This window comes from Diachasma alloeum, unplaced genomic scaffold (genome assembly GCF_001412515.2).
Source record: "Diachasma alloeum isolate Michigan unplaced genomic scaffold, Dall2.0 Dall_scaffold_01002, whole genome shotgun sequence".
Lineage (NCBI taxonomy): Eukaryota > Metazoa > Arthropoda > Insecta > Hymenoptera > Braconidae > Diachasma > Diachasma alloeum.
The window spans coordinates 62416-134504 of record NW_021681117.1 but is presented as its reverse complement, the minus strand read 5'-3'; the positions used below and the strand labels follow the sequence as shown (position 1 = coordinate 134504).

The 72089-nt window shown below is 41.4% G+C and overlaps 2 protein-coding genes and 1 pseudogene across 2 annotated transcripts; 2 read left to right on the top strand and 1 right to left on the bottom strand.

Moving 5' to 3' along the window:
* The first annotated feature begins 42552 nt into the window (after nucleotides 1-42552).
* On the top strand, nucleotides 42553-44849 carry LOC107045574. Its single transcript, XM_015267890.1, has 3 exons — nucleotides 42553-43281; nucleotides 43327-43796; nucleotides 43910-44849. The coding sequence occupies exons 1-3, from the start codon at nucleotides 42553-42555 to the stop codon at nucleotides 44847-44849; spliced, it is 2139 nt and encodes a 712-aa protein (XP_015123376.1).
* A 4593-nt stretch (nucleotides 44850-49442) lies between these two features.
* On the top strand, nucleotides 49443-52709 carry LOC114841596. The gene is made up of 4 exons (XM_029126633.1): nucleotides 49443-49773; nucleotides 50008-50183; nucleotides 50265-50607; nucleotides 52606-52709. Exons 1-4 carry the CDS (start codon nucleotides 49443-49445, stop codon nucleotides 52707-52709), a joined length of 954 nt encoding a protein of 317 aa, XP_028982466.1.
* A 281-nt stretch (nucleotides 52710-52990) lies between these two features.
* LOC114841595 lies at nucleotides 52991-62061 on the bottom strand (annotated as a pseudogene).
* Between the last annotated feature and the right edge of the window lie 10028 nt (nucleotides 62062-72089).

Genomic DNA, 72089 nt, shown 5'->3' with positions numbered 1-72089 from the left:
AGCCTAGTTTGGGCTTTCACTCTTTTGTAAGAAATAGGGAGGCGACATAGAAGGTACGATGCCGGACGAGAAGGGGGTCTGAGTGGGAGGGCCAATTGTAAGAACCCTGAGTGCTCCGCAGCCAACGTATCTTGGTCGAAAAGATGGGATTCCAGAGATTGAAGGAGGACAGGCTCCATTTGTATCCAGGTCTCCCAGTGAAGGGAGGTTTTTAAAGTATCAAGGAAAGGGATATCGACGCCTTCAAACAGATTAAAGAGTGAACCAACCAGTTGTGCCTTCCATCACAGTGTTTATCGTGGACAAGTAAATGGAAAAGTCGCGAGAGGCAAATTTTAGGGAGTCTGTCATCATTCATCTCAAGCACCCTTACAATCCAATTGATCGCAAGTTTAGCTATCTGTAACTTTAAACTAACTACTCCCACTTCACGTCTCATGAAATAGTTAGGAGTGTTTTTAGGGATCAATAGGAGTTTTTTAAAATAACGTACCTGAGCACACTCGACCAGATCATAATAGCGCAACCCCCACCCCGGAATCGCGTACAGAAGCGTTGAGGTCAACATACTGTAATACAACTTCATTGCCGCGTCCCAGGAGTCTGCCTATGAACGAGCTAGGATAGCTCTAACCGCCCCAGATGCTCCCTTAGCCTTTTCTATCGCGTCTAGGGCCGCAGTCAAACCCAAGGTTGAGCTTGCCATGGGGATTCCCAAGTACGTGTAGGAGGGCACAATTTCGATCTATTCATTCTTATAAAAAAAACCTCCCTGTATTCTGGAGAGCCCATCCGGCCCGACAAAACGTCTGGTTCCTCTGATTGCACCCCCATTTCGACTGACAACGATGTTAGTTTTACTTGTATTAATGCATGAGGAGTTGATATCGCAGTATCTCTCCAGTATTGCAATCATTCTTCTCATTATTACGGGAGTAGGAGCAAGAAGGATAAGGTCATCAGCGTATAAAAGCATTAATAGATCTGAGGGACTATCAATACTGGGACCATAAACTCTTTCAGTTCGAAAAACACTTTCGATATCATGAAGGAAGAGAATAAACAAAAGAGGACTCAACATCTCACCCTGTAAAACTTTCTCTGTAATTTCAAAAGAGTCAGAAAGATTCCATCCCGATCTTACTTGCAAAGAAGCTACATCATATAAACTCTTGATAGTCCTTATGAACCTGCCACTCACACCCAATCTGTGGAGTTTGTCCCACAGCAGGGCATGCGAGACAGAGTCAAAGGCTCTGCAAAAATCCACGTATAAATTGTAACCTGAGCGGCCACCATGTCTAAGCTGAAGCTGGGTCGCCACCGTGGCAGAAAAAATATTGTCCAAATATGAGCGTTTCTTCCTGAAGCCAGCTTGACATTCAGGGAGAATACCAACCCATTCAGCCCAGCTATCGAGCCTACGACATAAAGTTTCTGTGAACCCCTTGGTGAGGCAATTGACCAGGGCGATGCCACGGTAATTGGCCGGATCTCTATCCCCCTTTTTATGAATCATGGATAACAGAACTTCACCCCAGGATTTTAGCATTGTTTAATTTTCAAGAATTCGATTAAACATGTTCAGAGTGACCACTGTACAACCTGACGGGATCGCCCTGATAGAATCGTTTGAAGTAAGATCACCTCCAGGAGCCTTGCCCGCCTTGCAACTGGACAGGGCCTCCTCAAGTTCAGAAAGAGAGATAGATCCATCCAGCCACGGATTTCTCTCCCCTAGGAACATGAAGTCGCAAGTAACTCTCGGAGGGTATATATGACGGTAAAATTGGTTCCATACTTCAACTGGTAGACCCACGGTATAACGAGTGAATGGGTAACTACGAACAGCTGCCCAAAAGTCAGCAGCATTCCTTACATTAGCTAGTTTGTCATTTCTATCATTTCTTACTCATGATCGTTTTTCTTCTCAATTTTGATCTGATTATAATTAAACTTACACGCTACGAAATGACTCAGGTGGGGCTCGCTAAACCCCGATTTTTTAGCATACTTCAGAGCCGTATCCTTCTCCCTTTCTACTGAAAAACATTCATCATCAAACCAAGGTTTTCTTACAATTCTGCTGGGTGATCCAGCAGACTTTTTAGGGCTCAACACCATTCCGGCTGAAACCGCCGCTCCCTACACAGCCCCGCAGAACCCCTCGTACATTTCATCAACAGAAGTATCGTCCTCATATTTGAAATCTGCTTCCTCCAGGTATCTGGAGAAGACTTCTTCATCTCGTTTTTTCCATATAAGACGTGCTGATCTGAAAGAGTTCTGCGAGACCTCTCGGTTAGGGGCGGAATCAGCAAGGGTTAGGTCTACAGGGAAATGGCCGGAAGATGTAACTGACATATCAACAACAAAGTCCGACACAAGAGAAATACAATTACTAGTTATAAAAATCAGATCGATGACACTCTTGCCTTGATGATCGACGAAGGTGAATTGTGCTGGATGGTCCTTGGGAGCCCTGCCATTGAGCACAATGAAGCCGGTGTCCAGCATAAAATCCATCAGAGCAATGGCCCCACCTCAGGGTTGCTCTAAGTCCAGAGAGCACCTATCGGCCATCAGAATACTGTCGGAGATCAGACAGGGGTCACAACCCCCCAGACTTTTTATTCGGCAGTTGAAATCCCCTCCCTCAATGATTCTGGGGTCATCGTAATTATCACAGATACCGGAGATCACCGCCTGAAGAGGCTCCAGGGCCAAGGGCACATTTACTTTTTGGTTGAAATAAACTGAGCATATAAAAAGAGTACCTTCACTAGAGTCCACTCGTGTGCAGCACCACAGATCACACACATTAATCACTTCAATGTTTAGCCCATCTTTAATCAATGTGAGAAGACCACCACTGCCCCTCCCACTAGATCCTGGGGTTTCTTTCTTAGCAGGAAACCAGATTGGATGATAGTTACTCAAGAAGAAAGGCAGCCGCGCATTCTTCTCCAATTTCCAGATTTCAGAAAGGCAAACAACATCCAATCTCGTACAGAATTCCCGGATTCCCCATCTGGAGAAGCCAGAGCAGTTCCAGAAGGAGATCCGGGGCACAGCTAGTTTTTTAACTGGGAAGAAAAGAGAGAGCAGTTTGTGGGAATGGATTTTGTAGAAGGCTTCTGCACATTGTGGATTGGAGCACACTCCACAACCGTATTTACACTCTCATCCCATTTAAACCACTTATTGTTCACTGAAACTTTCTGATAAGAGTATTTAATCCCCTTTCCATCAGGCTGATGGGCATGGGCGAATTTCCTCACTTCATACATTGCACTTCTCTCCTTATCAATGAGATCATCTTGAATGAATATTGAGCCAAGGCCAGATATCGCCTTCTTGGTACGGAGAATGTGCATTTTTGCGTCCCAGGATTCCAAAGTGACTCCCATCATACTAACAGTATTATTTGGCCCCCTGCCCAGTGCTCTCACATTCATCAATGGACCTTTGTAATTAAATTTCTCAGACAGAAGCTTGGAAAGATGTTCTTTTATGTCATTGACAGACACTGTGAGACCTCTGAATATAAGATTATTTTTGCGGCTGGCTTTGTCTTGGGCTTCAAATCTGTCAGCGAGTTTTCTAACCAGTTCATTGTTGTTTGGGTGGTCACTTGTGCAGGAACAGGTGTTGTTGGGGAGCTGGAGAATTTTGTTTTCCATTGAGACCTTCGTTTGAATAAGGTCCGTCTCAACCAGCTCAAGTCTCGTTCTGACATCCTGTAGGGCTTCAGAATGGTCCTCATTACTTCTTCACACATGCTTCCAGGTTTGTCAATCTTTCAGCAGTGTCATTTTGATTTGCAAGTATTCTGCTGGAGGAGGCACGGTTCTCTTGCAGCATAAACATCAGGAAATTGTTCAGCTGCGGGTTGAGATCAGGATCATCGAGAGGAGGGGCTGGTAGAAGAACAGTTGGAGGAATACTGGGACTAGGCATATTTGGTGATTTGAGGAGAGTTTTATTTGTGGGAGATTCTGAGCTGGAGTCTGAGTCAGCTGAGATATCTGATTTGGGAATTGGAGAGAGAGAAGAGGAGGAGAGAGTGCCTGACGTGTCACTGCCGTTTACCTTTTTCAAAGGATTGCTATAGGTCTCAGTGCCATCAAAATGAGAGGCATCTCTTTTAATTCCTGGTGATGAGCAAAAGGCCTTGATTGACTGGTTGCTAGCCTTTTCCCTCATAAGAAGAGCTTTATTTGTGGGTTTACCAAGAGTGCCTTTAGGAGAGGATGTTGAAGACGGGGCGCCAGAATGTAACAGTCTTGCAGGTTGTAATACCGGCTTCACCATGTGCCCCGAGAGGCTGCCACTATCCATACCCAGATCACGTGACCACTAGCGAGTATGGTCTCGGCACATCAAACTGTCGCAGCTTTGTCGGGATGATCTGGCCAGATCAAAGTATCGCACTACACTTCCTAACCTCCAAATTACTATCGGGCACAAAATACCGAAAAAACTGGTTCTCAGAGACATATACAGGTCAAGATTTTTGTCACAACTTCAAACGAAGGGTCACAATTTCTGTTTAATGAGTTAAAAACTCGGGATATGAGACTATAAAACTTCAAAAATATTTAAAATGGACTAACGACGCTACAAACGAACTACACACAAACACGACATCTGCCGGCCCCCCGGTAGAACTCAATTTAATATTACCATCATCAAGAGGTGATAGTTGTCTGTCAATCATAAACATTGCAGCCTCACAAATTGGTTGAGATGTAGCATCATAGAATGGATACTTGAATTTACAAATATAATGATGAACATCTGTGATCAAGCATTTGACAGTGTGCTCGGAGCGTGCCAGGGTGTAATGACGTTGACTAAGCAGCAGGTAGTTCCCTCGAGGTTGAATGTACGTTGACCCTTGGGTGCGGCCAAACACATGGGCTGTAGGATAGGTAGGTAGGATATGGATACATTTTGTACAGGTAGTAAACTGGCTTCAGTAATGGGATATTCAAAACTAATATCAATTTCCCTTCATGAAATCCAACATTTGTCTTGGAAATTTCCATCAATTTTTCAGAGTGCAATTGTTCACTCGATAGAGGAAAAACCAATGATCGATCCTGATTGGTTATGATAAAATAATTGACAGCATTCTCAAGTATCTCATATGTGAATAATTCCGAGTGAACCACGCTCGCCTTTGCTAAAAACACTGCGTCGATGATTGTCTGCAAAGTATACTTATAATTATCCAACTCCATTGCCAAATGATCAGTCCAATCTCGCATTCAATTCATCATTGTATGATATGGTTGTCTATAAAAAGTTCCATTTTTTGACAGCTCCTCAATGAACTTGATAGCATCGTAAAGAGCTGTCAGACTTATGGTAGTTCGATTTTTCATTTTATGAAGTTAATCATGCAGATGATGCAATCCTGTTCGGATTATATGTGTTCGAGTATTATCAGTTGGTTTATTGATAATTTTCTACAATCCAGTTGAGTTTTATTCCATGATCTGAAGAAAGTCTCTGAAATGATTCCAAAGAATCCTGAGTTACATGACTTTTTTCATTGATTGATTCATTCATGAAAAAGAGAAATTGGTTGATATAGTTTTCCACATTCTCCTGTTTCATCAATAGATTTTTCGCTTGGAAAACAGTCACACATTTTTCGTCCTCAGCATGGTATTTACATGTTTGATTCATGTTCTTGAGCATTTCTCGTGTTACCAACGGCCTCTGAGAAATTAATTTTTTGTCACAGCTGCTACGTTCAGCCCGTATCGAAAAGTGCCTTTTCGTTTACTAGTAAACGAAAAATGGCACAGTTCGGCACTCGCTGAACGTAACATCACTAACAAAAAATATAGTTCGGATACACGTGCGACGGGGTGTTTTAACTCGTGTGATTGGCAGCCCTCGGCTTCGCCTCGGGCCACCAACTTCACACTCATTACCACCCCGTCGCATTTGTATCGAAATATACTATTCTCAAGTCAATGTAAGTTACGAGACGCCATTCCGCGACTGTGAAGCATACTCTTCCTGCTACTTCATAATGCAAACCGCTTTGGCTATGAATTCCCGTGATCAGGAAATCCACAGTCTGACAGAGGATCACCGCGAGGGCTTCTAACACAATAAGCTTCACAATCATGTTGTCTAGCTCAACAAATACACTAAACTGATGATTTTGAAGATAAGCTGTGGATAATATAGCTCTCACTGCCAGCCTCCACATTTTGTTTCGTTTAATATTTATCCAACTATTATGACTGTCATCGAATCCCAGCCATTTAACATAATGTCGGTTTCCATTCTTTTTCAAGACTTTTTCCACGAGATATACATCTGAATGTTTCGTCTTCAGTAATTCTTCCTCATAAAAACTGCCACTTATTAATTCATTTTTATAATCCTTTAGCTTATATGTGATTGGATTGGTGTTATTAATTTCTCGAATAGTGAATATTTCAGTGGTCTAATTGGGTGTATAACCTTCCTCAAGGACATGTTTTGCTTTACTTATGCGAACTTCATCACCGACTTGAAATTTTGGCCGCCTACTGTTCACACATAAGTCTGCTTAAATGAGCAATTTTTTGCATTTTCTGTTATCACATCAGCAAGCTTCATATCAATAGTTCGATGTTTTCCATATTCACGTACGAGCTCTGGTAATATATCAATCCAATTGTAATTTTCTCGCAAACTGAATGGTTGTCACGGTTTACTCGTCAATATTCGATTGAATCGCGCACATATAGACGCCTTCAAATTACTGAATGTGGAGTATAAATTGATATTATATTTCTTCATTAATGCTTGAAATTCCGAACTGTAGAATTCTTTCTCGCCATCAACGTGTAAATGTTTCGGCACACGCCCCTGTTGGAGAATAGAACTCATAGCTCTTGTGACATTCTGGGCCGTTTTCGTCTTTATTGGCTCAGCCCACGCAAATTTTGAAAAATTATCAATTACAGTGAGCAAAAATCAAGATTCAAGATTCAATTTATTTCCTTGATGTTACAAAAGTTTTTCTTTGTTTTACATCTCCACAAGCCTCCTCCTCCTCTATTTTACTAAACATTTTATTAACATAGTGCTGTGCACATAACCAACATATACTATAATATAATATATTTTTCTTTATTTTTAACCTTTCCCTTCTTATTTACACCCCATTCCCCCCTTCCCCCACTGTTCCTCCATCCTTTTCTGGTTCTTCTCCACCCTTCTGCTTCCATCCCTCTCTTTGGTTGCGTTTCGCTTTGTCTACTCCTCTCTCAGCGCCTTCTCTATCCTTCCAAACCTATCACAGTTTCTCTTCGTAGCGTGATCTCTGAGCTCCTCTATTATCCTTTCTCTCCAATGTCTTCGATTACTTTTCTGTCTCCATCTCTTCCACCATCTTTCATCATGTGGTCCTACTCTCCTCATTATCTCCTTGCAACTGACCACGTGCTCCAGTGACTCCTTCTCTTTCTCACATGCTCGGCATCTGTCATCCTCAAAGCCTTTCTTCCCTCCTCTTATTGCATTTCCACATCTCCATCTTGCCCAAGCCATTTTCTGTTCCATGTTTAATTTTCTATCCGTCCAGTACTCACACATCTCCGTGTTCTCCTTTATCTCTCCGTAGTGGTCACAGTATTTCGATTTTTCTATTCTCTCCCAATCCTTCTGTTTTTCTTGATCCTCCACTATCTCCACTATATCCTTCAGCCTTTTTTCTGCTTCTTCCTTCCTCCCCTCCCGCAGATGTTCCAGGAACTCTCCATCTCCTACTTCTCTCAGTCTCTCTATCACCCCTTGCCCCCAACTGGACGGTTGTCCATTCTTAATCCCCCTCAATTCCTCTTTCAGGCATTTTCTTGGCCATCTACTTTCTTCCATTCTGCTCAATTTTATTAGAAAAGCCGCTGCCCTTCTGACTGCTTCTACTTCTACACTGCTTACTCCTGCCTCCATTCTCCATATGTAGTCTGGTGTGTTTCTCGCCAGTCCCATGCTAGCCTTTGTATATTTCTTCTTTATCCTTTCTATGNATCAGTGAGCAAAAATCTATTTCTATTATTGCTTTTTGCTTAAGCCGTCATATTCACCAAATCTGCCTGCCATATCTCATGCACATCACGTATGTTGACTCGTCGCCGAGGATAATTTCTCCTTGCTGAACGATGCAATTCTGTCACGACATCCTATTTATTCTTCGACATTTTTGGGATCTTTTGGCGTTCTTTCTTTCCACTATTCTCATTTATCGTCGAATTCGTCTATTGATATCCGCACACTTCCGTTTTATATCAATTTGTAATTCGTTAATTTTTCTATTTAAAGTCTCCAGCGTTACAGCATCATGTGCGTGCACTGGTGTTGCAACCTTACTTAGCCTTTTATCCAGAAGATTATAATCGCCATCTGCAGTTATTTTATAATCAACGCCGTGTGGGCCTCGATTGTAAGAGCCACTATCAGAGATCAAGTGGCGACCGAACACGTCAACACTCATTTCGCAAATGATAACAGATGGCAATGTGCATATTCTAATATATAATTCCCGCCTCACGAAGTTTTTCGATAAATGATATAATTTCATCACCATGACTCGGATTTCCAGCTTTCTGTGATGCTACTAGTAATTGAAGACGGTCCACAAGTTCATTTGGATCGTCCCAATAAATATAATCTGCTATGCAGGGTCACCGAGCCTTTATAGAGGTAGGTAGAAGACCCGTGCCAGAGTACTTTGATCCAGTAAAATGTGAAAAATATTTCTCATATTTCTCACCCTTCAGCTGAAACGCCTCCGGATGCCTCCGCGAGGTTTATGATTTTTTTATGGTCATTGCAAGTATGTTATCAGGATTTTTCATGAAAAGGAGCTCCAATAATCCCTCAGTACAAGCGTATTTCATGGTTTTCACTTTAATAAATTCATCCTCAAAAAATATGGGGGAGTCTACAATCATAAAATTATAGGGCGTCCCACAGCATGTGACCGAAATAAATTGCGTAGAATACCGCAAGGTGGCAGTGCAGTCTGAAGTCTAATATATGGTTGAAGTGGAGACTCTCCGCAAATTTCATTCATGCTTCAGTCGCTCGCGAATTGCAGCACTGGAATGGAAAATTTAACCATCGAATAAAAATCATTCCTCATCAAATCATATTACCGAAAAGGAGATTCAGCTACTGCAGCTATAAGAGCATTTCATTCTAAGTATGGTACACGCACTGGAGTATCTGATTGGAGTCTCAAATGGTAAATAATGTGAATGAACTACCCAACCAAAAAATTTTGTTTTCTTCTTTTGTTGAAAATTGACGCATTTTTCGACCAATTATGGGTATTTTCAGGATAATTAAGAAATTCGATCAGTACGGTATACTAGAGGATAGAAGGTATGAGCATCCTGGTCCTTCACGTACTGTAACCACGCATGAAGTTGTCCGCCCCACTAAAGAACATTTCAAAAAATATCCAAATGATACTCTTGGAAAGGCTTCTCAAACCTGAATCTAAGGAAATGAAGGCACAGAATATCATCTCGGACGAAGCACATTTCTACTTAGGTGGCTTAGTAAATAAATAAAATTTTCGCTTTTGGGGGACTGAGTCAACTCACGTTATTGAAACCAAGTCTTCACAACCGAAAAAAGTCACTGTATGTGTGGCAATTACAATAAAAGGTATTGTCTTTAAATTTATTGAAAGTCCGACAATCAGTGCTGATATTTACTGTGAGTTCTTGAAGAAGAACTTCTTTCCTTGGGCACAAAAAATTTAGTTAGTCAAGAATTTCTACTTTATGCAAGATGGTGCCGCCCCACACAGGACTGCTGGAGTATTTGAAGTACTTTTTTCCGTTTACGGCACTCGTGTGTTGGGCTTAGGTTACCCTAAGTATGCCCATGGGGGCATGGAATTACCGCCTTACAGTCCGGACTTAAATCTCTGTGATTTTCGCCTATAGGGTTTTCTCAAGGACAAGTGCTATGAGAAGCATCTGACGATGGTGGAAGAGTTGCAGGACGCAATTAGGGATGTTATCCGAGCTGTTGATAAAAACACAATACAGCGCATCTATACCAGTTTCGAACGCAGGATAGAGTTCTGTAGTATAAGTGATGACGGGCACTTGGAAGGAATTGTATTGTAATTTGCCGAATGTTCCTTGTAAAATAAAAAAAGAACAATTATTCACATTTTACTGTATCCAAGTTATTTGCAATTTACTTTGGTCACATACTATGGGATACCCTGTATGTGTAAGTTGGCGAACACCATAAGCCTTGTCCCTCCTTGTTGTGTTGATTTGTGCCAAATATTTCCCTGCAAGAGTTGTGAACGTTAGCATCTTCTCTGTCTATCTCTTCAGTGCTGATCTTTGAACTTTCGCTCAGATCGCGTGAGCTGCCAATGGCTGGAACTATAGTATCATCGCACGAAATTCCTCAGAATGGGACGATAGTCTAATTCAAGGTATGAGTGAATGAAGAATCATCAGCTCTAGTCCCATAACTCTTTTCAGAACCATCTCTATTGGACATCATCCCTTATGATGTCTTTGGGGTACTCCTACGTCTGAGTTGCTTTCTATTATCAAGTAATGCACGATTTCGTCTACTGCCATTGAATGATCTCACATTTAGAGTGGTTAATTCCTGAAGCGATCTCACAATGGGTTTGAAATCTTCATTCAGTGCTTCATCAACACTATCTTTACCTAATTTCAACAGTTGATGTTTACGTTGAATTGTTTTTCGCGGAATAGAAATTTGACGTAAAAGCTCTTGCAGTTTAAACATTCCATCCTTGTGGAGAGGCATGTTGACTCACTGAAATCTGGCGCACAACTGCTCCTGTTTTTCCTCCACGACTGTTATTTATTCGAATGAAACAATCAAAATTTTTCCTATATCGGCCAACTTTAATGTCACTGTCTTTATCGATAACTAACAACGGATAATTTTCTTTCCAACAAGCTGAACAGAGTTCTTTGGATTTTTCAAATGACATATCTGTATTCACATGATCATTATAAATATGTTTCAAATTTATTTCGTCCTGTTTGAATAATACGAGAAAATTGACATTGTCACGCACTAAATATTTTGGGATGGGAGCATACGATTGACACAAATAGAAGCTGTCAACATTTTTATGTCTCCCCATACAAAAATATGCCTTGATATTATTTTGCTTCTCGCATGCTACATCGTCGAATATGAATAGTGAATGTTTTCTTGCATTATTCACCGAGACAACGCTCTCATTATCTGAGAATGGATAATATTTTATGTCATTGAGAGGTTCCAGTAAATTTTGTAAAAATTGATATTTTGGTTGATTGGGGGCCTTTGAATAAACATAAATATTCGAAAATCTGAGACTATTAGGGTGAATTATGAGACTGAATAGGGCAGTAGACGTAATAGACCGGTCCTGGCCCAAGGTCTGGACCGCCAGTTCTGACCCAGGGGTATTTGAGCAAGTGTCCAAAGGCCCCCCGCGAATGAATGGTAGTGGGTGGTTGATTAGCTAATTAGCGGGTAAGGGTTAGTTAATTAGTTAATCAATTAATTAGTTGATTAATTAGTTAATTAGTTAATGAACCAGTCTGATGAGTGGGAGATTGCGGCTATAAGTCGCGAATTAATTAATCAATCCATTGATGAATTAATCAATTGAAAAATTGATCGATTAATTAATTAATTAATTAATTAATTAATTAATTCATTAATTAATCAATGGTTAATTAATATATTAAGTAATTCAATCGCATGAGAGTTCATTAGTCGACCAAGTAGAGAAACAAGGGTTAATTAATTGCTATTGGCTTGATTAACTATGCAACATATGGTTTCCGAAACATGTTCGAACTTGCAGAAATGAAGCAGTGGCTGTAAAAATTTCCAGCGTGAATTGTAGGTAGGTATGTGAACACTGGCGTATCGCCCTGAAGAAAAAAACAGGTGTATTCCCTGTAGGTGGTTGAGAACAAAATAGCGGGAGCCCTACAATTATAAAATTCTCCTAGCAAAATTCTCGAACCTCTGTCATCATAAAAGAAACAAATGTGTTCTCAGTAGGGAGGTGAAAACGGGTGTTCTCAGCGGGGGTTGAAAACATGACGATTTCTACATTTTTGGAAATTTTTTTTCACTCTCAGGAGGAGGGCTGGAAGAGTTCATGCAGAAAGAACAAAAAGGATTCTGAAAATATTCCAGATGCTCTTCTAGGAATTTCCATTCCCAGAAAACATACCCCCACTCATAAGAGCGTCGTAAAAGGGAGGGAGAAACGACCATATAGGATCAAAAATTGCGGAAGTCTACATCAGCTTATCCCGCTGCATCCATGGAGAACAACTCTACACACCGACGACAACCTGTGAGAAAAATCTCCAAACGACGACAACAAGAGTTGAAAGATGGACTTAAACGCCTGCTCAAGGATATTGACGAGTTGAAAAAAATTATAAGAATTAAAAGTGACTTCGAAGTATTGTGTTCAAATCTTCAGAAAACCAAAATCGAAGGTTAATTTTTGAAGGAGACACCAGAGACTTTAACAAAATCAATGCCGTGGCTGAACTAAAAAAACTCCCTCAGTAGATAGGCTCGGCGGGTTCTGGATAGCTTCGCAAAATCACCACCAGGGGCGCCACCGACGTGGAAGGTTTTAGAATGGTAGCGCCACAGTCGCGGAACGTTCGAGAAGGATGACGTCATCGATGACTCATCGACTCGCATGGTGGGGGAACCTCCCAAGTCCTGGTGGGACTAGTATGAAATATAATACTATGAAAACCTATGGACACTTGCATGAAATTGGATATTGCCGCCACAATCGCGGAAATTTCTAGATGAATGACCTCATCGATGAATCACTCGGGCTGATGACTCATTTACTTGCACGTAAGTCCGAAACAGGTGCAAATATTTAACAACATTTGCAAACATTTTGTAAACATTTGACAACATTTGTCAACATTTGCAAATATTGTCAAATGTATGCAAACATATGCAAACAATTGCAAACATTCGACAACATTTGCAAACAATTGCAAACAATTGCAAACATTTGAAAACATTTGCAAACATTTACAAATATTTACAAACATATGCTGTTACATATAAAATTTATTCGTGAATTTTATTGTATTTATGCTCGCTTAAAATCCTCATTCATTTCATTGTCACCGGATGTCAGCTGCAAACCTTGCAAATTTCTCGACAAACCACATATTCAAAATTTACACCGATAGGCACGTGTGTCCAGAGGATGCTGTCTTAGCACTTTCGGGACACTTCAACGCTACTAAAATGTAAAATTTTGAATGCAGTCACGTTTGAGGAGCCATCGCGAGTAATTTCCCGTTTGAGTCCTGTATTTGTCCCAATAGTTGTCATTAAAATTAGCCGACGCCGTACTCCATCCCATCGAACATTCATAGAATTGATTCGAGGCTTCTGGACCGGTAAACCGAGCGATAAAATTTGCGACTCTTCCAGGGTCAATACAGTAAAACGTGAACAATCACGCACATCTCCGTGGTTCGCGTCACCTGTTGTGAGATAGGACTCAGTTAAAATTCACTGAACAATAAATTTGATATAATAAACTAATTGAAGTGACTTTTGGTGAGATAAGTTGAAGAAAACTCGATTGGATTATATTGACTGGATTATACAATTGGATTAATTACAACGACTGGCTGAATTGGACTACGGATTGAACCGAAAATTTGAAACCCCTACTACGCAGAATTTTATTATTGTTCTCCACAAAATTTGCGAGGAACTGTAAGGGTGAGCACCAGATCAGAATTTATTATTATAAAACCAGAATTTCCGTTGAAATCATCTACTTCCCATAGTAGCGTCAGATTACCTCCGTATCTCTTTCTCTCTTTTCCAATAAGGAAAAATTAGTTTCTCAAATTCAACTCAATTTAAAACGAAAAAAAAATGAATAGCTCTCTGTAAAATTGAATGGTTGTTGATAACTCCAAATATGAATATAAATTGTGTAGGTTTTATTTCCAAATCTATTTTCATTTGTTTTTCAATAGACGTCCTATCATTATAGAGATTATTCATATCGGTCGACCATTGTAGGAGATGTTTTATCTTCAAGGCTAGGATCCGTTAAAATTTGGAAGGTAAGGCTACGCAAGAAAGTAAGCCGTAGAATTTTCTCACATTCCTAGAACTCAAGTAATACAGACTTCCGTCTCTATATCACATATGCAAACATGTGAAAATATGTGAAAATAATGCTCGAATATTTTCACGATGAATGACATCATCGCTCCGGTCGATGACTCATCGATTCATGTGGTGGGGGTGTCTCATAATTCCTGTCGAGCCTCGCATGGAAAACGATTCCATGATGCCTCACAGATTTTTACGAAAGAATGGTGTTATTGGTATTTTAGTTGTTCTGGAATATTCGAGAATATTAGAGGTTTCTATAAAAGAGGTAGCGCCACAATCGTTGAATTTTCTCGACGGATGACATCATCGCTCGGGCCGATAATTCATCGATTCGCATGGTTGGGGGTACTCCATAAACCCTATCATAGCTTCAACGTACAGGATATCAAGATCATCATCATTGACAAATAAGTTTTTGTGAAAGAATATTAAATTCAATATTATTAGAAAAAAATAGAAGGAATATATTTAATACTCAATTTAAAATAATTGCATGATGAAAAGTATGCAGAAAATAATAAAACCGCTTATTTAAATGTTAAAAAAAGTTTATTCATTTATTTAAATGTGTACATTATCATCATTACTATGAGTATAAGATACAATCTGTGAAAATATATCATTACACAAGTGGCTTGATATACCCCCAAACAAGAATGTCTGTTGTATTATGTGAAATCATTCATTTATCGTCTTCCCAACTCAAAATCAACTTCTGCTAGCAGACTATGTGTACCTCATGTTTTTCGCTCTAGATCAAATACTGATTTTGACAATATGCTCATTATCAAAGAGCCAGTTTTTATAATCATTAAACGTGATCTTCCTGAGAGTTGAAGCTTTAACAACTTTAGCTTTCTTCTTCTTAGCTTTACCATCTCTAACATCTTAAATGCGTATGTCTTCGCTCGGAAACCGACAAATTCAACCATGATTCGACCATTGTTTTCATCTTTCGGCATTCCATACTCATTATCCTGTCGATAGTCAGATGTATCGAACATGTGTATGTCTTGTTTGATACACTCGTTGATATTAGGTACTTGAAACGAATATAATAAGCTATCTGTATCAGTATACATCAATTTTGCTGTGTCTCCAAATTTAGATTTCATATAGTTGTAGTGGAAATCGTACACAATTCTTTTCGATAAATCGAGGATTGTGAAGCCAATATTGATAGCTTTCTTGAAATAAACGGATGTTCGATTCATTTCGATAATAACCATATCTTCACACCATACAGCTATGAAAGTTCGGTTTCGCTATCAAGGCTTTTGCACCATATCACCCATCCCAATGTGTGACAAGCTTGATGTCTTTCTGCTTCCTGACATTTTCGATCGTTTTCCCGAATACAGCATTATTCATCAATTTATACAAGTTTTTTCGAATTCATTCGTTAATTGCTGTCTCTTATTAGTATTCAGATCAATGTAAGATTTCAACCAGGGCTTTTGATCGAATTTCAAAATACCGTGGATACATTTCAATTTCATTTCAAGATCTATGTATTGTTTTAAGTTGCGATAATGTAGCACATACTTTTATTTCGGATAAAGTGTGGTTGCTAATTTGCCATGTTTGCTCCCGGGAGGGATGAAATGTTCAGGGCAGAGTGGAAAATGTTCATGTGATTGATGCAATTCTGTAGGATACTCCAAATCAACTTCGAAGATGTAGCCTACCGGAGAATCGTCTGGAATATTTAGGATGTCTACAGAATAATTATCAGTCCATACAAAATGAATCACATGGCAAACTAACGCTCATCGCAGCCCTATATAAATTATTTACATCATAATACATAAAATAAGATGTTTCAGAATCTTTATCGTACAATTCTCCCATTAATGGACTATTTGCCTGCGCATATCTGTTCGCACATTGTGATACTCCACCCCTGATACCTTTCTCGATGAATAGTATCATTTCAGGATCAGTGAAAAGCTCTAAATTTACCTCCGTATATTTCAACATTCCATCAAAATCTAATCCAGGTGCTGTATAGTAATGCAATGGGTCCAATTCATAGGTGGAAAAGCAGCTACCACGAAAATTCTGAAATATATCGGCTAATAAGAAGACATCAGTATGCAGATAAAGATCTGAGTATTCCGCCAACGTCTCGACGTTGCATTCATTCCATACATTCATAGCATGCTGATAATTTTCATCCGATGCATCCTCATCCATCAATTTAGAATGAAATTCTCCTTTTTCAGGTAATGCAGTTTCATCCAATTTACTTCAGTTATCAATGTATTCGTAGGGGAATACTCCCTTTCGACATAACAAACCAAATTTCGTCGTATTATGGTGATATTTTCTTGTGATTTGTTATCAAGGTTATCGTTATCAACGTAATTGGCTAAACTTTCGAGACTGCTACCCATGAAATGGAATGAATCGATGAATCTTAAATTCACACTTGTCCCCAGCAGCTATTTAGTGAATGAGATGTACCGTGCTTTATTCACCGGAAGAATTTTTATATCGCCTTCAAATGATGTTGCACAACTACGAGCGCAGCTAGAGGAGAAATCTCAAGAAAATAAACGTTGGAGCTCTATCTTTCTACTAAATCATCATCATCCTCATAAAGAAGATGGATTTGTCTACAATCAACAATATCTCTAGAAATAGTTACTTACTGACTAAGATGGTGGAACTGGAACCAGATACACAGTACCTTATTTCTGAAGTGAGAACTCTCAGAACAAGGTTTGGGTTAAGTGTGGTAGTCACTATCGATGCAAAATTCACCGTATTTTTGCCAGAGAGGGTGACAAAATTTCTCCTGAGTGATAAAACACGTTTTGAGAACCTTCAAAATACAGTCTCTGAGAAGCAGCTTAGAATCAAGTATCTTGGGGAATAAATCGAGATTTGAATTCATCGGGATCTGAAGAGAAATCTATGAGATGCAATAAGGTCGTTCATTATTAGATTTATAAATTCATAACCACTTCTCTGAAAAAAAATATCATTCCTTCATATAATTGTATTGATAATAAATCCACAAAAATTAATCTGAGAAGAATGGAGTTTCCTCATTTTTCCCTATTTTTGGTAACTTGTCTTAAATCTTTCTTATCGATGTAAGAAATTCTAAATTAATAAAAAACAAGAAATCACATGTGTGGGGAAGATAGAAATAAAAACCAATAGAATAAGAGATTTGAACGCTAGCAAACTCACTGTTGATACTTGAAAACATTTAAAAACATTTGCATTCATTTGTCAACATTTATGAACAATTCCCAACATTTGCAAACATTTGTCAACATTTGGAAACATTTGTCAACATTATCAAACATTTGCAAAACATTTTGCCCACATTTGTCAACAATTGCCAAAATGAGCATCATAACTGGAAAGATTCTGGAATATAATAGGAATAGTATGAGAATTTTGATATGCAAGGTTACAACTCCTATGCACGGCCCTGTGATATTTTCCTGTTAAATGACAACGATCACGAACATTGTCACTTTCATTCAAAGGATTTTTACACATGTGACATGTCACTGCTGATCCGAAATCCTCAATTTCCTGAGTTGATAAGTTTCCCTTTTTCAGATTGGTCTTCAAGTATTTATCTACTCTGTATGATAGCACCTTCATCTCCATTGAAAACCACTCAATGCAATGAGGAGCACGATGGGTTTTGACTTGTGATAATGAATTATCAAAAGCACATTTGACACAGAATGCGATACTATGAGGGATATGATGATCATTCTCTTTTGACTCTCTTAAACATTCGAAATCTGCGTAAACGGAAAATGGGACGGTTTCTGCATGTGTGAAATTCTTAAAGTTCAATATTTTATCTTTCTCTTCAGGCAATACTATTCGTACTTTATTCAAATTTTCCTATGATAGCTCCATGGGGATGAGTTAGCTTTTATTCTTCTGTTATTATTACTGCATATTTTTCATTAATTTCTCTGAAAGTTAGCTTTTCTGATGGTTTCTTCAAATGTAACGTTTCAAATTCATTCAAGTAGGTATTGATAAAATTTTCCTATTACTATTTAATCGAAGGATCGAAGGAGAGAGAGAACCGTAAAAAAGACAATCGGTTGTAGAGAAGAAAGGAATAATAAGAATAATGATGATAACATTCCATTAAGTTGAAAATCTGACAAAATGAGTTGAAAATGAATCTTATTTAATTTAATAGAATGATAAACAATGAATTATAGGTGATAGAAGGAAATAATTTGCAAAATAACAATTCGGAAGCGTATTGCTACTTTATTAACAAAAATAACTAAACTATATGAAACACAAATATGTTTTTAAAAAATTTGTGAAATGTTTTTTCATGTTTTGAAATGTTTGCAAATGTTTAAAAATGTTTTTCAAATGTTTTTAAATGTTTAAAAATGTTTTGAAAACGTTTTTCAGGTGCATGTAAATGTTTTTTAATATTCATCAATGTTTTCAAATGTCTTTCGAATGTTTTGATTTAAAATGTTTCTCAAAGGTATGCAATTGGTTTTTAATGTTCTTAAATATTAGTTCAGAATGGAAACATTGTAATCATTCAAATTTAAGTTGTCGATTTTTCTTGTTATATTGAACCTTTATGATTCAAAAAGTCCAAAAGTGCAATTTTTACACCATATCCGTACGTATATATGTATGTATGTGCGTGCGTACGTAAACAAATTTTGCTTCGAGTCTTCGCTAATGAATTGATGGCATTGAATCGTTATTTCCTTCCAATGTAGGTATTATTGAGCCCTATCAATTACCTATAATTAAAATTCAATTCATTTATTACTTTTTAAAATTTTTGCTTTTTTTCAGATATTTTTTTTCACGATAACTAAAAAAAATATTGTGAATTAATTAAATGATCGCTTAAAAAATTTTTTTGGATACGTTTTTGACCGAGTTCGAAGATGAAGGCAACATCAATAATCGTTATATATTTGCAAGTTTGCAAAAATTCTGTATTTTCTGAAAATCATAATTCTGGGGACACCTTTGTACATCATGCTCCAAATGAACTCAATTATAGCTTGAAATTCTTTATTATAGGCAATTAAGTCGACGTTAAAAGATGATTATGATAGCTTTATTGGTTGATTGGATTTTTTATAATGATTGTTGAACATTTCCAATTTTCCATGTTTTTAATTATTATTTTCCATGATTTTTCCTGAAAGTTAGCTTCCTGATGGTTTCTTTAAATGTAATGTATCAAATTCATTCAAATATGTATAAACTAAGTGTTTCCATTAACATTTCATCTGGCGATCTGGCATCTACGATATAGCGTAGATGTTCCGTAGATGTGTGTAGATGTGCATTTTTGGGCCTAAAAAGCATGAAAACGATGGGAATAAAGTGGAATAATGATTGGGAAGTTAATTATCAGAAGATTAGTGTCAGTTATCACTCATTAATTGAGTTTTTTTGATGAATTTGAAGAAATTACTGCTAGTGGACTTAATATCACTAGAACGTCGTGTGGGGAGGATTCCGCTAGATGGCGGCAGCGCCGAATTACCGAGTAGGTCGGTCAAGTCAGCAGCACAGCAGCAGTCGCAGGCCAGCCCAGTGATGCCAGATTCTATTCCGTTCTATTCTATTCCTTAGTTGAACATATCCCCTCTAATTCGCGATCGCAAAAGAGATTTCTCGCCGTCTGGTGGTGGTTTGTAGAATTACTATCTTGCGGAACCAATCTGATGGTAGTGTGCCAAGGCTCTGGAGTATGAAATAGCAAATTATTCATTGATGTAGACACAAAAACCAGATCTCCTTGATCACAAAGACTGCTTGAACTTGATGCTGAAGACGGTAAATTAAATGATGGGATTACATTTTTTTTCAATCTCCGATTCTTCGGGATGCATCCATCATTTATAATCGAAAAGACAGCATTTATCATCTGTTTGAATGGACTTGCCAATGTAAATATTAAATCATTCTCTTCGCCCAGATAACTCTATTATTAATGGTAAATCAAGTGATTATTCATGTCATGGTATTATAAGCCAGCCTACCCTCGAAATTAAAACGTAATAATAATGATTGACTTCCAATTAAGACAAATTTATTTACCATTATCCGTCGAGATATATTAACTTGATTTCAAAATAGGTTCTTTTCCAAATCTAAGAAATTTAGAGGAATTGCTATGAAGAGGTAGGAAACAAGAGTTAAAAAAGTTCATTACCAAAATTTTTCAACTTGCTTTCGGTTACGAGATATTCAACAAAAAATGGACTCAACCGACTCGGCTAATTTCATTATAGAATATTCATCNTTATTAACAAAAATAACTAAACTATATGAAACACAAATATGTTTTTAAAAAATTTGTGAAATGTTTTTTCATGTTTTGAAATGTTTGCAAATGTTTAAAAATGTTTTTCAAATGTTTTTAAATGTTTAAAAATGTTTTGAAAACGTTTTTCAGGTGCATGTAAATGTTTTTTAATATTCATCAATGTTTTCAAATGTCTTTCGAATGTTTTGATTTAAAATGTTTCTCAAAGGTATGCAATTGGTTTTTAATGTTCTTAAATATTAGTTCAGAATGGAAACATTGTAATCATTCAAATTTAAGTTGTCGATTTTTCTTGTTATATTGAACCTTTATGATTCAAAAAGTCCAAAAGTGCAATTTTTACACCATATCCGTACGTATATATGTATGTATGTGCGTGCGTACGTAAACAAATTTTGCTTCGAGTCTTCGCTAATGAATTGATGGCATTGAATCGTTATTTCCTTCCAATGTAGGTATTATTGAGCCCTATCAATTACCTATAATTAAAATTCAATTCATTTATTACTTTTTAAAATTTTTGCTTTTTTTCAGATATTTTTTTTCACGATAACTAAAAAAAATATTGTGAATTAATTAAATGATCGCTTAAAAAATTTTTTTGGATACGTTTTTGACCGAGTTCGAAGATGAAGGCAACATCAATAATCGTTATATATTTGCAAGTTTGCAAAAATTCTGTATTTTCTGAAAATCATAATTCTGGGGACACCTTTGTACATCATGCTCCAAATGAACTCAATTATAGCTTGAAATTCTTTATTATAGGCAATTAAGTCGACGTTAAAAGATGATTATGATAGCTTTATTGGTTGATTGGATTTTTTATAATGATTGTTGAACATTTCCAATTTTCCATGTTTTTAATTATTATTTTCCATGATTTTTCCTGAAAGTTAGCTTCCTGATGGTTTCTTTAAATGTAATGTATCAAATTCATTCAAATATGTATAAACTAAGTGTTTCCATTAACATTTCATCTGGCGATCTGGCATCTACGATATAGCGTAGATGTTCCGTAGATGTGTGTAGATGTGCATTTTTGGGCCTAAAAAGCATGAAAACGATGGGAATAAAGTGGAATAATGATTGGGAAGTTAATTATCAGAAGATTAGTGTCAGTTATCACTCATTAATTGAGTTTTTTTGATGAATTTGAAGAAATTACTGCTAGTGGACTTAATATCACTAGAACGTCGTGTGGGGAGGATTCCGCTAGATGGCGGCAGCGCCGAATTACCGAGTAGGTCGGTCAAGTCAGCAGCACAGCAGCAGTCGCAGGCCAGCCCAGTGATGCCAGATTCTATTCCGTTCTATTCTATTCCTTAGTTGAACATATCCCCTCTAATTCGCGATCGCAAAAGAGATTTCTCGCCGTCTGGTGGTGGTTTGTAGAATTACTATCTTGCGGAACCAATCTGATGGTAGTGTGCCAAGGCTCTGGAGTATGAAATAGCAAATTATTCATTGATGTAGACACAAAAACCAGATCTCCTTGATCACAAAGACTGTTTGAACTTGATGCTGAAGACGGGAAATTAAATGATGGGATTACATTTTTTTTCAATCTCCGATTCTTCGGGATGCATCCATCATCTATAATCGAAAAGACAGCATTTATCATCTGTTTGAATGGACTTGCCAATGTAAATATTAAATCATTCTTTTCTCCCAGATAACTCTATTATTAATGGTAAATCAAGTGATTATTCATGTCATGGTATTATAAGCCAGCCTACCCTCGAAATTAAAACGTAATAATAATGATTGACTTCCAATTAAGACAAATTTATTTACCATTATCCGTCGAGATATATTAACTTGATTTCAAAATAGGTTCTTTTCCAAATCTAAGAAATTTAGAGGAATTGCTATGAAGAGGTAGGAAACAAGAGTTAAAAAAGTTCATTACCAAAATTTTTCAACTTGCTTTCGGTTACGAGATATTCAACAAAAAATGGACTCAACCGACTCGGCTAATTTCATTATAGAATATTCATCTCTACATGAAATANCGGTTACGAGATATTCAACAAAAAATGGACTCAACCGACTCGGCTAATTTCATTATAGAATATTCATCCCTACATGAAATACTTACGCCGCTTTATATGATCGTCAAGAGAGAAATGTTGACTGCAAACTTTCATGTTTTCATCGTTAATTCCTCTCAGTTTCAATGCTTCCATCCACTTGTTCCGTAAAATTAAATCGGATGGAAAACTATGGAAACTTAAATTCAGTTTATCCTTTACTTTGCACTGTGGAACACAGCATCCTCTTTTCGAATTCTTGAGATAATTTTCCTGTGACATTTTCATAAACAATCAGTAGCTTATAAGATCAAAATTTAATTCACGGCTTGTACTTGAAACAATTTGACATTTCAGCACTATTTGAGGTTAGGATTCTGAGCAGCTCCGCAAGTTAGTAGTTCTCCACGGTCCCGCATTTTTGGCCATAGCGCTGATGGCGGTTTTGCGATCGCAAATAGGTTAGGGGTAAGTGTCGATGTCTTCTCTTTCTTTTTTTTTACGCCATCTATCCAATGTTTCGAGAGGTACTTAAATTCAGGATAACTTCCAAAGTAGAGGCAAGCACCATTTCTCATTGATATCGATACTAGCTGGATGGCTTGTCCTTATGAGCCCAGCACGTCGGAGTTGAGTCGAATTGAAGGCTCACCCAGCGCCCCTATTACCGGAAAGGGTACTAATCGAGACCTCAATGCGCGGGCGTCAATGTTCTCCTGAAATTGTGGGGATGGTAATTTTACCGTTCATCCATAACCACAAAGTAATTTTTGGAGCATGGATGAATTATCCTTGATTTATTTTATTTAAAACTTTAATTCACGTATATTGTTATTTTTTTCTTGCAAAGATTTCGAAAAGATGAAAAATTAAAACTAAAGTGGGTCCAGAACATGGGTCTTATAAATTTCATACCGAAGCAGTATGATACATTATGCTCTTTGCATTTTTCAAAAGAATCTATTGATCGTCACAAGGAAAGAGCACGATTGAGGAAAGGCAGTGTTCTAATTTTCTTTGAGCAGACAAGGAAAATTCACCTCCTCTACACCCATTTTCAGACCCCAAACATTTGGATAAAAGTATGTATTTAAACTCATGCTATATAAAAAAAAATCGTATTATGATCGAATATAATGCGGGAAGAATATAACATTGCAGAAAAAAAAAACGGACTCGTGTGGAGCCATCAATGCACAACAAAACTGGTCACAAATGAAACCTTCTAGCCTAGCACCAAGAAATGTGTTGACTGATGAACTGAATCGCGGTAAAATTAATAATAATTAATAATTAATAGTGTCACGAGAGAGTCAGGGGGGGGGGAATTCTCAAGAGGAATACCTTCTTAAAATGTTTCATTCTCCCTGGGTTTGGAGACTTTGGAGCTGCCGATGATGGGGGAGAGATAACTGGAAACTTTGTTTTTTTTATTAACAAATTTTTTCTAAATTTCTTCTTTGGTTTCTGTGGATTTACGTAGTTGTGGTCCGAGGGAGTCTTTGAAGAATCTTCTGGGATTTTTGGAGGTCTGACGATGTTAACATTTTTTCTATCAATATTTTTCATCTCAGTGGAATTCTCTCTTCTGCAGTTGTTTCCCTCGAGACATTCAATTTCCATCCACACACTCATCTTTAAGAACCTAGTGTAGGAAGAAAATGTTGTAAACGAAAATTGATTGAAAGATTTTCCCTTTTTCAGTACCAACTCATCCTCCACTGCAGCTGAATCTTGAAAAGGAAAACCTATCAGCAAACAAAAGTGGCCAATTCACAACCAGGGAAAACCTCAACATCAGGCAGCCATCGACAGGGCATTTGGCAGAGTTAAAAGCTGCAGGTATTTTTTTCCCTCAATATCACATTCCTAATGGATATTAATCCAATGTTCGTCAATTATATGGACTAAATTTATTAGGTAGTCATCCAATCGTGACAATTCAAATAATTTCGTTCGTCAATCGTTAGGCCTCGCACTTCCTCATCCTAGTGTTATCCGTTCTTGGTACACTAGTATTGATGTTGAACCAGGTTTCTCGGAGGAATATTTTAATAGTCTTATGCTGAAGAGTCAGGAGTATAAAAAACAAAACAAACCGTTTATTTGCTCATTAATGCTGGATGAAATGGGGATACAAAAGGAATTCCAAAGAACTTGCAATGGGGTTGTGCGCGGATATGTAGACATCGGGGCTGGGTGTGAAGGAAACAAGGACTTGCGAGAGGCTAAGGACGCATTAGTATTATTAGTGGTGCCCTTGAATGACACTTGGAAACTTCCGATAGCTTTTGTTTTATCAATGGCATGGGTTTCGGGGCTAAAAAAGCTCTTATCACTGATGCTGTCGTTCGTCTTCACGATGTTGGTGTGCAAATAACATCTGTGACACTGGATGGGCCAGCTGAACATTTAGGCGCAGTTAATTGTTTGGGGGCTAACATGACAATGGGAGAAGCTTCCAAACCATTTTTTCTTCACCCAGTTAAAGATCAACCCGATGTGCATGTTATTATCGATCCCTGACATGATCTTAAAAATATACGAAATGCTTTAGGCGAATTGGGAGTAATTGTCGACGGGGATAACAAAAAAATTGAGTGGAAATTCATAAAATCTTTGGCTCTGCTCCAACAAGAAGGCTTGCTTTTGGGCAACAAGCTGCGTACTAGCCACGTTGAATTTAAAAAGATGATTATGAAGGTGTATCTGGCTGCACAGACGCTGAGCTCGAGTGTTGCGGACGCAATCGAATTTTGTTGGGAGACCTTAGGCCTCCCAGAGTTTGAAGGTTGTGAAGCAACAGTCAAATTCATTCGTGTTATTGACCGCATTTTTGACTTTTTGAACACGCGAAATCCATGGGGAAAAGGTTTCAAAAGCCCATTGAGAGCTTCAAACAAGAACATCTGGCGTGAATGGATATTACAAGATATTGAGTACTTGAGTATTTTGAAATTGTTAAACAATCGACCAATTTACTCATGTCCTAGAAAAACGGGATTTGTAGATTTCTATACGTCAGTCCTATCTGTTATTGGAATTTTCGATCAGTACGTGAAACCTGATAATAGTCCATTGAAAATGTTGTTGACTTACCGTTTGAGTCAAGATCACATCGAATTATTTTTTGCCGCAATTCGTGCACGTAGTGGTTGGTGTCCGAATCCCACTGCTGCACAATTCATTTTGGCTTACAAGAGACTGTTAATTCGCCATGACGTGAATATAAGTTCGGGTAATACACAATTGAAGGAGAAAATGATCTTAAATGTTTCGTCCCATTCAAAAAATAAGAGAGTTGCGAGAATTGAACGATATGATTCCAAAATTTATAATGTGATTGAAAATCGCAGAGTTGAGAGCAAGTATGGCCTAGATAACAACGTGTCTGTTCCCCATGGGACTAATATTGACGACCTAGAAACAATATCTGAACTTTGCCTGGGCAGCTCCTACTACTCTTAGCGAGTTTTCTGACAAGGCAGTTGGATATATTGCTGGGTTTGTGATTAGAAAGTTGTCTAATACAATCAGGTGCGAAGAATGTGTTCAGGCATGTAAACGTTTGTCATCAGTGTTTGATTCAGGTGAGGCCCTCAGCGCGAAGCGTTGTATTGCCCTAACAATCTTAAAGAATCGTGGTGGATTGATAGTAGCCTCTGAGAGTGCGATAGAAATTTGCAAAGTATTAGAGCGACTGCTTAGGAGAGCTTGTAATTGCAACCTCGGTACACCACCTCCAGAATGTAATTTCCCAGCAGTACTTGCCAGCAAAGCTTTCTAAGAGATTCTACTATCTAAAATGACATTTTTCCCGGAGCTGAATAATCATTTCCGTGATACATTCGTTGTAGACAACTGTATTAATCACATGTGCATCCTCACAAAGACGATTCTTATGCATTACATTGAGACTCGGTTAAATGCTGCCACAAAAACGCGTCTCTTACAATAACTGGTACAAACAGTCGTCATTTTTGGACGTGTCAAATTATCTGGGCTCACCAATAATTATGTTTTGGAGTTTGTTTCAACGTTTATATAGAGTTATAACAGATTCACCGTTCACAATGTTTTAGGCTGTTTTTTTTAAGCATTGTGTTATGATTTTGTTAAGACATTTCATATTTCGCCTCTGATTAGAGTGAATCTATAAGCATATCATACTTATAGTGTTTCACTAACTCAGGCCAATAAATATTTTATCCGATCGAAATTATATTGAAGAGAAATCGATTGTGAATTCAAATGAAATATTATTTAAATATAAGTGTGTTATAATCGATTTGGTAAAATATAATTCCTTAGAATTTGAAATTTATACGGATTTATTTCTTATATTTTTTTATAAGTAATGATAATTAGTGATGAAGAGTATTATTTTCGAAGTTGAGTTGAACTTATTGAGAGCAATTGAAAAACTCATCAATTGTCTGAGGCTCTTAATTACACGTAATTTTTACATTCGTAAGAAATTTTTTTGTTTTCTATATTTCATTTGATATATTATATCTTGTAAGGATATTTTCCCGGGTTGTTCTCCCAGGAAAAATCAAAACTACTTTTAGGCCGTCTCTATCGCTCAATGATCGGGCGCCAGCCGAACCTTCACGGGAGGTTCGACGAAAACCGGCCTCTGAGATAAACTCGTCCACTCAGAGGACTTTTTGGCTGGACAATGGATTGCCCAGCTAACATCAGCGTGATACGGTAGAGTGGGCGAGGTCCACCAGGAGTGCAACCGCCACATCCCTACGGCCTTTGTAAGCCATGGATTATGCCTCGCGGCATAAGTTCCCTACCGAATTAGATTCATCTTTCCTCCGGGGGGTCTCTCCACCCCTCCGGCATGCTTCCTCTTCCCGAGTATTTATACTCGGGAGAGTTTCTGAATCATCTGCGAATCAGCCGGGACTTCTCGGAGCCTGGGACGTTGAGAGGCTGATCTGACCAGGGTGGAACTACGTTACCCACGCTACGACCACTCACACTCTCAACCACCAGTTACCGCTTTGGTCATCGCACGTCACTGCCTCCGGGTAGTACTAGACCCTCGGCGTATAGTCGGGCCGACAGGAGGATTTCTCGACTTCAGGCCCACGGGCCCATACGCCTCGAATCGTTCCGCCGAGACTAAATGACGCCGGACACGACGAAGTCGTCACCTCACGTTCCGAAATAACTCANGGTTTAAAAGGGGTGCGGAGGGGAGGAATTAGGAAATTACCCCAGCGAGGAGTCGGATCAACCGAGGCCACATTTTCACAATTAGTTCTCGTATTGATTTTATTTTTGTTTATTTGATTGCTTAATTATAACGCTGTTGCGCTCACCGCGGGTTACGCGTCAGCATTGCGACGAGGGGAGTGGAGCGGAGCATCGGGGAGAGCTACGAAGTCGGCACTACGGCAAATGACGAGTTGNACATGTGCTGTTCCTCGCCCGAACTGACCGCGGTTTAAAAGGGGTGCGGAGGGGAGGAATTAGGAAATTACCCCAGCGAGGAGTCGGATCAACCGAGGCCACATTTTCACAATTAGTTCTCGTATTGATTTTATTTTTGTTTATTTGATTGCTTAATTATAACGCTGTTGCGCTCACCGCGGGTTACGCGTCAGCATTGCGACGAGGGGAGTGGAGCGGAGCATCGGGGAGAGCTACGAAGTCGGCACTACGGCAAATGACGAGTTGGCACACCGACGAGCACGCACACACGGAGCCTGTAGAGACTCACACCAACAAGCACGCGGGAGACGATAGTCGCAAGCCAACAGGCAACTGAAGCCTCTACGTTTGGACCCCCGCCCACCTCACCGATGTTACTGTGGCGCAAGGCCACCACATAAAAAACTCAGGCTGTAGCATCGAGAGAGCATCGGATCATGTTGGCCCCCCGCCGTTGAAGGCGGAACAGTTCACCAATTGCGAGGCGCAAGTCCCAAGTCTTTGGGACCATTAAATTAGGAATTATGGCCAGTGCAAATGTACGATTAAAACATGAATGTTCCGCGCGACATCGGTAGATTAGGGTGGGGGTAGGAGAGAAATTGAAGTTCCTCGGGGCGATGTATTGCCCGAGGAATCACTCTTTGCTGGGATTTCAGCTTGTAAAGGCACTCTGCCCAATTCAGTCGATTCGCTCTTCGAGCTCGTGAGAAAATTCAAGTAATTAGTCTTTGGGGTGTTGTGCCTGGATTTTTCCGGTCATCGTCCGAGATCGTTGCCGTATCCAAGGGTCCAGACGAGGTTTTCCTGGAGTTTATCGCGGATCAACGGTGAGCGTAATTTTGTTTGTGAGTGCTCGCGTGGCATTCTAACGTATAGCCTCCGGTCGCCATTTAGGCACCGTTTGAGTACTAAGTAGTCGTACTGTGAGACGCGGCACTCAGTGGCCTTGGGCCTAATTAATTGTCTTATGTACTGGAGATGAGTGTTTCATTTATTTTCATTGTGATTCTTTTTGGAACTGTATTTTTTTTTGTCCGCGTAACTCTCGCGTCGTCATCGCGTTCAGGTTATCCTCACCTCCGTGCGTTATCCACGCCATTGAATTCTTTGGTTAATAATTACCAAGATTTATTGAAGGTTAAATCGAGTTCCGCTAGCTCTCTCCGCTAGTCGGAGTTTATTTTGCAATTATCACTACCGTTTTCTATGATTATTATTTAGGTTTAATATGTTTTTTTTATATCGAATTGGGAAATTTACCACTTTAATTTTTTTTTGTTAGAATATGTTTATTTTACACAGTGTTGAGTGTATCATTTTTTTGCCCGTTTCCACACGTCTTCGCAGTTTTCTGAGCTGGTCGTGGAACGTGCTTCGACATCGTGACCTTGTCCTTTGAAGGTTAAAAGGACTGGCGCCCTTCTGGTATTTTTTTTTTCGGTTCCTCTCATTGATCACTTTCGTACTTTATTCGGGTGGAGAGGTTCTATTCAGGGCGACCAAATTTCGTTAAGGACCACACGTATGATGCCCGCATACGTGATTGGAAAAATACCTCACAACTTTTTGGTACGGGGTATCGCCCGTACCCCCCCCCCCCCCAAATTNGGATTAAATATGTATTATATTCGCATGATACAAAGTTGTAGTCCATTTCGTTCGCCGCCCTTTCCAGTGCGCCAGTCGCGGCCCATAACTGGCCTTTTACGCGCTTATGCGCGGATCTTGGGGCGGACAAGCCTCGTCCCTGGTGGCCTCTCAATGCCATAACGCCTGGGGTTGCAGTAAGGGTAGTTCGTGTTGTTCATGCCCTCCACCCCGCATTTTCCGCAGAATGTCCCCTTGATATACGAGCAGTCCGAAGCCCGATGAGATGGGTTACTGCAGTTGCCGCAGCCCGATCGAGCACCCCATTCCATCCACATGTGTGGGCTTCACTCGGTTTGGTTGACGAGGTCCCGACTTCGACCACTGCTCTCCTCCGCCCCGACATACGGCAGGGGTCTGTAGCGCGCGTTAGTCGCGCATGCCTGCAAGCGTGGACGGACGCTCAATACGATGGACTTCAGGTCCTCCATCACCTCCTCCACTAGGGTTTGGAGCTTGGCCACAATGGGCACCACCTCGTCGAAAACGGGGTGTTCGCTCTCGAGGTATGGCTTCTCCACCATCTCCTCCAAGATTACCAAACCATCCGTAGTTGATTTCAAGCCAGGCAAAGCCTGCTTCCCTCCATGCTGAAGGGAGGGAATAATGGACCATGAACAACTAATGAGATGAGAGGATAAATACTACAGGTTTCCTAACGTCGTGGCTCACTCGTCGTCAGTATCACGCGCGAGTCGCTTATTGTCCGCAGATGCCACGAGTTTCAAGTCTTTGACGTGGGGTATGACCGCGATATTACCTGCCTCATCTAATAATTCGTAAACAAAATCCGAGTCTATCTCTTTGATAAGGTAAACATTCGTACTCCACTTCCGAGCCAACTTGGAGGTAAAGCCTCTCGGTCCTGAAGACAGTACTCGTATCTTATACGGGATGAGATCGCTGTCCGCGAATTTTACGTCCTGATGGTGACGATTGTAATAGCGAGCCTGCTACTCGAACGACCTATCCAAATTATTAGAAATTAAATCATAAATTTCTGTGAAGCGTTCCATCCGTTTCGTCCATTTCAGAGTATTCGGGACCGCTATCCCTTCGTCTAGCGCTTTCATTTTTCGCAAAAATAAACTATCGCGAGGCTGACGACCGAAATTCAAGAACGCGGGCGAAACATGTGACGAGCTGTGGAGCGCTGTATTGTACGCTGAGCGAAATTCATTTAGGTGCAAATCCCATTCATGATGATCTTGTTCGACGAAAAAGAGTTGTAATTGTGAGACTTTACACATCTGGCAAACTTCATATGAAGTGATGTATTTGGCTACATCCTCGGACATTCCAGGCCAATAATACGCGAGGGCAACTCGAGCTTGCGTTTTTTCAATCCCTAAGTGACCTGAGCGCGGTAAGTCATGGGATTCTGAAATAATGTCTAATCGCAATGACTTCGGAGGAACGAACTTCCACGCATCGAGGTCCTCCGCAACCGTTGAAACCAGGGGATTCGGTCAGTATCGAAACAACTGATTGTTCTCCACCTTTCACCCTTTAAATTTAGCTGGTTCCCGACTTACAGGCGCCTTTCTGCGAGAATACCACTCGTCCTCCGTTTTCGCCGCACTCTCTTCAATAATGTTTCCCTCACTTCCTTCCGCCGAAGTATTCGGGTCTTCAACAGCATTAATTTCATTATCTTCAGTCTGCGTACACTTGTCCTCGTACATTCGTAATAACGCGTCGCGAACTTCATGGAGTTTCCCAGGCCTGTGGACAAGATCGTAATCATACTCCTGTAAACTGAGTGCCCACCTTCCTAACCGGCCGGCCGGGTCTTTCAAATTGTGAAGCCATCGTAACGCGCTATGATCGGTAACTACCGTAAAATGGTAACCTTTGATATAACGTCTGAAATGGTCGACAGCCTACACGACCGCAAGACACTCTTTTTCCGAAACCGAGTATTTACGTTCGGCCTTATTCATAATTCGGCTCGTGAATACTAATACCAGACTCTTGTGTTCATCAAACGTACTGAACTCATTGCGATGAATCATCGGGTGGTACTCGGATCGCAAATGATTGTACGCGATATCGAGACGATCAGCTTCTGAGAAATCAGTATTATTAGAGAATCGCCACATTAAGCGGACTGCATCTAAATAATTCGCGCTACGCTCAAGAGACCCTTGCGTTCTGTTCACAATGTCGACAATCGCGCGACAAAGTGTGTCGATTGGACTCGAAAAACGTGTGAGAAAAGCGTCACGCAATTCCGCGAAAGTATTGAAACGCTTCCGACGATCTTCCTACCAGTTATACGCGATCCCCTTGAGAATTGTAGGCAAAACTTGAAGTAACTCATCGTCAGGAATACCACACGTCTCCTGATGCACTCGCAACTGACGAATGAATTCGTCGATACTTTCATGGGGTAACCCCGAAAAACTCAATTTCCATTCCAGAACGCGATCAAACATGGCGGCATTATACCGTCTGCCCTGACGACCAGGAGAGAGATAATCGAGTCGCGTCTCTGGGGTAACCGCACTTGGATAAAACTGTCCATTGTACCAAAATCCTAAAATTGAAGTAGATACATTAGGGTTAAACCCTGGGGGTACCGTAGTTGCCTAAAAAATTGTAGGATTTGCGGGCGTGGATAATCCTGGATTCTAGTCCGTGAAATGAACACGAGGTTGACCATGCCCCTGATTGCGTGAATCAGACCCCAAGAGGGAGGCAATCTTGTCCAAAATTGTATCCTCAAAGTTAGCGTTTGAGGCACTAGTGGTCACCGTCGGATCATTCCCAGTGTGGTTGTATCAGGTACGGGGAATCGCCCCGGGTCCCTAATAATACTGAGGTCCCCCGAAATTATCCCCCTGGTTGACCGCAGCCCCCCCTGACATTTGGGTAGATTGTGCTTGAGGCCTAGGAGTGCTTCTACCTGGGGTTTCAGTTGGTACCTCGGGAAAAATTGACTGCGATAATAAGCCCGTTGTTGGCCATGTTGAGCCCGGCGAACCGAAACTTGCGGTCCACTACCTGCACCAAGCCCACTCATATTTTGAGGTGAGCTCGTGTGTTGCGAGATTTTCGCTGTGCGTGAAGTGCGACTAACGGTATCGAACAGGGACGACACATTGTGGAGGAAATTATCCGCTGTTGTGGACGTGACCGTAGTTGTCATCGATGTCGACTGCACCGACGATCTCGCGATACGCTGTTGGAGAATTGCGGGGTCGACTTGTGACAAGTTGTGCACGGGCTGCTGAACCGTTTCATCCCGCATGGTCTCCGGTTGCATAAAATTTGGACTCTCAAAATCAATTCCGTCGAGGTTGATTTCCATCACTCAAACCCGCGAAATAATCATCGAATAGGGACCATGGTTCGTCCACATACTTCATACGAAATAATGCACGGCACGCCCTGTCGACTAAAACATCATAAGATCCTACTGGACTGCCCCCTACGCGTGGCAGAAAAATTCGGAGACGCGCGAGATCGATTGAACGGGCATATTCCGTAATTTTAGTTCGTAGATTCATCGTACTCAGTAATTTATATGACACCAATTGGAATGGATTAGCGTATCCCCCCGACTAACTCATCCTAATGGCAAGATGCCCCCAAAACCCAATAAATCATAATAAAAGAAATTCGTAATAGTTTAATTTACCCAAAGAATTAATTAATTCATAAAGAACATCAATTCGGACTTAATCGACGTTCCCAAAAGGAAAATCCTTCTATACCACTGCCAAAAAAAAAGACAGCTGATTCTTTTCCCAACAAAAAAAATCAAAGAAATCAACCAGAAAAAAAACTATAGAATTCGAAAGGGAATAATCATAAGGAAAGACAAATCACTAAACCAAACAAAAATCGATTATTCACACTTACCCCAACAGAACTTCTAATAAAAAAAAATCAACAATCCGAATCACTCAGTCCCAAGAATCAATCGGTTGTTCCCAAAAAACTCATTTTTAATAGTAACAATTTTCCGAATTGAACTAATAATTATAAGAAAAAAAAATTCTGATCCCTAATTAATTGCAAAAAGAATGTTGAGAGTCACTCTCTAGCCCTTATTCCAACGCGAATAGTGCTAGAGATCAATGACCTCGCGCGGCTACCAGATAGTTGCGAGAGTAGAGTAGTACTCAACAGTCGACCGTGAGCGACCGATAAATCCCCACCGCTCGACGGTCCCACTGAACGCGTGAAGCGAGAGCGACTCGACGAATATTGTGCGAGAGAGACGCGAGATATCCCGCATTCACCGGAGCTAAAGTTCTCCGCCCGACACCTCGAGCGCGATGTGAGCGAACCCGGAATGCGAGGCGAAATAAAACGGATCGATATATGCCGATGGACCGAGGTGTTATAATATGACAACAAGGGAATTATAATCCCGAATTCGAATATCCCACGAATAGTACAACGATGAAATTCAATGCGTGAATTTTATTACCAATTTCTCCGAAGTACTAACCATTCACCGTAAAAAAAAATACTAATAAAATAGAAAACTTTATAATTCATATCACCCGTTAATTGGCCCAAAGGCCCAACGTTGGGCACCAAAAAGTTGTGAGGTATTTTTCTAATTACGTATGCGGGCATCATATGTGTGGTCCTTCACGAACTTTGGTTGCCCTGAATAGAACCTCTCCACCCGAATAAAGTCCGACGGTGATCAACGAGAGGAACCAAAAAAAATAGCAGAAGGGCGTCAGTCCTGTTAACCTGCAAAGGACAAGGTCACGATTTCGAAGCGCGTTCCACGACCAGCTCAGAAAACCGCGGAGGCGTATGGGAACTTGCAAAAAAAATGAGACACTCATCACTGTGTAAAATAAATGTATTCTATCAAAAAAAATCAAAGGGGTTAATTCCCCTACTCGATATAAAAACAACATATTAAACCTAAATAATAATCATAGAAAACGGTATAATTGTAAAACGGTGATAATTGCCAAATCATAAATTCCGTCTAGCGGAGAGAGCCAACGGAACTCGATTTAATCTTCAATAAATCTTGGTAATTATTAACCAAAGAATTCAATGGCGTAGATAACGCACGGACGCTAGGATCACCCGAACGTCCCCGATGCTCCGCTCCACTCCCCTCGTCACAAAGCTCACGCGTAACCCGCGGTGAGCGCAACAGCGTTAGAATGGAGCGATAAAATAAACAAAAATAAAATCAATACGAGAACTACTTATGAAAATGTGGCCTGGGGTGATGTGACTCCTCGCTGAGGTAATTTCCTAATTACCCCCCCCCCTCCCAACACTTTTAATCCGCGGTCAGTTCAGGCGAGGAACAGTACATGATTTCTATCATGTTACAGAATATATATGTATATGATATATCTATAAAAATTATTCCAAGATAAAATGAAATTTGTCCAAGTCATGCATGGCAGAATAGATTGACCTCAACAAATGTTATACTCTTTTCTTTTAGAGAGGATCAATGAATTGTTAAATTATGAATTCAGGCCCGGTTGCACTAGCTTCAGGTAACAAAAATGTCAGTTGAGGAAAAATGTAAATTTTAATGTTCAATGGATTGTTTTACCCAGGAGAGTAACACAAATTTATCCCAGGAACAATAAATAATAATTTATCCTCGAGTGAAATCAGTGTTAAGGTAAGACTGCTGTGAGTTTTAAAAGTCGTGGGTTATTGGAGTGAGAGTTTTCATACGTTGAAGATCGATTATATACATCTGAAAACGAATAATTAGTGCAAAAAAAATTTTGTTTATTGTTCGTTTGCCCGAAAACGCTTAAAATGCCCAAAACAGTCCAGGGTCTCCAATTCTTGATCTACGAATGATTTTTTTTCAAAATTTTCGGAAAAATATCTGAAATAACCATTACGAGCTATTTTTTTTAAATTCACCTCTTACATGGCTACATTTCCTTTTTTTTGCACAAATAGTGAATTTTTTTATATGAAAAAAGAACGAAATCAGCTGTGTAGGAGTCGAATTCTAAAAAACTAGCTCGTAATTGTTGTCCCACACATTTTTCCGGAAATTTTGAAAAAAAAAATTTTGTAGCTCAAGAATTGGAGGCCCTAGACTGTTTTTAGCATTTTAAGCATTCTTAGGCAAACGAACAATAAAAAGAATGTTTTTTGCACTAATTACTCGTTTTCAGATCTATTCAATCGATCTTCAACGTTTAAAAAGTGTAACTCCAATAACCCACGACTTTTAAAACTCACAGTAACCTCCACTTAACTCAAATGGAACTACAGAATAAATAAAAATATATTCGTTCGGTCAAATATTCAAAAATGATGATCGTTAGTATATAATTCATCCGGAAGCTAAATTTTACCGTAGGGTTTATTTGATTAATAAGGCTTAGTGCAACCGGGCCTCATTCTTCAAAATAAAAATGGGATTGAAGAGTTATTACAAATTACGAAACACCATTTCTAATTCTGTATTCCAATTTCTTCAATTTCAATGTTTAAGCCATTTCCCAAGTTGAAATTTACTGAATAACTGGATTGTAAAATAATGTATTCATTCTTCTCAATGAACATGCTATAGTATGAATATTATGAAAAGTACTACTGTAAATGTAAATGTTGGTACATGTCTCCACAAACGTAAATTTTTTCTTTCCTGAAAGGAGAATACGTGAAGAAAATCGTAGAAACCTCCGTTCTTGCTAAAATTTGAACTCTCATCATGACATTCCGCTTGATCAAAGATCTCTTTTGAACTTTAGGGCCCTTATGTGGCTTCAGCAAGCCCCGTCGCTCATCATGGGACTTCAAATGATAGAACGTCGGTTTGTATCGGGCATCTGAGTCAAAACAATCAGTGATTTTAGACACATGGACAAAGTAGGAATCATCGCCTCCTCGGCAATCACGGACTTAATTTCCAAAATGAGTCATTAGGTAAAAAATTTTCAACTCAATCTCGACTCCTACATTTTTTCTCACAATCTGAATCAGGGCCACCACGGTTAGAAGAGTCAGCAATTTTTGAAAAATCCCCGTTCTGAAGGGGTCGAGCATCCAATTTCCAAAATAACCTATTAGGGGCAGAAGACTCTACAGTGTCCGAAATATTCATCCCCCCCTTCCCATCGTACCATCAGCAGTCCGATTTAGGGTTAGAATCGTATAGAAAAAATTCACCCCCTGTAACCCTCAAATAGAAGAACCAAAAATTCCCTCCCTCCTCTCTTCACAGCCATCACAATCAGATTTAAGCTCAGAAGGGTCACAAAAAATTCCCTCCCCCCCTTTGGACTTCCCACAATGCGATTAAGCGTACGAAGGGTCAGAAAAAAATCTCCTCCCCCTTGCATCCACATCAAGGACCTCAAAATTCCCCCTTTCCTCACCATCGCACCCACAACTATCCGATTTGGGATCAGAAGGGTCAGGAAAAATTCCCCACCTCCCTTGGACTTCCTACAATCAGATTGAGGATCAGAAGGGTCAGGAAAAATTCCCTCCCGCGCACCCTGAACAATTCGATTTAGGGTCAGAAGGGTCAGAAAAAGATTTCCCTCACCCCTTGGACTTCCCACGATGTAAGGAAAATACTCCCCACCCCCCTTGGACTTACCACAATACGATTAAGCGGTAGAAGGGTCAAAAAATTCCTCGCTTCCTGCCCATCGCACCTTTAACTATCCGATTTAGGGTCAGAAGGGTCAGAAAAAATTCCGCCCCCCTTGGACATCCCTCAGTGTGATTGAGAGTCAGAAGGGTTGGGAAAAATTCCCCCCCCCCCGGACTTCCCACAGTGCGATTAACGGTAACAAGGGTCAGGAAGAATTCTCTCCTCCTGGCATCCTCAACGAAGAACCCAAAATTCCCCTCCCCGCCCGATTTAGGGTTAGAAGGATCAGAAAAAAATTCTCCTTGGATCTTTCACAATCCGATGTGGAGTTTGAAGGGTCAGAACCCCCCCTCCCCCTCCTCGGACTCTTCGCAAATCGATTTAGGGTCAGATGGGTAAAAAAATCACTCCCCTCCCCGTCGAGCGCACAAAAATTCGATTTAGGGTCAGAAGGGTCAGAAAAAAATTCCTCCTCTCCTCCCCTTGGACTTCTCATAATGCGATGAAGAGTCAGAAGAGTCAGAAAAAATCTCCCTCTTGCATCCTCAACAAAGAACCCAAAATTCCCCCCTACACATCGCACCCTCAACTATGTGATTTGGGATCAGAAGGGTCAGAAAAAAAATTCCCCTCGCCCACCGGATCCGCCACAATTCGATTTGAGGTCTGAAGGGTCGGAAACAAATTCCTTCCCCCGCCTTGGACTTACCACAATGCGATTAAGGGTCAGAAGTGTAAAAAAAATCTCTCGATTGCACCCTCAACTATCCGATTTAGGGTCACAAGATTAAAAAAAAATTTCCCTCCCCTTGAACTTCCCACAATGCGATTAAGGGTCAGAAGGGTCAAAAAAAATCTTCCTCCCCTCCCATCGCACCCTCCATTATCCGATTGAAGGTCAGATGAGCCAGAAAAAAAATTCCCTCCACCCTTGGACTTCCCACAATGCCATTATGCGTCAGAAAGTTTAAAAAAAATCTCCCATCGCACCCTCAACTATCCGATTTCGAGTCAGAAGGGTCAAGAAAAATTGCCGCCCCCCCTCGTACCCTTCACAATCCGATTGCAGGTCAGAAGGGGCAGAAAAAAATCCATTCCCCCTTGCATCCCAAACAAAGGAACCAACCCCCCCCCCCCACGCACCATCATCTATCTGATNCCCCTCGCCTTTCGGATCCACCACAATCAGATTTGGGGTCTGAAAGGTCGGAAAAAAAGCCCTCCCTCGGACTTTCGCAATTTGATTTAGGGTTAGAAGGGTCATGAAAAATTCCCTTTCCCCCTCTTGGGCTTCCCACAATGCGGTTAAGGCTCAGAAGGGACAGGAAAAAATCCCCTCCCCCTAGCATCCTCAACAAAGAACCCAAAATTCCCCCCTCTCCGTCGCACTCTCAACTATGTAATTTAGGGTCAGAAGGGTCAGAAAAAAAATTTCTTTTACCCCTTGGATCCTGTACAGTCCGATTTAGGGTCAGAATGGTCAAAAAAATCCCCCCTCCCCATACACTCAACTATCCAATTTAGGGTCAGAAGGATCAAAAAAAATTCCCCTGGCCCCTCAGATTGGCCACAAACAGATTTGGGATCTGAAGAGTCGGAAAAAAAGCCCACCCCCCTCGGACCTTGGCAATTTGATTTAGGGTTCGAAGGGTCATGAAAAATTCCCCCTCCCCCTCTTGGGCTTTTCGCAATGCGGTTAAGAGTCAGAAGGGTCAGAAGAGAATCCCCTCCTTCTTGCATCCTCATCAAAGAACCCAAAATTCCCCCCTTCCCATCGCACCCTCAACTATGTGATTTAGGGTCAGAAGGGTCAAAAAAATTCCCCCCCAAAAAAAATTCTTTTAATTGCAGAATTCGAAAGTTTTATTTAAAAAACTCAACCACTGAGGCGATATTGCTCAAAATCCAATGAGAACCAAGTTATGTGGAGACGCATCGATTATACAAAATTAATTCCAATCCCATCGTTACCTTAGGTAAAATGGTCGAATTTCTAGGACATTAAGGCTTTTTGCCATTTTTTTCAAGTTTTATGTGAATAAATTTTATGTCGAAAAAAAAATCGTTGGAATTTAATTTTATTAATTTCTTGATAAAAAAAAATCGAATTTTCAATTCTTGGTGGTTGGGGACGAATTCGACTTACCATGGAGGAAAAAAAAATGCGAATGAAATGATTTTTCTAGGTGAATGCAATGAATTTTGAAGAGATTGTCATTCCTTCACATGTTTTATGCAAATAACTAAGAAACTGCTGAGGCAATCGTCCTCATATACTCATGGTTTGAAGTTTTTTTTGACACTCATAGATTGAAAAAAAGATAATAATCACATCATTTCTTGGCATAAAATCTTTGAATTTTTGTCATTTTCACACATATTTCATGCGAATAACTAATAAACCACTGACACGGTCGCCTTCACACACTGATCACTCCTAAGTTACATGAACACGCATTGATTGAAATAAAAAAAAAAGAGAATGACATCATTTCTCCGGATGAAATAATTGAATTTCCAAGAAATCGTCATTTTTTCACATGTTTTATGCCAATAACTGCCAAACCGCTGAGGCGATCGATCTTATAATCTAATTAGTTCTAAGTTACATCAAAACGCATCGATTGAAAAAAAAATTCGAATCGCTTCATTTGTTCAGAAGATATTGTTGGACAAAATTTTGGTCACATACGTACTGTAACGTGTTATTTTTGTCTTTCGACCGTTCTGCGGTTTCATTTAAACATCCAGACGAGAAGTCACTGCGAAAGCGAAGCGAGAGTCAAAATCTAGATTTTTGTTCAACTATTTATTGAGTATCTTTTTGGTTTGTATTGAATCATTCCACTCCACCGTTCATCGGAGCACATCGGGGGATCTGGATGAGCCTAAACGAGGACTGGAATGAGATGCAAGAATTTAGATGCTGAAATTGGGTCTCGGAGCAACGGTTCTGCAGAGTCTGGGGTGGATCTGGAGTTTGAATATCCCCGCTGGTTGAGGAGTACGCAGGTTGGCCGTGTCGCGGCGCCAGCTACTGGAGCCGGAATTGGAGAGCTCGAGCGCCGAATGAATCTAGGCGAAAAAAATATTTTCGGTCCATTGTTAAAGGACCCGAAACATAAATTAATGGTTATTTATCATTATGCGGTTTGTCAGTAGTTAGAACTACATTTTTATCGCTTGATTTTATCCCTGTGGAATTGGAGGGAAAATTGGAAATCACGTGGTTGTCCGGTGTGGATTACGGTGGAGAGAGAGAGAGTTGACGTCGTCATCACTCTCCAATCAAAAGTCTCTTCGGTGAAAGTAATAGCCAATGAGAGGGCTGGATTTTCGGCAATCGAGAAAATGTGCCATCGAGCGTGCCGAGGAGATTACTTCTCGTTTGGATGGCGAGACTGACAGTTCGCAAGTTTTTCGTGAGTTATCAAAATTATTACTGTGTCCCGATGCCCGAATTCTCGTTGTCTCCGACATCTTGCTTTGACGATTTATTGGGAGTCCCAACTTTTTCCGGAGAATTTGTTGCTGAGACTTCTTCAGTTCTGGTGAGCGGTGGATCTAATTAATCGTTAATTTATTGATTGTAATAGAGAGCGGGATCTCGTAAAATTAGCTTTCTTTTGGACAGACGGTTTTCGTCCATGGCGAATGACGCCATTAGATTTTTGGCTTTCGGATTTTGACGAGATCTGGTTTCTCGCTCAGCGGAGCATTATAACGGTTTCGGGAAAAATTCAGTGAATCTCTTATTGTATCAAGTTACGAGTTTTTTTGAAATATTTATGTCGGATTCTTCCGATTGAAATTCAGTGTTTCAAACATTTGTCGTAAGTAGCAACTCTCGTTTCGCATTCACTTTGGAAAAATTCGGATATCCAAAGTGGAATTCTCGGGGCAATGTTTCAGCTTCAGGGAATTTTCGCATTATCGCTGTTCGTATATTACTTTATTTATTTAATTTAGAATTTTGGCATTACCGAACAGTGTAGGAATTATCGACGTGATTTGGAATTACAGCGTCTTTGTCGATGCTTGATTTCCGTATTTTTGTATCGTGTAGCCGTGACGTTGCGTTAGGCAGATTCACCGGCTTTGGTAATTGTTATTAGTATTTTTCGTGGTAATCTGAATCGCGTCCTTTGAGAATCAGACTACAATTTTGAATTATTGTTCTCGCAACAGTTTTCGTTGTTCTTTTTATCGATTCCTTTGTCGTGACATTCGACCTTGCAGTAACCCGGTTAGTTACTTTATTTTTTTTTGACTTCTTGATAGATTTTCCCATTTATTGACTTTCTTTACATTATCTTTGACTAGCATTTTATTAATTGACGGATGACGTTGAGGGAATTGATTTTATATCGAGTCATTAGATCGGTGTATGAATTTTGTGATTTTCTGATTGTGATTTAGAGCATAACGGAAAGAGAAATAATTCGAAAATAACGGGGTTTAATTAATTAGATAACTGATTCACATTTTGATACTGGAATTTTCTAGAAATTGATTAAATAATATTTCTCCCCGAAAGTCTGAATCTTCTTATCATTTATTAGTAATAAGGAACCCAGTCATTTCCGGGTAATTTTTATTGAGAGCGGATTTTGGAGAGTGGAGAGTGGAACCCAGCCGCCTCCGCGGTTGATCTGAGCTGTCGGCGATCGCTCTCTCATCGTTGTTTGTTTTATCGCTCGTTTGATTTCGTCTTCGATTTTGGTGAACGTTTCATACGTTCTGGCACCCAACCTTTGGTTTGTCGTTTGGGTCGCTGAGGGCTGCGTATCTATTATCTTCCGCAGAGGTAAGAAATACGTCACAGTACGTACACACACATACACACACACACATACACACACACATACAGACATGTCACCTCGCCTACGAACTGCAGGACCTTGTCGACGGTGGAGGGGCTTAAGGGATGTAACCAAAGCAAGAAGCAGTTCAAACCGAGGTATGTCCTTCTCAGGACATCTTGGGAGAGAAGCCCAACTCCGAAAGAGGCATGCAGGGTGGGCTCCCTACAACAGCCTCCCCCCAATGTCAAGGTGTTCATCGTGCCGATTTCTGGAAGGCGCGAGGGGTAGTTGGCGTCGCAAACGGTGGTCCCTGGGGCACCAGGTCACACCCTAGGTGTATTCAGTGGCCTTACTCCAACAGCCGGGGCTCTGTTCGGAGTGGACTGTTATACTTCCCTAGGTACTCGTGGGAACATGATGGATAATAAACTAAACACTCAAAACGAAGATAAGAAGCAGAACAACGTGGCTTAAAAAACTGGGCCAAGTGACGAGATCACATGAAAGAAGATGTGGGATCGGCATGAACAGCTCATAGCCGACCTGATCACCTACATGAAGGAGAAGAGGAGCATCAACGCTCACTGTCGAGAGATGGTGAACTCTATCAGCACCTCTGCCAAACGGCTCAGGCAGCTAGGTGGGCAAACAGGGCAGACTAGGCCATTGCCAGTGACGTCGGTACCCTTATTCTTAGTGAGAACGCGAACGCTTTCTGAAGGCACCGCCACGACGATGGCTTCTGAGCTTGAAGATGAGAGTTCGGCTTTCTCTGATACGACCAAGGCTTCCAGGACGAAACGGAAGTCGCGAGAGTCACCACCGACGGATACCAGGGACCTCAAGAAGAAGAAAAGGGAAGAGCGGGAGGCCGCTCACGCCCGGAGCAAAAGGGAAAATCCACCTGCAAAGTCCTCGGACTGGGAGCAGGTCAAAAGTAGAAAAGAGCGGCAGCAACCGAGGCTGCCAGAGAAGCCGCCGAAAAAGAAGGAGAGGCAGAAAAAACAGGGGAAATCAGCGGCGAGGCCAAACGCACTGATTTTTCGCCCAAAGGATAAGCAGCAGTACTCAGAGATGCTCAAAGTAGTGAAGCAACAGATACCTTCTGAGCAGGCTCGTGATCGCGTTGACAAGATCCGCAGAACGACCACTGGATATATGCCGATCATCGTGGCAAAGGACAAAGAGGACCAAGCTGAGGGCTTACGTAAAGCGATAGCTGAACTCCTAGGAGATGATGCTGATGTCCTTAGTAAAGGATCACAAGAAGACCTCGAGATCTAGGACCTTGATGAGCTGACCACGAAGGAGGAGGTGCTCAAGGCCCTGCAACTCGCAGCTGCGGTGGATTGTCAAATTCCCCTGGACGTCGTCAGGTCCTTGCGGAATGCCTTTGGAGGTACCCAGACGGCATCGGTGACGGCGGCGGCAACAGTCGCGAAGAATGTCTTGGGCGAACGAGGTAAGATTCGCATAGGATGGGTTAACTGCCGGATCCGAAGGGTGGATAGACTGGTCAAGTGCTTCAAGTGCTGGCACTATGGACACCTCGCCATCAAGTGCAAGAGTGAAGTGGACCGAGTAAAGCTCTGTACAAAGTGTGGAGAAGCTGGCCTCAAAGCTGCTGCCTGTGAGAAAGAAGCTCGTTGTGCCTTGTGCTCCGAGAAAGACCGAACGAAGAATTGTGCTCATATCGCTGGTAGCAGCAGATGCCCTATCTTCAGGGAAGCACTCCAGAGGATGAACAACAAACGGTAATGCGGATACTACAGCTGAACATCAATCATTGCGAGGCCGCACACGATCTGCTTATGCAGACGGTGCGGGAGCTGAAGAAAGATCTGGTGATTATCTCTTAGTCATACAGACACCTGGACACCCAACTCTGGGAGACGGATAAAAGTCGCAAGGCCGCTATCTGGTCTTGTGGCAAGTTTCCATTCCAGAGTGTTGCGAATACTGAGGAGACTGGTTTCGTGGTAACTAAGCTGGAAGGAATCCACTTTTATAGCTGGTACTCTCCACCGAGCCTGACGTTTGGCGAGTTCACAGACTTCCTGCACAGACTGACCGAGGACGCGAAGCAGCACTTTCCCGTGGCAATCGCCGGCGACGTCAATGCTTGGGCAGTCGACTGGGGAAGTAAAGAGACGAACACGAAGGGGCAAGCTGTACTGGAAGCAATGTCCTCGCTGGATGTGGTATTGCTGAACAGTGGCAATGAACCGACGTTCGTGAGGGGAGAGAGGAGCTCAATTGTGGATCTCACCTACGTGAGCAGCGCCCTCGCAAAAGGAAACTACTCATGGAAGGTAACCGACATCTACACTGCTAGTGATCATCGCGCGATACTCTGGGAAGTATACACCGGTAGGAGAATCGGACCAGCGCCAAAGAAGACCAATGCAATTGACTGGAAAGTGAGCACATTTGATCCGAGCTCATGCCTGGTTGCCTTCGACGACTGTCCAATCAGTGGCAGAAACGCTAAAGAGAAGACAGATGATATCATGAGGAGAGTGACTGAAGCCTGCGATGCTACGATGCCCAAGAAACAGGCCAGCAATCGGCGCCCACCAGTTTACTGGTGGAACACAACCATCACCGTCTTGCGGAAGGAGTGCAACGCAGCGAGGAGATCGTCCCAACGTGGCCGAAAGAAGTCAAATATTGAGGAATTGGCGATGCGATACAAGAAGGCAAGACGAAAGCTAAACAAAGCCATAAAGTGTAGCAAGAAGCAATCATGGAATGACTCCTTGCAGAAGTGGAAAGCGACACGTAGGGCCGGCCATACAAGGTCGTGATAACGCGACTTAACAGTCTGCCGATGCCATCGCCGACGTGTCCGGAACTCATAAAGAAAATTGTGGTGGTGCTGTTCCCGCAACAGCCAGAGCTGCATCGTGCTGTTGATCGAAGAGAAGATGTGATGGTTCCTCTAATAAACGAGGAAGAATTGATGAAGGCATGCAGTAGAGTGGGCAACACCAAGGCTCCTGGGCTGGATGGAGTTCCCAATGCTACGCTGAAATCAGTCATCCACGCGAAGCTGGAACTGTTCTTGGAGGCGTACAACGAGTGCCTCAAGGAGGGCGCCTTCCCTGACAAGTGGAAACAGCAGAGGCTTGTGTTGCTGCCGAAGGGGAAAAAGCCACTGGACGAACCGTCATCATACCGTCCCCTCTGTATGCTCGACACTGCAGGCAAGATCTTCGAACGCATCGTCCATAGGAGAATAGAAGCAGCTATCGAACCGCTGTTAGCCGAAAACCAGTACAGTTTTCGGAGAGGCCGATCCACGCTCGATGCCATCAACCTTGTCGTTAACACCGTCAGGGAAGCGATCTCAGGGACGAGATGGCTCGGGGGCTTAAAGAAGTACTGCCTAGTGGCAACATTGGACATCAAGAACGCCTTTAACTCAGCCAGGTGGGACTACATCATGAAGGCACTAGTAGAGTTCAACGTACCTGAATACGTGCGGAAGATCGCAGACAGCTATTTCACTGAAAGAGTTCTCAAATACGATACGGAGTGTGGACCCAAAGAGTACAGAGTCACTGGAGGGGTGCCTCAGGGCTCAGTGTTGGGTCCTCTCTTGTGGAACATCATGTACGATGGGCTCCTGAAACTGACTCTGCCACGCGATGTGAATCTCGTAGCATTTGTGGATGATGTAGCCGTAGTCATTGTGGGGAAAGATCTAGAGGATATTCAACTTGTTTTCGACATGACCTTCAGAGTGATTCGTCGCTGGATGGACACCGTAGGACGCAGTTGGCGGAGCACAAAACGGAGGCCGTGTTGATCACAAGCAGGAAACAAGTAGAGACTTTAACGCTGCAAGTCGGGGACTATGAACTCACTTCCCAGTCGTTCATTCGGTATTTAGGAGTGATGATCGACGCTCGACTGAATTTCAAACAGCAAGCAGAGCACGTGGCTGCCAAGGCCTCTGGAGTAAGAGCCACCTTGTCGCGGCTTATGCCGAATATAGGTGGTCCAAAGCAGAGGAGACGAGCATTACTGTCGTCGGTGATCACGTCGGTGCTCACGTACGGTATTGCCATTTGGGTTGATGCACTACAGTTACAGGAATCACGGCGGAAGGTTGCACCAGTCCACCGACTGAGTGCTCTGCGAGTTGCGAGTGCATACCGTACGGTATCCGAGGACGCAGTGTGCGTCATCGCCGGGATGCTTCCTATAGAAGTTCTGGCCGAGGAACGGAGATCTCTGTATCGACGAAGGAAATCGGAAGCACTGAGCGCAATAAAACTCAGCACGGAAGAGAGGCGTAAGAGTCTGCAATGATGGCAACTAAATTGGGACTTATCTACCAACGAGAGATGGACTTATCGCCTGATCCCACGGGTGGATATCTGGCAGAATTGCAATCATGGAGATGTCAATTATTATCTCACACAAATGCTGTCAGTACATGGGTGCTTTCGGGCTTATCTTCATAAATTCAAACATGAGGACTCCCCGAAGTGCCCTGTCGGCACAGGAGATGACGAAGATTCGCAACATGTGTTTTTCAAATGCCCCCGTTTTAGTGAGAGCCGGCGTTCTTGGAAATCAGCCCTGGAAAGGGAAGTCTTGCCTGAGAACCTGGTGTAAGCTATGCTATCATCGCAGGCAGCTTGGGACGCAACGAGCAACTTCGCGCAGAAGTCATGAAGGAACTCAGATAGACGGAGAACCTATTGGAACCTCCTACCCACGCACAACATCTTAGTAGGGTAGGGGGACGTCACATTAGGTGGAAAATGAGGGAGAGCAAATAGGTGAGACCTCCCTCGCGAAGTAATACTTAACGGTGGTGCCGCGAGGGAAAGTAAGGTCAACGAATTTCCGGGGTCAAGTGGTTTAGTGGGTGAGGGCCCCATACAGGGTGGCAGTAACCGTCATGTTACTGTCCACTATCGTGCGGTTAGGTATATTTGCCCCAAGACCTCGAAAAAAAAAAAATATATATATATACAGACATGTCTTCAAAAACGTTTCAGGATGATTCGAGAGGCCGAGAAATGTGGAGAAATCATGGAAATTCCAAATCCGATTTTCGGGGTCATTACAATAACTTCCACCCTTCGGGTCGGGAAGTTAATTATGTGACAGAATTTGTTTTTCCTTCTTAAAAATCGGCACATACATACACACATTTTCTAAAAACATCATATCTTCAAGTTTCATGACATTCTACATCATTTCCCGAAAAAATTAGAAGATTGTTAAAATGATTAAAAAATTAGAAAATTAGAAAATTAGAAAATCGATTATCACAAAGCTTGCATTCAGAAGCACAAGTAATAACCGAAATCCTGACGAGGCCTAAATTATTCAGCGTGTCAGGTTGCTATAATTTANCGAAAAAATTAGAAGATTGTTAAAATGATTAAAAAATTAGAAAATTAGAAAATTAGAAAATCGATTATCACAAAGCTTGCATTCAGAAGCACAAGTAATAACCGAAATCCTGACGAGGCCTAAATTATTCAGCGTGTCAGGTTGCTATAATTTAGTGTGTAGTTTTACGAGGAAGGAAGGGTAGTTCATCCGTCGATAAAACAATAGTTTGTCCATGTCCTAAGGAAGGGGTCTGCAATCGAAATTGTCGTGGGCAGTATTATCGGCTATAATTCTTGGCCATGGAGCAATTAACGTCCACAGAAATGGTGTAGATATAAGTCACTGGAGTTTTCCAGGGGTCTGTATCATGTTGTTGGGGGCAATTGAGTGTTCGGTAATTGAACGGACTGAAATTGGAGAGGTTGAACATGTTCGAGAGAACTTATTGAATCTTCATCTACAACTAAAATTTTCAACAGTTAATTGCCGAATTGTCTCAGGAATCTTTTCATTATCTTTGCTAATTCCGCTTGATGTCAAATAACACGGAAATTAATTGCCGCAAACATAGCCTTTGTGAATAACATGGGGCATTTTCTCAGCAAATTAGAGAGTTAGGAATGATTCTTTCTGGTGAAAACCACATTGCTTGATGATTTCTGATGCCTCGAATAATTTGACATAAATATTCCATAGAAACCTGACAATTGGTGGACGCTTTGAACTCTGGAAGATCATGAATTTTACCTGATTGTTCCCTCCATCCAACACAGAGAAAAAACGAGTTTTCATTTTCAGGGAGATGTTACTGACTTTGAGGAGTCTATCACCAATTATTGGTAATACTCGACTTTTTCACTGAAATCTGGTGATAGATACCTGAAAATTAGAGATATGCCTTAAAATCAGTGAGATAACTCTGAAAATCAGTGACAATGTCACTGGAATTTAGTGATACTGACACCGAAAAATTGTGGCAAACTCACTGAATTTCAAAACGTTGCACTCACTAAATTTTAAAATCACGAATCCCCAATAATCGAAGATAAATTCCTGGAAATCGGTGAGAGATTCCGGAAAATTACTCACACGTTCCTGAAAATCAAAACTTTTTTTCTCTATGAAATTTTGATCTATAGCTAGCTGTATATCTGATAAAGAGCACTAGTAATGCCGTTTCACCGGCGTTTTTTGGTAACTTTTCGGTGTTCGTGACCAACTTCTTAGCTCGTCTCTGAATTTTGAATTCAAACTACACCTTCAAATAGACAAATGACTTGCATCATTCAAAGTTAAAACATGTTAAAAATGTATATAATTAGATGTGGATTCCGGTCAATGGATGCAGCCTTTTCTTGATCTGGGTATAAATTTGGGACTATGATTCCACTTAATTCAAGTATGGTTATGACATCCAGTGGCAATTCAAAATTGAAAAAATTCGAATCCAAAAATTAATTTTCCTATAACTCCAAAACCGTTGAGACGATTTCACTGGAATTTGACTTAAGCCTTAGTCATACCGAACTGCATCGACAATGACGGCAGAAAGTCAATCTCATCGTTCTTCTAGGAGGAATAATGAAATTTGTGAAAAACGTGATTTTTCGACGTTTTTTCACTAGTTTTATCGGAAAATCTGAAGAACTGCTGAGACGATGTTGTTCAAAATGTAATCAGTTCTAAGTGACATGAGAACACATCGATTGCGTGAAAAAAATTTCAATCCAATTATTCATTTCAAAGAAATCGTTGACCAAAATATTGGTCACATACGCACACACACACACACACACACACACACACACACACAAATCCCGCAACAATCAGAACTCCATCGTACTAGCCAACAATGGAAAGTTCTGATGGTTTCACAAATCACCAGAGAAGAATTGATGGAAGCGTGCAATAGAGTGGGAAACACCAAGGCCCCTGGCTTAGATGGAATCCCCAATGTTGTGCTGAAATTAGCTGTCGACGCGATGCCGGAACTATTCCTGGACGTCTACAACGAGTGCCTCAGGGAAGGCATCTTCCCTGCCATGTGGAAGCAGCAGAGGTTAGTATTGCTTCCAAAAGGGAAGAAACCACCGGACGAACCCTCATTGTATCATGGCCTCTGCATGCTTGATACCGCTGGCAAGATTCTCGAGCGTATAGTCCATCAACGAATAGAAGCAGCAGCCGAACCGCTGCTAGCTGGAAATCAATATGGTTTCAGGAAAGGTCGATCTACGTTAGAAGCCATCAACCTTGTCGTCGATACTGCCAGCGAAGCGATCGCAGGGAAAAGATGGCTAAATGGGAAGAAGAAGTACTGTTTAGTAGCAACGCTGGACATAAAGAATGCCTTTAACTCAGCCGGATGGGACTGTATTATGAATGCTCTTGTGAAATTCAACGCACCAGGGTACTTACGAAGGATGGTCGACAGCTATTTTTCCGGGAGGATCCTTAAGTATGACACGGAGTATAGTCCCGAGCAGTATAAAGTTACGGGAGGGGTGCCGCAGGGCTCAGTACTAGGTCCCCTACTGTGGAATATCATGTACGACGGGCTACTGAAGCTGGAACTGCCGTGAGAGACTAAACTCGTTGCATTTGCAGATGACGTGGCTGTAGTCATCGTCGGAAAATATCTTGAGGAGATAAATTTTACCTTCGACAAGGCCTTCGAGATAATTCGACGCTGGATGGACTCAGCAGGTTTAAACCTGGCGGAGCATAAGACGGAAGCCGTGCTGATCACTAGCAGGAAGATAATTGAGACTATCACGCTGCAGGTCGGGTCTTGTGAAATTACCTCCCAGCCATTCATCCGATACCTGGGGGTGATGATCGATGCCCGACTCAACTTCAAGCAGCAAGCGGAGCACGTGGGTACCAAGACATTTGGGGTCAGATCCACTCTAGCACGCCTCATGCCCAACATTGGAGGTCCTAAAAAACGAAGACGAGCGCTGCTGTCGTCAGTGGTTACATCAGTGGTTACATATGGTATTTCCATTTGGGCTGACGTACTCCAGCTGCAAGAAGCTCGCCGTAAAATTGCACCTGTTTATCGGCTGAGTGCTCTCAGAGTTGCGAGTGCGTATCGGACGGTATCTGAGGATGCTGAGGACAGCCTGGGACGCAACGAACAACTTCGCGGCGGAAGTCGTAAAGGAGCTCAGAAACAAGGAACGCAAGAGCAAGGTTGCAGTATAGGTGAGAAATGTATTTGGAACCTCCTAATCACACACAATATCTTAGCAGGTTAGGGGGACGTACATTGAATGGAAATAGTGGAAGAGCAAACAGCTGAGAACCCCCCCCCCCGCGAAGTAATACTTCACGGTGGTGCCGCGAGGGAAATGGGAACGGACGATTAGAGGTAAAAAGAGGAAAACAGGGTTTTTACTGGGTAAAAATCTCAGATCTGGTTTTTAACATCACTTTACCAGAATCTTGTGAAGATTTTCCCAAACCTCTATAAAAAAAAACACACCCATCCAAAAACGTCATAGGATTTTTCCAGGGGTCATGAAACGTGGAAATATGATGAAATATTCACATTCGATTTTCGGGGTCATTACAATAGCTTCCTCCCTACGGGTTGGGAAGTTAAAAAATTCTTTCTCCCTTCTCATCGCACCCTTAACTATCCGATTTAGGGTCAGATGGATCAGAAAAAAATTCCCCTCACCCCTTGGATACTCCACAATCCGCTTTGGGGTCTGAAGGGTCAGAACAAGAAGTCCCCCCCTCAGATTCTTTGCTATTCGATTTAGGGTCAGAAGGGTCGGAAAAAAAATTTCCCGCCATGTTTGGACTTCCCACAATATGATTTAGGGTGGGAAGGGTCAAAAAAATGCCCCCCCCCCGTAGACTTCTCGCAATGCAATTGAAGGTCAGAGGGTCAGGGAAAATTAACCACCCCCCCCTTGGACTTACGACAATGTAATAGAGGGTCAAAAGGATCAGGAAAAATACCTCCCTCCCCTCGCATGCTTCGCAATTCGATTTAGGGTCAGAAGGGTAAAAAAAATCCACCCCCCGCCCCTGAGGACTTCCTACAATGCGATTAAGGATCAGAAAAATAATTCCCCTCACCCCTCGCACCGTCATCAAAGAACCAAAGATTCGACCCCCCCGTGCGTCCTCTGAGAATGACACATCAAAAATCAATTTTTTGATTGATCATTAAAAAATTAATTCAAAAAATCGGCCGATGCTATCCCACTGTCGACTCATTCGGCAGGCGGCTAGCCTGTGACTGCTGCTCTGCTGCTGACTTGACCGACCTACTCGGTAATTCGGCGCTGCTGCCATCTCGCGGAATCCCCCCCACACGATGTTCTAGTCGCATTAAGTACACTAGCAGTAATTTCTTCAAATTCATCAAAAAAACTCAATTAATGAGTGATAACTGACACTAATCTTCTGATAATTAACTTCCCAATCGTTATTCCACTTTATTTCGATCATTTTCATGCTTTTTAGGTCCAAAAATTCACATCTACACACATCTACGGAACATCTACGATATACCCTAGATGTAACGTGTTCCATAAATCTCCAGGGTGGCTCAAAAGCGTTGAGGTTGATAAATTTAGTGCTTTTTGTTCTGCATGTAATACAGCGATTAGTACCGGAAAAAACAGAGGTACTGAGATATGCAAATTCTGAGAGACATCGCGAAAATATCATCAAGCCAAACATCATCCAGTGTCACAAAACTGTCAATGAGCCCGGAGCTCAGACTAGTTCCGGTAGTATAATGTCAGAACACGACAAATCGGTAAAGACTGCGGAAATTCTTCTATCCAATTACATTGCAGAAAACAATGTAGCGATTAGTTCGATAGATGATTTAACTCCGGTTCTGAAGAGAGCATTTCCTGATAGTAAAATCGCCAGTGATTTGTCTTTGGGGCGTACCAAGTGCACAAGTGTAATAAAAAATGTTCTTGTTCGTGTCGCTAACGACACTCTTCTTGAAATTTTAAAAGAGAATGAATTTGCGATTCTAGTAGATGAAACGACTGATATTTCGAAGACGAAAATTCTTTGTGTTCTCGCATGTTATGTTTCACCCGTAGATAAGAAAGTAAAAACAAAATTATTAGACTTTAAAGGTTAGACTTTAATTAGACTTTAAAGTTGAATTAAATGCAACTGACGGTTCTGCTGAAAAAATTTACATTTCTTTTAAAAAATCATTAGACGATAAAGGAATTCCAATAGCAAATATCAAAGGTTTGGCCTCTGATAATACTAATGTAATGCTGGGTGACAAGAATTCCTTTGCAAGTAGATTAAAAAATTAGAAGTACCGGGACTTGTGGTTTTGAATTGCATTTGTCATTCGTCTGCTATTGTTGCGTTAAAGGCATGTGCAAAATTGCCGAAAGAACCTGAAGAATTGATTAGAGATGTATCGAGGTATTTTTGCAACAGTACAAAGCGTTCTGCGATTTTACAAGAACCCGACTAGAAATTTCAAGAAGGATCACATAAGGTCATTATACGGCTGCCGTATTTCAAACCAACGGCCCTCATCCGACAGATGTAGTGGTGGTCCACTTAGCCCGGACCAGTTGAACGAGGATTAATGACGTGAACGAACAAGGCGTCCACCTTCCCAATCTTTGGCTGCGTTGAGCACACCTTGTAATGTGTCATTGAATAATTTGTCATCGATTTTCTCACCTAGAATCCTTCGATGGACCACTGAAACAATAATGCATACGCTTAAATGGTCAATATATAAAATTCACTCAAGGTAACTATTATAAATATTACAGAAGTTCGCAATTTTCATTCATTTTCAGACATTTGGCCGTCTCTAAGACGCAATTAGTGGGTTATCCGCCCTGAAAATGATCCAAAAAGAGAGCGAGGGAACTTGGATGCTTGCCACGTGGCTATCCTACCGGAAGGGTGGGTTTCAAACCGGAAGTGGAGGTTTGCTCCCTTGAAATCGGCCGATTTTGGTGTCAAACGACTCAGAATCTGATACGGAGCCAATTATTTAACCTTAGAGAGTAGAAATTGAGTTTATTTATTGTGGATTCCAACCATAAAAAATTTTTAAGGTAACAATCAGGATAGCGTCCCCATGCCCAACCGGAATTCCACAATTAACGAACGTTCAAGGTAGCATAGAACACGTAGAAATTACATAAAAGATATTTCACGGCGTCTGATTTTTCTCCTAAAACTCTTAGGAGAAGACGAGACTGCGGAAAGATAGGTAGCAAGTAGCAATTTTTAGCGAAAATAAGCGAATCTGGAGAGCAAGCAGACAAGTAGCCAGAGAATAGATAGCACGTGGCAATGACCGCCGTAACGAGACCCCTAAAATCACTAATTTTTACCATAATCCCTACTTCAGGTAGCATGATTAACATTTAGGTAAATTCAGGTAGCTTCCAGAGAGTATTTGGGTTCGTTTGAAGGGTTTTCTACCCTTCAAACCATGAGTATCGGTGTTGGCGTCATTCCGAGAGGTAGCGACGCCATCCCACGCGGTCCAATTTCCTTTCCAAGAAAACGCACTAATTCACTTTTAAACACCTCTAAATAAGTACACGAGTACTTACCCTAGTCTGGAGCGTTGATTTCAACGGAATTTTGGTCACGGGGCCTCGATAATTACCTCAAAAAGGAGTTCGTTCATGGAGTTGCTCGACTCGTACCTCACTTTTCTCGTCCGGATCGATACTCTAATGGCGACTCTCGCGTGTGTCCGCTCGGGCCTGTTGCGTAGTGGTGGGGAGTCTGGGGGAGACTAGCCCCGTACGGTGCTGAGTCGAGTATTGGAGATGCGAACTATCGATTCCCGGGGTGATGGTGCGCGAAATAGTTGAAGATTTAAATTTTAATTTCTCATATAATTGATTCTAATTATTTTAACTGAACACAACTGTAGTTACTGGAACTCAACACTAAACTTAGATGGCTGAGCGGGTCTTCACTCCATCTACGACCGGAATAAGGTAGCTTATCTACAGAGGGCACTTTCCGGAGAGGAATTAGGACTTTACCAACGAAAACTCAAACGCAAACGCAACTTAACTAAATTAAAAACCCAATGGCGATCCGTTTCGACGACTGGGTGATCGTCTCCACGACCTTCCAACTGAAAGCCCTAACACTCTCGCTCAAGGGAGCGCAAACATTTCAACTCGACCTATATATTCACTCTATCGACAAACCAGAAAGGGTTACAGGAAACACTGGGTAGCACATTATCTTGGCCAAACATTCCACGGTGATATCCTGATCCTTAACCGAATTTACGTAGGAAAATCTCAAAATTACTAAATTCTAATTCAACAAAACCGACTCGAGAAAAGAAATATCTGCAAAATATCTGGTTTATTTAATGAAGTTATTTAACGAATATTATTCTAAAATTGTTGGGAATCGATTCACGCGATAGGTAACCAATTTAAGTAAGTTTTCCGGACTTAAGGTAGCTCTGAAGTAGAGTTAAGGTAGCAGGTAGCTCAGGTTTTAGATATCGGATTTTACTGTAAGGAGAAGGTAGCTGTTTTACCGAATCCGAGATTCTCTCTCTCTCTCTTTCTCTCTCTCTCTCTCGTTCAATTTTATAAATACCCTGGAGTGATACAGGTGACTAAATGGCCTGGAATTTCGTCACACATTTTTCCGGAAGTCTCATCACTGAGATAATCCAAGAATCAGTAGGCGAAAATCCTGTTTCACTTGAGCCAGTTTTCACTACTTGTTTATTGTTGGATTATCTCCTCGATGATCGATTCCAGGAGAAAGAGTTAAAAGACGTTGTTTGGTGAATGACTACATTTAGGGTGGATGTGGGATGAAAATGTGGAGGGAGATGTTGGGAAAATTACTGTTGAGCCGGATTTAAAATATCACACTTTATTATGTGGGATCAAACCACTTTGTCAAAACTATTTACACTCTTTGGTAATTTAATTGTTGAATCTCTAATTACACTGATAATTGTCTTTCACTGTTAATTCGTTGAGTCACTGAATTTAGACTGAATTTAATCAATAGAGGTGATTACCTGAAAAAAACGGTGATCTTACAAAGACCGGTGATGTACTTGATTACTAGTGAGCTAGGTGAGGTTCGAGAAGCTACTGTACTCGGTGAAGTGCGATATAAAACTTGTACAGGTGATTTGCCCGAGATAGACTTGTACGGTGAGAGGCTAAGCCTAAACTGACCCGCGTGTGTTTCGGCGACTTACGACCGATGACCCGAAGGGTCCCGGAGATTTTCGAAGTAAGCCGATGGTCGACCAGAATGTTCTGGAATTTTAGTTGCGTTTCAAACAGACGTTTTTAGTAGAATTGAATTTCCCAGGAAAAATGTATTCTAACATCTTTTGATAAACCCCGTGCTTTCCGACATATTCGCAAGATGATATTCCCCAAATTGTTGGATTCATCGAGTTTCACCTCTTTTTTACCAGAACAATTGTAGAATTAGTTTTCTCGAACTAAAATAATCAACTAGAACATCTCCTGGATTTTTTTTTTAGTGGACAAATTTTTATCAATGATGTTCCAAACTTTTGGCTGATAAAAAATCATTCTTTTCTTCATTGATTTGTGAGCATTGGGAATTTAGAGAAAGTGAATAAATTTTTTGTTTATTATTGAAAGTAATTCGAAGGAAAAAGTGAATTTATATGTGAGAAGATGATTGAAGGTGGGATTTTATTTGCAATCTCTGAATTGTATCAATTTGACATTTTTTAAATTTTTATTTATGGCTTTCGCACTCTTCATGATGTTTCATGAATCAATTCCCATTTTAATTAGGTCAATTCCATTTCATGAAACCCCTCGTTTTTCAACTACTCAAAATTTCTCGAGTTGATAAATAGAAATCAACATCTACAAGAATCGATGAAAGTTCAATTTTAAAAAATTTGTTTCAGTTGAAAAATGATTTCACATGCTAGATGAGTTCATCAATTAATCGCGTACCGAATAATCAACGTTGCGATCGTGTTCACATAGACAAAAAATAAGCATTGAAAAACGAATTAATGAGTATCACTTCAAATTAATTAAAGAAACTAAGGCCCCCATATATTTTCAAGGGAGACATTTTTCCACCCATTCATTAATTATTAATAATTTCCTGAGTTTTTAAAGTACAAAATAAATTGAATATTGAGTTCTTACATGTTGACATGAAGATTCACGATTCGAGTCTTACATTACTGCACTAAAATTGATTATTCGTGCACAGAAATTAATAAACATATTGTTGATGAATGACCAACAATTATTTGGTGAGGCGAATGACTACGAAATTGAAAAATGGATGCAATGAGGAATAAAAATGGATGATAAAAGGAAAAATATTACGAGGAAAGATTCTACTGCCATCTGGAGCATTGATCAAAGTAATTATCAGCTAAATGACATTATTGAAATGTTGAACAAAGAAATGGATGCTAGACTTACCACTTTTCTCAAGTAGTCTGACTTCTTGAGTTCTGCATCAAAAATATAAAACTCTTCTTTGGTTTTCACTGGTATGGTGAAATTCTCACCATTCAAATCCTCCTCCTCGATATCAATTTCCTGTTGAGGATTATTCTGACAGACATCTCTCAATTCAACAATACGACCATTCTTTTCCACTTGGCCACCACGAAGACGATCCATTTGAGCAGATAGACTATTATGAATTTCACGGAGACCATCACGAAGGACAGCGAAACCTAAAGGAGAAATATTATTTCAATTAAGAAAATTGAGGAGAGAAAACTGCATAAAAGTTGCCATATTTCAATGTTTCAACACAAATAGATACCTTCTTTCATCATCTGAGTCCCTCTTGTGCAGGTGATTTATTTGAGTGCTCTGGACTTTTGGAGTTGTCGATACGCTCTTCTGATTGAGACCGTCGTGATTTGTCTCTTCTCACGTTGTCTCTAAGGGCCTCTGCTGAGAGGGAGTGACGCACTTTGCTTGGAGTAAATTTGGCATTGTCAGTCTGCTGCGAGGAAACTGATCCACCGGAAATCGTATGAGCGTTGGTTGCTGATTTTTTCTTACGTGAACGAGATGTTCTGTCATCAGCTGATCGCTTGTTACTGGGAGATTTGATTTCATCACCAGATGACGAAGAAGAAGATAATATGCGACGTCTTTTAGGAGTTGGTGAGATAGTCGCGTCGAGTGCTGAGTTTGGTCGCTTCCTTTGAGTGCCGACTAATCGGGATGACGAACTTTAGAAACTTGAGGCAGATTTTGCTAGACCTTGTTTTGCAGGCAGCTTCTTCACTGGCTCTGTGTCATCATCATTAGATGTAGAGACTGATGCATCCTCCAGTTTGTCATCCAGCATTCCAGAATCTCTATCTCGGGAAGAAGACTTTGAATTCTTGCTTGATGATGATTATTTCTTTGAAGAGTGGTCTGAATCTTGGTCAGAATGCTCTGGAGTGGAGTCATCTGAGCTGGAATGATGTGTCGACTGAGGTTCTTTGGATAATGATTTTTGGACTCGACGTTTATCCTTATTGGGAGGTGCATTGAGAATCTGAAAGACGGCTTCGTTAAGTTCTTCCTCAACGGCTTTGTCCTGCTTAGCTTCAACTGAGCCAATCTCAGCTTTTCCTCCAATGTTCCTCTCAACAGATGATTCTCGTTCACTTGACACAGCATAGCTCTCGTATTCCAGCTTCTTCGTTGCTTTACAGGCCTTTGCATACGTTTCTGATAATAACAATATTTTTTGTAATAATAATAAATTCTATATTATTGTTCAGTCATTTTGAATATTGAAATATTGTTAAAAAGCAATTATTCGATCTATTCCAGCTATTGATTATTGAATAGATGTTAGTCAGAGAGATAAACCGCTCCAAGCCGATTGCACTTAATTCTCTGTGTTTGTACGATATCTCGAAATCTGAGGGAGATAGCAGTTTTTTTAAAACAAAAATTTCGCTCTCCCTTCCAAAGTACCATATCATACACAAAAAAAGAGGGCAAAGTGAAACGAGGTGTAAAGTTAAAGAATTCTAAATATCCAAATATCCAAACTAGCACACAGTGTATCGAACTTGGGAATAATAGATAAATGTGAACAACTTACTAGCTGAGCTGTATGATAACTCTATGCAGAGGCCACGATTCATCTGGTGGTAGACGGTCTCTGACCATTTTGTGCAATTTGGCAATGTCCGCTTCGGTAAAAGGACCACATGGAAATTTACATACTTTACTTCCACGTGCTTCAGACCAGGAGATCCAATCACTGTGATGTCTACACTGAGTATGTCTATTTTGTTATCAGGGAACAACACAATCTTATACAGAAAGTCATGATTTTGCTATAATGTACGAAAAATAATGGATAAATTGATTGAGAAGCATAACGACAAAAAAATTTCGCCCTGAATGAATTACTCCGGGCTGCTGAATTAATTACGTATCGATACTTTGGTGAAAAAATATGATAATATTGAATATGATGGCTGATGAATCAACTAAAAATAGATACATTGAAACCCGAAAAAAACAAAATCTGTCCACCGTATCTTTATTCATTTCCCCAGGGACATCTTCCTAGTATTCGAATGTGAATGAAATGCGTGTACTTACAGGAGTTGACATGATGAGTTTAGGCTTCGGATCGACTGGTAAAATACTGCGTTGAAAATCTCTCGGTCAAGGGAAGGTCAGAGTAATGAAGATATATCAAATTTCCATCGATATATCAATGATAATGCTTGCTGCGGATGGTGGGGCCATTTGTTTCACTGCCGTCAGCAACGCTACACCACACTGTCTGATTCACGTACGCACAATAACCGGTGGTAGTGCGAATATTGTCCAGTTACAGATGTTAGATGCACATAATTCAGAGGAAGTTTGATTTGTTTTTTTTAGCATCGAAAGTCACGGTAGCTATGGTGATTATGCAACAAACACTTCTTTTTTATCACACACGTGCCGGGATCTGCAGTCCACCATCTTGATGTCAGTGCATGGCCTCGCGGCTTGCTGGGCTTGCCTTAGGCCACATATTTTTCAATGCGCATGCGCAGAATCTATTCACCACCAAAAAGTGCTCGTTGCAAAAATCAATTTTATCAAAAATAGCTCATCGGAAAAATGAATTTTGTCATCGAATATTATTAAAAAGGTTATTTTAAAAATCAAAAAATGAATTAATTGTGAATTCTTCCTCTCTGGGAACGAGGAGGACGCCGTTGGACTAACCTATACGTCCACGTTTATCGAATTGCCAATCAATCGGCGTGTTTCTCGAATAAATACCAGAATTATTTTTAAAATTATTGTGGAATTATTTTTATCAGATGGAACGACTTATCGGGTAATGAGAATGTAGCTCTATCATATATTAATAAACGCACAATTGTTGCTGAGTAGGTCACACCGCTGAGTGTACTGGGCCAGCAAACGGCCATATTAATTTTCCACGCATGCGTAGCGTGTAGGAACTCAAATGAACTGTGGACTGTTTATTAGGTGATATTCGATACATTCACGAAATATTGGTATATGATGACAAATGACGAAGCAAATACAATCCATCCCCGACGATCCTCTTACACAACTCCCTCTTGTTATTTCTTGTTTCCATCAACATCATTACGTGTGGAGCAGTGGCATTGTATATATTTTACGTTTACCATCGTGACTCACTTTGAGAGTTACCATCTTTTGCATAATTTGACTTAAATCATAGGTTTATGCAGTAAGTTCTCCTCGAACAACGGTCCACCCACGTAATGCTCCTGAATCACATGGGAAAGAAAAAAGAGGTTTTTTCTTCTGCAGGAGGGTGCCAGTGATGTATATATCCTTGGCACCCGATGGAATGAACATTTCATCAATCTGGAGGAGCATCTTATTTTTCAAAAGAACAGTGTTATTCGGAGCTTTATCGGTCAATGTCACCTCATGGTATTTCACACATTTGACAAATATTTTCCCACTCCTATCGGGCAGTAACTGTCTCGCGATCTGTATCTGGGGGCTCAGTATCGCTCGTTTCGGGCTCACACAAAAAGTCTCATGTAAACGCCTACAAACTTGAGCCAGTGGCCGATTTCCTTGGCGTAGGAATCGTTTCATCTTCCCAAGAGCATTCTCAAAAGGGAATGCAGTAATGTTGAAAAGAGATGAATCCACATTCCCAATGAGACTGGCAGCACCATAAATTCGAGGCATGAGAGGTACAAATTTCACCAATAAACGTTTGACATTCGCACATTCGATAACAGCTTTTGTTTTCAAATATGATATTCGACATGCTACGTAGATTAGAAGGAAGTATTTGTACATAATTTGTAGTAGAACTTTTTTGAAAATAATTGGGCCTGCGTATAGGAGTATAAATTTGAATTTCGTAGCTTTGAAATTTGAAATTTCAGTCAGAGAACGGGTGGTTCGTTGGAATTCACAGGGAATTTGAGAGTAAAACCCGGCCAGTACAGCCCAAACGAGTTTTCTTACCATGAAACTAATACTCCAGCAATTTGTGCATGAAATCAAGAATGAAGGATGCAATCATATTAATTGGTGGCCTGAAATTAAGCAGAGGAGATTCTCCTGTGTGATGTTCAGGGTTAGTTTGCTCACGGAATGAATCATCAGTCCTTTCTTCTGTCGACTCATACAAAGGATATGTTGTCCTTCCATCAACGCGTAGTGCACGTACGTCACATCTCTCACATGCCCAGTAAGCTCCGTGATTTTTAATTGATTTCAAGAGAGACCGAGCCGGCCGATCACAGACAAAACATTTGATACAAACACTCAATTTCTGATTGTTGATGAGTAGTTCATCGCGTTGCACTTCATTTATTTCTTCCACGAATCTTTCCAAATACTTATTCACATCATTTGGTTTGGTGGTACCGGAGTGAATGGCGACTGGAAAAGGTTTATACAAATTCCTTTCGGAATAAATCAAGCAGAGAATTGGCTAAAACTGTTTAGCGCTCGAGTGAAATAATCAGAGTCCATCAACATTTATCACCCAGTGTATTGTTTTATCAATATGCCACAGAGGATTTACTATTGCTTTTAACTGTTCAATCAAGCCAAAATAAACAAATTCACTACCATCCACCTCGTTAGTAATGATATAATATTTTGCTTCGGTCGTTTTTAGAAATGTTTTGGCACATTTTGGCAATTGGGGCAATATTCGCCGCAATATCAGCAAAAGATTTGTGATTAATGTCAGAGTGAGTCGAGAATTGCTAAGCGCCCGTTCACGCAATTCATCAATTACACTATATTCTTCATAAAAATCATCTTCAATCATTTCAACATCATCTTCGGTAACACTCGCTGGCCGTAATTCATCCTCATCGTCTTCTTCATCAAATGATGAGTTGTCGATCTCTCCATCAGAAGAAGATAACTCAGGATTCTCATCACTGTTTCTTATTGCAGGCTCTGATCCATCAGACATGTCGAACAACTCATTATCTTGATGGCTATCAATATTCTGAACTGAATCAGATGGAGAATCAACAGGATCCATTGAACACTCTGCATCTCCCCCAAGATTGTCCATAACCCTGTCTCCTTCCGCACTGTCAGAATCTATCCCAGGTAGTTCTCCAAAGAAAACACCATCACAATCAAACCACTCATTATCATTTGAATTCAACATTTTGCACTTCAACATTTTTTTGCTTAGTTTTTTTATTTTCACGACAACGCTGAACACGCTCGCGTCGAAGGATATTCGCCCGTTTATTTTTCTCACTCATTTTTTCACTGTAATTACGAAGGGTGAATATTGTTCATTACGCTGGATGTTATATCACGCATCACGGTTATAAAAAACGAATTCTCTCCGTTGTGAGACATCTAGTGGCATTAACGATATGCTTGTATGAGCGGGAGATTCAAATATTGAAGAATCTATGGGAGTGATTCCTGCGCCTCATGACTTTGGGAAATATCTCCATTCCCTACTAAGGAAAATGGAATTTCCATGATACCATTGTGAAAAAAGGGGTTTTCAAAGACCAGCCGGACTCCGGCAAGCCAGGTACAGCCCGTATCCAGACCGGATCAAGTATGCCTGACATCAGGCTGCCTTATTTCTGTACCCCAAGGCCCTTATGTGACATCAATTCTGCCTTGCAAATTTTCTAGTCGGGAATTCTTGTGCCCCAAGTGTTGTGTCAAGCATAGTACCATCTTTTGTGCAAATTTTCAACACCCTCTTTGTGGGAAGATTCAACCGATACAGTGTCAGGTGAATTATTAAAAATGCATCCTTACGAGCTTCGTTCCTACATCGCCCTTGAGGAGAACCTTTATGTACCGAGACTCTGGTGTCCTCGTTATTCTCGGAGATACGTGATGGCTGTGATCGAGAGAACGATTCGTCGTTTCTTGGAAAGTGAAGAAATTCGAGGACCTTTTCCAGCTGTGACTTGAATCCTGTAGCATTTCTCTGGATTACTGGTGAAATGTATGGATTCCTCCTAGTTGAGGATTATCAAGGACGGTACTCGAGGTTGATGTCAACTCGAATGGATCGATATTCCCCTGCTGACAATTTCATTAAGGATGGTGGACCTCAAGAGAATCATGGAGACGGAGAAGAGAATGCTCGAATGAATCAGGATGATTCAGGGGTTGATCTCAACGAAAATGATCCCATGCAGGAAGATCCAGAGGAGAATAACGCTCAATGTGAGATATCCATGGAGCAAGATGCTGCTGAGGGTAGAGATGCCACTGACAGCAGTACCCAAGGTGATCGGGATGGTTCTGATGTGGTCGAAGAGTCAGATACAAGACGTTCTTCCATATCTTCTCCAGTAAGTATTTTTTATTTGAATGCTGTGATTTTCTTCGTTTTTTGTTATAACAATGATGAATTGTTTTTCTAACTAAACTTGTAAAATGCTCATCGAAGTTTCAAACTAATATTCAAATCAAATTTTGTATGAAAATTTCAAGTAACTCCTCCACTTTATCATCATGTTAATAAAAATCGTCTCTTAGCCCGGTTAGAGTGAAGAAAACATTTTTTCGATCCAATTCTTTTTATCGTGCACTGAGAAAAATATAAATTACGAATCGAACGGAAACAAATACCTCCCCTCTTTTTTTCGAAATTATTATTATTATTATTACTATGATCTACATTATTATATTACCCTCTCTTCTTCATTTTCAGATTGATGACTACCTGCAAATGAGACCTCGTTTTCTTCCCCGAAAACTGGGCGTCTCAACTGAGCAGGTCTCAACTAGAGGCTGTTTTGAACGAGGCGATTATTGATTTAATTGTCGACAACCGGACGACGGTGATCGATTTGGAGCCTCAAGGATGGATCATAAAGCTGCAGGACAACTATTGGTTCTTCACCAGGAGCCATTTGGAGCACCTTGCCGGGATCACCGTGAACCAATTATGTCGAGCGCGACTCGCCAGGGAAGCTAGAGCAAGAGAGGCTGCCATTCAGGAGATGGAGGTAGAGCAGGAGCAGGACCAACCTACTGACAAGGGTATGGAGATTGAGGGAGAAGATGCTGGTGACGTGGCGGACAGGATGAGGGATGAGCAAGAAGGGGCCGATATTTATGAACATATAGCAGCGTGCGTTGCAATGGGAGTCGGAGAATAGTGTGTGTTTGTATTTTTTTTATAAGGGGGAAAAATGCATTTACTCACACGCTAGTGTTTGGAAATTCCCACAGAGTAGTGCCGGATTCGGTCTGGTCTGGATGGTGGCAACCACGAGCTGCGAAGGTTGGTGAGACATGGCTGGTTTAGCTCGGTGAATGTGCAACCAATACGGACTAAAAACATACCCCTATTACCTGCATCCTATTTCCCCGTGGAACTGCCGCTAGGCATTACAGAACGAGGGGAAGATTTAGCCGTAGCTCTTCCTTCGGCCGATCGAAATCAGCGCTTCCTTCATCTCATCGCTTCCTCTTCCTCTTATCTCTGTTTCTTTCTTGTTCTGCTTTGCGTAAGTCCTTTAGGACTTCCGCTGCAAAGGCGCTGGTTGCCTCTCAGGCTGCCTCTGATGAAAACATTGCTTCCACCCGGTTATCAGGCTGAATCCTCTCTCCGAGTGCAGTCTCGAGTGTGCTGAGGGGCACGTTGAACCGCGGACACACGAAGAACGCATGCTCCGCATTTTCGGAGACTCCTGTGCAGGCCGGGCACTCCGGCGATTCCTCATATTTGAATGCATATTTGAATGCATTTTGAATGCAGCGTGATGATTTCAATCTTCTGTCGGCTCGTAATCAGCACAGCCTCCGTCTTATGTTCTGCCAATATCAATCCCACTGAGTCCATCCATTGACGAATTCTGTCATATGCAGTATCAAAGATATAATTGATCTCCAGGCGTTTTGCTACGATTACCTGAGCTACATCGTCTGCAAACGCGACGAGTGTAGCCTCCTTGGGTAACGTTAACTTCACAAGACTCTCGTACATAACGCTGCATAAGAGAGGGCCAAGCACTGAACCTTGGGGAATACCACCAGTGACTTTGTACTCTTTTGGGCCGGTGTCTGTATCGTAATTCAGGACTCTGTCGGTGAAGTAGCTTTGCACCATCCTCTGCAGATATCCTGGCACCTTCAGATTTGAGAGGGCCTCCATGATGCAGTCCCATCTGGCGGAGTTGAAGGCATTTTTTATGTCCAACGTTACTACCAGACAGTACTGCTTCACGCCCCATTTCCACCTCGCGCCAGAGATTGCATCCCGTGCAATGGAGACGACTAGGTTGTAAGGAAGTCTGGGGAAATTGGTTAGGGACATCACGGTCCAGAGAACGTCAGGAACAAAAATAATGCGTGAGTACGTAAAGAGATCCTTCGAGTCACGAGTTAGGGATTTTGGTTAGCGAGTAATCAGAGATTTCCTTTTTTCAGCATTTTTGGGGTAAAGAGATGCGACGAGAGTCGAGGTTAGGGTTTGTAGAGTAATCAACGCGTCGAGATGAATATCGAATGTGGGGACCGAAGGGAATCCGTGTTTTGGGCTGAATTTACCGAGCTACGCGAATTTTCCTGAGGAATTATCCCTCCGTTTTAATTTCCGGGGATATGTTGAGGAGTAGTTGCAAGGCTACCGCTCGGTTAACGGATCGTAGAGGGTAAAAGAGTTACGTTTCAGGGTTTGGGTGGAAGGTCTAGGGGGCTATTATAGCCCTAGTAACCCCTAGGATTGTCATGGCTCCTTATTTTATAGTGAAATTTCGAGAAGTTAGGAGTTGATTGGAGTTTCTTTCAATATTGAGTTTCTTTCGCTTATTTTTACCTCTGCGATCCTCGAGATTAAGACCCCGGGGATGTAATCACATTACGGGAGTATTTACTAGGGCTAATAACCGCCGTATACTGACAAAAAGCGTTCAAAATGAATTGTCATTAGAGTTGAAGTAATTTGGGGAGTTGAGTTTGCACCAAATGTCGCGCGCTCGAGGACGAGGCGCAAAGAATGATGGGAATGCCACAGCGCCACTGGGCCTGTCGAGAACCACGCGGAACGAGAGTGATCCGCCATTATATGTGTGTGCGCGTCACTGGCAAGTACGGACGAGAGAAAAATAGTTATTCACGCGCTTTGGGAGCAGTTTTCCGAGTTTTGTGGGCCATCACGGATAGCCAGACATCCTGGAAGTTAAGATTGAGGGATTTTTGAGAAGGATACAGGCGACGAGAGCCTACCAACGAGTTTTTCGGGGTGGACGCCGAGTCGTCCAACAACACGTGGCGTATCGGCCACAGGTGAGTTTGCACTCGAGTCTTTGGTGATGGGTTTTTCGGGTGTTTATGCGTGTTTTTCCTCATCTCGAGTCGTCGCGAGTGAATAAATTGATGATGCCGTGTTTACAGTAGAAGTTTTGCCGTTTCTCTTGAGTGAGAACGGAGTTTAATGGCGTTATTTCCTTCTTTAATGTGATGCCACGTGGTGGCATAGAATAACGTGTGGGTTTTCGAATACTCGGCAACGCGGGAAGTATTCGGTTAATTTTCCGGTCTCGACGGTATAAGAGCCGTTCATTTTCGGTAGAGTTGCCTTGTTCTGCGTGCGCTGTGATCCCGAGAGGTCCTCCACGAGCATTTCGGTCTTTCGGGACGATTTTGTGTGGCTTTTATGCCAAAGATGCCTCGCCATCATGGCAGGAGCTTCTTTTTCGCTGCTATCATTCGAGAGTTTTAGGTCTTCTTTCTTTTTTTTGTGGCATTAGCCGAGATATGAGGGGTTAGGTTTGTTAGGCGTGCAAAATGCCGGATCAAGTTCGGAGAATTTAATTTTTATGCCGGTAAATACGGGTTTACTCGGAGAAATCTCGTTGATGAAGATGCGGACATTCCGAGACTGCGTTTTAGGTCTGATAATAGCGAATAAAAATTAATTCGAGCGTGACGATCAGGCATTGAGGGAATTATAGGATCTTCTGTCAGTTTGAGGAGTTTTTTTTGAGTAGGTTGCATTTTTCTTTTATGAATCTCTCTACGTACGATTGAGTGCAAAATTAATTATTATGAATTAATAATTTTTTTGATTATTTTTGAGAAAGTTATTCCTTTGTTGGTCAGTCTAGGATCTTTTTTTTTTAATGATGAGATTATTATTTTCCGACTACGCGGAATTAAATTTCGAGCTTAGAACTAGTGTTCCGAATATTAGTTTTTTTTGGCGAATATTTTTATAGAATATTATTTTTGGATATTTTTTTTTCGGATTATTGTATAGTTGTTTTCGAATGTTAATTTTGGGATTGTACCTTTTCCTATTTAAAAAGAATACACGGAACGTACATTTCAGCAAACAATTTAAAGTTTTTGGGTCAGTTTATTTTTAATTAAGGAGCCCAATGAACCGTTTTCCATCCAACATCTGCACCCTCTCTCCACAACCAACCCCCTAGCAGCGCGGACATTTAAGGTCTTCCCTTGGAATATTATTAGGTCAAGTTTTAAGAATTACGTTTTGGGTTTTGTTTTTTTTTGTCGAGGTTCCGCTTCGAAGATTGTTCGGTTTGTCGTTCTTCAGCGTCAAAGGATGGCTGGCCCCCCTCAGTTTTAGTTTGTTTTATTTAATCCAAGGAAAATGGGTAACTTAACGTGGTTTTCCAGCCCCAGATGGAAAATTCCGTTACAATGTTGATGGCATCAAGCGTGGAACTGCCTCTACGAAAACCGTATTGGTTATCAGACAATTGCGGTTCGACCACTTCCTAGATCCTCTGGTGGAGAATGCGCTCCAGAATTTTTGCGGCTGTGTCCAGCATGCAGAGTGGACGGTAGGAGGAGGGTTCGTTCGGTGGCTTCTTGCATTTAGGAAGGAGCACCAGTCTCTGCTGTTTTCACTTAGTTGGGAAAATTCCCTCTTGAAGACACGCATTATAGACACCCCAGAAAACTCCTGGCGCTGCGTTGATTGCCACTTTCAGGGCAACGTTCGGGATTCCATCCATTCCTGATGCCTTGGTGTTCCCGAATCTGTCATATCCAGCAGCTGATCGAGTGTCACAGGTGGGATCGCCTCTGAATCGCACTTTTCAGTGAGGAAGTGGAGCTGCGGTTGTTGTGGGAGCAGCACCGCTACGATCTTCTTCAAAAGCTCAGGGCACGTAGGCGATGGCATCGGCTGGCTTCTCAGCCGGTGCATGACCACCCCGTAAGGTCACCACCACGGCTCCGCTTCGACTTCGTGAAGAAGCTCATTCCAGTACTGTTGCTTGTTTTCCTTGATCGCCTTATTGAGTGCCCGACGTGCTTCTTTATACCTGATCTCCAGTTCTTCTGAGTTTGGCTTCCTGCGGCCTTGTTGTACCTGCCTCCTCGCTCGAATGCAGGCCTTTCGTAGGGTCGCGATGATGTTGTTCCACCAGTACACCGATGGATGCTTGCTTGCACTACGCTTCCGTGGCATAGTTGCATCACAGGCTTCGGTGATTCTACGCATAACTTCCCACATTTTCTCCGTGGCATTGTTTCCTTGAATCTGACGATCGTCTAATGTTTCACGGAATAAGCAATTCAACTTCCGTCAAAGCGTTCGACTTCCAGACAACCGCGTTGGTGTTGTTGGCTGCTGATCCAGTTTTTCGAATGGTGGATACTTCCCAGAAAATTTCATAGTGGTCACTAGCGGTGTAGATATCCATCACCTTCCAGTGGCATCTTCCCCTAGCGAGACTGCTGCTTACGAAGGTGAGGTCCACGATTGAACTAGTCCCTCCTCTTTTGAAAGTTGGTTCTTCGCCACTGTTCAGCAGTACCACGTCCAAGGAAGACATGGCTTCCAGTAGTGTTTGACCCCTCCTGTGTGTCTCCTTGCTGCCCCAGTCGACTGCCCAGGCGTTGAAGTCCCCAGCGATTGCTATGGGGAAGTGCTGCTCCGCGTCCTCGGTCAATCGATCCACGAAGTCTGCAAACTCATCGATGGATAGGCTAGGTGGAGCATAGCAGCTGTAGAAGTGGATTCTACGCAGCTTAGCTCTCAGAAAACCGCTCTGCGCTGTATTGACGCCATTCTGGAAGGGGTATTTACCGCAGGACCAAATAACAGCCTTGGCGGTGATATCCGTCTCCCATGGCTGATCATGAAGATGTTTGTATGGCTCCGAAATCATTATGAGATCGTGCTTGTGAGCACAGTTGTCCATGGAACGGTTCGCGACGCAGAGGGCGCATTTGGCGTCTTTGTCGCATTTTGCGACCAGATGATCGTCCTCACCATATTTGATACAGTTTTTAGAGCGGTCGACTGCGCTTTTGCACTTATTGGCGAGATGCCCGAAGTCCCAGCACTTGAAACAATTCAGGGGTCCTCTTTTCTGACCCGGCAATTAACCCACCCGATCTTTATCTAGCCGTGTTTGCCGACAATTTTCTTCGGCGTCACCTTTGGGAGTCTTATCCAGGCGGTCTGGATACCTCCATATGCCTTTCGTAGCGATTTGATCGCATTGAGGGGAATTACGGGACCTTCTCCAGCGGCCGTCTTCAACACATCGAGTATTTCTTCCTTCGTTGTCGTCTCCTCGAGGTCTTTGATCTCGAGATCTTCCTCGGGTATTTTACTCAGGACATCCGCCTCCTCTCCGAGGAGTTCAATGATGGCGTCCTGCAGAGCGGGGACTTTCTCGGGGTGCTCCTTCGAGAGAATAATAAGCATATCTCCTGTGGCTGTCTTCTGGAACTTCTCCACGTATTGTTTGGACTCCAGGGCAGTCACGTCCTGCTTCATTCGTTTAAGAATGTCGGAGTATGTCCTTTGTCCTTTGGGCGAATGATGAGTGCATCAGGTCTTGCCGCTCGTTTCCTCTGCTTTGAAGACTGCTCTGTAAGCTGCTTCTTGTTCTTCTTCTTACCTTTGGCTTCCTGCCACTCTGACCTCTTAGGAAGCTGCGGTTCCGCAGTGGGCGGCGGTGGTGCTACCTGCTCCTTTCGTTTCTTCGTGACTTTAGACTCCGCTTTCGGAGAGGTGCGCTTACGCCGCCTCCCCGTGACTGTTTCCCGGGAATTTGGCGTTAGCTGTTCCAGTTCTTCCGTCTCGGTGTCCTTCGCAGTTAGTTCGGAAAAAGTCCGAGTGTGGGACGACGTTACTGGTATCAGCACTACGACCGGAGTAAAGCGATGGTGGGGGCTTTTTTGCCTTCGCTTAGCCATTTCTGTCTCCTTCAGGCTTTTAAAAGCAGTTGCAATGGCCGCCAACTTAATTTTAATCTCCTTATGGACGTTTGGCTTCGGGTTAGCAAAGTTGTACAGGGCGTTGATCAGCTGGTCAAGCCGATTCCATGCCCGCGTCCTCATCATCTCCGCAGTTGCATCAAGTGCTGCTTGTTGGGCATGCTGCCCGCTCATTCCTCCTCGATCTTCACATGTTTATGTTTTATAATTTTGTTCCATTCTATTCCCACGAGTACCTAGAGAAGTATAACAGTCCACTCCTAACGGAGCCCCGGATGTTGGAGTAAGGCCACTTAATACACCTGGGGTGGGACCTGGTGTGCCTGGGACCACCGTTCACGACGCCAACTACCCCTGGCGCCTTCCAGAACTTAGCACGGTAAACATCTTGACATTAGTGGCAGGGTGCTGTAGGGAGCCCACCCTACACGCCTCTTTTGGAGTTGGGCTTCTCTCCCAAGATGTCTCAAAGAGGACAGACTTCGCCTAGAACTGCTTCTTAGTTTGGGTACATCCCTTAAGCCCCTCCACCATCGACGAGGTGCTGCAGTTCCTAGGAGGGGATAGTGTGTGTGTGTGTTTTTTTTATAGAGGTTTAGGAAAATCTTCAAAAGATTCTGGTAAAGTGATGTTACAAACCAGATCTGGAATTCTTACCCATTAAAAACCCTTTTTTCCTCTTTTCACCTCTTATCATCTGTTCCCATTTCCCTCGCGGCACCACCGCTAAGTATTATTTCACGAGGGAGGTCTCAACTATTTGCTTTGCCTCATTTTCACCTAATGTACGTCCCTCGACCTTACTAAGATATTGTGTGTGTGTGTGTGTGTGTGTGTGTGTGTGTGTGTGTGTGTGTGGGACCGTGTGTAAAAATTCAAAAAATGTATTTTGCTGACTTTTGTAAAAAAATTGAAAAAATATAAAAAATTGCAATTTTTATTAATCAATTACATCTTTTCAATTGAAGATTTCATTAATTCAAAGTTTTGTGCATTGATCTTCCAATTAATCAATTAAACAATTAATTTATTAATTGAGTTATTAATTAATTCATTCATTGATTAATAACTCAATTATTTAATTAATCAATTACGCAATTAATTAATTATTCAATGAGTTGATTGATTAATTGATCCATGACTTATAGCCGCAATCCCTCACTCATCAGACTGGTTCATCAATTCCCCGTTAATGAACGAATGAAATCATTATTTAATTAATCAATTAGCCCTTACCCGCTAATTAGTTAATCAAGCACCCACCACCCACTCGCGGGGGGCCTTTGGACACTTGCTCAAATACCCCTGGGTCAGAACCGGCGGTCCAGATCGTGGACCAGGATCGGCCTATTACCTCTACTTAGGGTATTCGTTTTTCCACAATTTGACAGGCTGCAGAAAACCGCACGAATCGTATTTGGTAACAATGAACCATGACGTTTCGGTTTATTGGTATCTTTTGCAGTCACTGAATCGAAATTAATGACGGGCAAGCCGCTGTGATGTGTACTCAATTCCATCTTTATGACAACTGAATGAAAAACCTATAATCTGACGGTTGTATAGCAAAATCAGTCAGCTCTGCTTCGGACATGATTATATGCAAATCTCGGGCTAACAAAAAAGGGAGAGGGTTATTGAATGAAATCATCAACAAGCTTCCCGTTGCATTGCATCTGCCAGGCTACCAGTATTGTGGGCCCGGCACGAAATTGGCAAAAAGATTAGCTCGAGGAGATGGGATTAATCCTCTCGATTCTGCTTGTAAGACACATGACGTTGCATACTCTAAAAATCGTGAAAATATTGCAGCTCGATAGGAAGTTGATAAAGTACTTGCAGAAGGAACTCGCGGAGAATAAAAAACAATGAAACTATGGAATTTATCGAGCTTGGTAAAGGCGTACATCTGAAACCATATAAGAAGGGAATGGGCTTGTACTTGAAGCCAAAAAACTATTAACGATGCTACAACGCAGGGCTCTGACTGATGGAGATCTC

Bases quoted from the DNA above. Each gene is read 5' to 3' on its own strand.
- LOC107045574 (XM_015267890.1), top strand. From the start codon at position 42,553: ATGTGGGATCGGCATGAACAGCTCATAGCCGACCTGATCACCTACATG. The intron at 43,282-43,326 runs GCTGATGTCCTT...CTCGAGATCTAG, and splicing joins CTGAACTCCTAGGAGATGAT to GACCTTGATGAGCTGACCAC. The intron at 43,797-43,909 runs GTAATGCGGATA...TTAGTCATACAG, and splicing joins CAGAGGATGAACAACAAACG to ACACCTGGACACCCAACTCT.
- LOC114841596 (XM_029126633.1), top strand. From the start codon at position 49,443: ATGTGGAAGCAGCAGAGGTTAGTATTGCTTCCAAAAGGGAAGAAACCA. The intron at 49,774-50,007 runs GTATTATGAATG...TTGCATTTGCAG, and splicing joins TAACTCAGCCGGATGGGACT to ATGACGTGGCTGTAGTCATC. The intron at 50,608-52,605 runs GTGAGAAATGTA...AAAAATCATTAG, and splicing joins AGAGCAAGGTTGCAGTATAG to ACGATAAAGGAATTCCAATA.